The sequence below is a fragment of the Bombyx mandarina genome, chromosome 16 (assembly GCF_030267445.1).
Source record: "Bombyx mandarina strain Sakado chromosome 16, ASM3026744v2".
Lineage (NCBI taxonomy): Eukaryota > Metazoa > Arthropoda > Insecta > Lepidoptera > Bombycidae > Bombyx > Bombyx mandarina.
Genome location: NC_143222.1, coordinates 3,836,716 through 3,908,804, shown reverse-complemented (window position 1 = coordinate 3,908,804; position 72,089 = coordinate 3,836,716). Strand labels below are relative to the sequence as shown.

Sequence of the window (72,089 nt, the reverse complement as noted above, 5' to 3'; positions counted from 1 at the left end):
GTGAGGTCGTCCACCCAGTTGAATAATAATAATAAAAAAACGTAAAGTAAATTCAACAAAGACCCAAAAATGTAAATGTACCCAAGTATTTTTGAATGTCTGCCGCTCGAATTTCCCATGTCGAGGGGTGAAAAGCTAATTGATTTAAGTGACACTTGCAATTTTACATCAGAGCCATTTAAAAGTAAATCAATCAACACAAAAAACGTCTGTAGCTATTTGAATGGGTTAAACCTAATTGAAGTTCAATTAAATACATCGATATTTTTTTTATTGCTTAGATGAGTGGACGAGCTCACAGCCCACCTATTCGAATCTCAAGCGGGTACCAATTATGCTAATGAAATACGTACTTAGGAAATGTTTGCGATTGACTTCCACGGTCTTCACCGTTATCCTTCGAATAACATCGTGTAATAAAAATCAAACCCGCAAAATTATAATTTGCGTAATTACTGGTGATAGGACCTCTTGTGAGTCCGCACGGGTAGGTACCACCGCCCTGCCTATTTCTGCCGTGAAGCAGTGATGCCTTTCGGTTTGTAGGGCAGGGCAGCCGTTGTAACTACACTGAGACCTTAGAACTTATATCTCAATGGTGGGTGGCGCATTTACGTCATAGATGTCTCCAGTAACCACTCAACACCAGCTCGTCCACCTATCTAAGCAATAAAAAAAAAAAAAAACGATTAAATACATCGAATTGTTGATATTAGTATCAAATAAAAGGGACCTTATTTACAAAGATAAATGTTGCGTATTAAGTGAAATGCCGCTTAAATCAAATAGCCTTTGATATCGATATGAATATTTGGACCGCGGGTATGCAATGGAAATTTACATTTCTTTCATGACTCAAGGTAAAAACATTTTGTTTTCAACCTTTTATTTTCTGGAATATAAAGTAGCTTTCAAGCACACAGGCAAATGCTAATGTGCATTTAAATAATATTCTCTCGATTTAATCTAATAATAAATAAATAAACAGGAGACCGGCATGCACTACGTGTTAATGTAACTTTTTTTTTTTTATTGCTTAGATGCAAATGAACGCATACAATACAATAACGCATCTCAAGAGGTCGTTCTTGAAGCCTTGTACAATATTAAGGTTATGTTTATTTCTGTAATGAACTATCACTGTTTTAAATAGGTCACGTAATTTATTTATGAAATACGCGAATCGTAAGATTTTTTTTATTTTATTGCTTAGATAGTTGGACGAGCTCACAGCCCACCTGGTGTTAAGTGGTTACTGGAGCCCATAGACATCTACAACGTAAATGCGCCACCCACCTTGAGATATAAGTTCTAAGGTCTCAGTATAGTTACAACGGCTGCCCCACCCTTCAAACCGAAACGCATTACTGCTTCACGGTAGAAATAGGCAGATCCGCGTGGACTTACAAGAGGTCCTACCACCAGTAATTACGCAAATTATAATTTTGCGGGTTTGATTTCTATTACACGATGTTATTCCCTCATCGTGGAAGTCAATCGTGAACATTTGTTGAGTACGTATTTCATTAGAAAAATTGGTACCCGCCTGCGGAATTCGAACACCGGTACATCGCTCAACACGAATGCACCGGACGTCTTATCCTTTAGGCCACGACGACTTCAGAACTAACTACAGATCAAACTACAAAAATTAAATCAGCGTTCGACTGAATTATTTGTGCAATGGGCGGACAGCATGGACAGACTTGAGATTCCAACGCTTAAGCGAAATCCCGCCATCCGGGAGATAATGGATGTTAATTTTTATTGATTTTAATTTAGTGGATTATTATCGATATAAAATAAAAAAGATAATTGAGATCTTAGAAATAAGATTGTGTTTTTAGATGATTTTTACGAAATCACATCTGTGTTTATAGTAAACAAGCGGCCCGCTCCGGCTTCGTTCGGGTCTATAATAAAAATTTCAACGATATTTGACGTTGTTTTATTTTTTTAAATAAAAGAACATTGTGGCATAACTATAATGGTTAGACATATGCGGTCACGACATTTTTTGTAAATAATAATGTGTTCTACAAAATCGTAGTACATTATTTTATTCTATCATCAACAGCTTTCGCAAGGCACGCGATGTAAAGAATATTTTACGTAATATTTTTACACCTTGGGTTACACTATTGGAGTTTTAGTAAAGACCCCTAATTTTTTTTCAAAAAAGATTATAGGCTATGTCACTCGGGAATAGTGTAGCTTCCAAACAGTGAAAGAATTTTTGAAATCGGTTTAGTACTTTTGGAGCCTATTCAATACAAACAAACAAACAAATTTTTCCTCTTTATAATATTATATATTACTAGCGACCCGCCCTCTTTTCGCTTCGGAAACTGTAATTTATTATTGATTTCTCCACTATTTAATGTAAGTTATTATACATATAAACCTTCCTCTTCAATCACTCTATATATTAAAAAAAACCGCATCAAAATCCGTTGCGTAGTTTTAAAGATTTAAGCATACATAGGGACAGACAGATATAGGGACAGAGAAAGCGACTTTGTTTTATACTATGTAGTGAAGTATAGAAGTATAGATATAGATTAAATTTTTTTTTAAGTTCATACCAGCGCAGCGTAATTGCCTTAGTGGCAACGAACGATTAAAAATACTAATATTAAGGCAGTAAGTTCTCGATTATACTGTCTATCTTTAGTTTATTAAATGGCGTTAAACAACAGACGCGTTTTCGGTCTCAGTTATTTTCCGCCTGAATATGCAACCAATAAATTTGCCCGGTGCGGCGTCTGCAGTGAGTGAGGCAAATTGGAAGTTTCCGCGCGATCGTAACTAATATTAGTATTGATCCGTTTCATAGGGAAGGTCTGCTCCGGTGACGTTCCAGAATGTGATCTAGTTCATATTTTTAGTTTAATTACTGGTGGTAGGACCTCTTGTGAGTCCGCGCGGATAGGTACCACCGCCCTGCTTATTTCTGCCGTGAAGCAGTAATGCGTTTCGGTTTGAAGGGTGGGGCAGCCGTTGTAACTATACTTGAGACCTTAGAACTTGTATCTCAAAGTGGGTGGCGCATTTACGTTGCTGATGTCTATGGGCTCTAGTAACCACTTAACACCAGGTTGGCTGTGAGCTCGTCCACCTATCTAAGCAATAAAAATAAAAACAATCAAACGTATTTAATAGTTTAAGTAGTATTGTTTTATGGCACTACTAGCTTTTGCCCGCGACTTCGTCCGCGTGGAATAGTTACTTTGGCATAACGCTAAATTTTACCCGCCTCTTCATTTACGTATAAAGTGAAAATATTTTTGAATAATAGAATGTTAAGGAGCTTATTAAGGTACCAAAATCACGCTTTTTAACTGACTTCAAAAGAGGAAGTTATAAATTCGACCACAATTTTTGTATCTATGTATGTTCACCGATTTCTCGAGAATGCTTGAACCGATTCTGGTAATTCTTTTATTTTGTTCGAAAATCTTCCTCAATCAAATCAAATCAAATCAAAAAAATTTTATTCAACATAAATGAAAGTACATACTTGTTGAACGTCAAAAGAACTACCGCCAATTCACAAGAACTAGCCTCCGTCCTGAGAAGAATTGGCAAGAAACTCAGCGGGCAGGTTTTTTTTTTTTTTTTATAATAAATTATTATTTATTAATTTTTTAATATTACATTTTTTTTTAAATATGAATTTTTTACAATGATTATTATAACGTTTGTTACTACAATATTGAAATGCCCGGAGCGAGCAACTCATTCCCACTTTGTGCAATCTTCTAGATAATCATTGACTTTATAGTAAGCTTTATTGCACAGATGTTCTTTAACAGTTTTCTTAAACCTATGTATATGTAGGTTCTGAACATCTTGTGGGATTTTGTTGTACAGGCGCACAGACAAACACCCGAATGAATTTCGTATCTTATGTAACCTACTCATCGGCACAACAAGCTTGTGTTTGTTCCTAGTATTTCTATTATGTATGTCCGACTTTTTAGGAAACTCCTCAATATGTTTACGAACATACATCAAATTTTCAAAAATGTACTGGGATGGCATAGTGAGAACTTTAATTTCTTTAAATTTCTCCCTCAGGGATTCCCTTGAGTGCATGTTATAAATAAATATACTCTATATAATACTCTATAGCCTTCCCGCCCCCCCTTCCCCTGGGCGTAGTCCCATGCGCTGGTCCGATCAGATTAAGACGACTTTGGAATCCAGCATCAATGTCGCTATTCACTGCGCGGAGGGCAGGAGTGAATGGAGGAACATAGTCCTAACAAAAGTGCTCCGTAAAGGTCACGACCCTCAGCACTGAGGAATACGACGCACGGAGGAGGAGCCTTCCTTAATAAATGAGCTATCTGACACTGAAATCATTTTTCAAATCGGTCCAGTAGTTCCTGAGATTAGCGCGTTCAAACAAACAAACAAACAAACTCTTCAGCTTTACAATATTAGTATAGATTAATAGCTACATCACACCGCATTGTGCCTCTATTTCGTTAGCAGTCCGCTTCAAAAGTGTTCGAAAGTGTCAAAAAGCTACCAGCTTTATCATACTTTTCATCATTTTTCACCTATTTTCTAGTATGTTTTCTCCCTAATAATCCAACAACACTTAACTTCTTCACAAGATGACTTATGACATGTGATGTTACCAAATACATGGATACGTTACCAAATATTTTATATTACGTACATACACGTATCTTAAACACTCAACACTCGTTTATACTTAGTATTGGCCATAGCTCATCGATATGCGACGACCGTGTCCGACCTAGTTTCTCCTGATGTTTCCGTCTACATGACCTACATCGGCTATTTGGGCATCTAATATAATTGTCTCAATCGATTTTGGTTCATTCGCAAGATAATTGAGTATTTACTGGGCTGTTTTTAGGGCGGACCGTTACATAACACAATTGGCGGTAGGGCATCTTGTGAGCCCGCACGGGTAGGTACCTTGCCTATTTATGCTGTAAAGCATTCCGGTTTGGAGGGTGGGTCAACCTTCTATAGAACTCTAGACTAGGTTAAAGACTCAAGACTTTTATAGAACTTAGAAGCCATGTCTCAAGGTGGGTGATGGTATTTACGCTATTGATTTCTCAAGGCTACGTTAGGCACTTAACATCAAATGAGGCGTGTGCTTGTTCAATCGTCTAACCAATTAAAAAAAGCAATTGAAAAATCGATCCTATATCTCAGTGTGTGGTGGCATTCACAATTGTCAACGCGATGAGTTTCTCATCGGATTTTTCAGTGGGTCGTGATTCTGATTCTGTACCAGATTCTACGAAGCGCTGCTCTTCCTAGGGCTAGTGTTAGCAAATTCTCTCAAGTTGAGCCTGTGAGCTCATGTAACTGTCCGAGCATAGTTGGAATAGTCTCTTAGGCTACCAACGAATAAGTATGTAAAAAAAACAATTGTCATATCTATAGGCTCCGGTGGCCACTAATCAGGTAGGTCATGAGTTTCGTTAGCGTATTTAGTTACAATAATAAAAGTTATTTATATGAGTACAATAATTTATGATTTAATTTATTAGATTATTTAATAAAGTGTGTTAGTGATTCATAGGATAAACGCTCTGTATGACGGGAATCAACAACCACTACCTACGTCGCGTATTTCTCAAAAAGTCGGACTCCTGTATCGCAATAGAACTCGGCAAGGGCAGGGCTCCCTTGAGCGTAGGGTAGGCAGCGGCTTGGCTCTGCCCCTGGCATTGCTGAAGTCCATGGGCGACGGTAACCACTTACAATCAGATGGTCCGTATGCTCGTCTGCCTACAAGGGCAATAAAAAAAAGTTCTTATGTATTATGCTCTGCTATAGAGGTCATTACAACCGTAGGTTCCCTCATGTTCAATAGCATGTAATGTCCCCTAAGCTACCCTTAAATGTACGAAGCATTTCTTAGCACGTCGTGTACCTACCCATTTTTTATGTCTTACATTCACAACGCCTCTTCGTTATAATTTAATTTTAATTGATACGACGATCTATCAAGACAAACTTCAACTGAATTAAAAAAAAAAAACTTTTTAATTTGATAATGCATTTTCTCTTCACTCTTTGTGAAGAATCAAGGATGCCAAACATTAGTACAAGAATATACAAGAAAATACCTTCAATTATTTTATAAAAGTTACATACCTATATGAGCACAATTTAACAAATTTAACATAAATTTGTATAGTTTCGTATGATTAAGTGTTTCTATTCTATTTCAGAAATACTTTCATATAGGCAGTCTTACCTAAGTTACAAGTTTCAATCAAAATCGTAAAAGAAAATTGATGTAAACGAAGTTTTTGAGCATTCTTAACGCACAGTAAATAGCTAAAATAAACAAAAATAGATTTTTTTATTAATTCCTTCTTAAATTTTGACGCACAACTCCAATCAGCAAAAAAATAATGTACTAGATTAACAGTACGAGTGACAGCCCTGTAACTCTCAGAACATAATTTATCACAGACGATTTCGCCGGTATTAAGGGCCTTCGCTAGTCTTAGGTTAAGGGCCAATGCACGCTCGATATATGTACATACACACACATGTACACGCACGGTGCATAGTAGTATCAAGCTTCGACACATCACTGAATTTCACGGTCATAGAATAAAATTTTAGACTAAAAAATACAGATGAGTGATAATTTAATTTTTTATTTTTTCCTACCATTCCTTGAGAGGCTATTTCAGCTTCTTCTTGACGTGTAGGTGAGCTCACGGGACTCTAGCCGAGAGCGTTGCTAACACTGGCCCTAGCAAGAGCAGTGCTTCGCATAATTTACTACCGGATCGGAGACGCGACCCACTGAGAAGATCCGGCGAGAAACTCAGCGGGCTGTGTCTATGGGTTAATTTACTCGTCGAGCCCTTCGCCGCAAGCGATCGGTTCGGCGAGGACAGTGACCGGACTTTCTTGATGCAATGAAATGATTGCAAATTAATTGGACGAGGAGACCCGAAGACCAGGCTCGGAGGTGGAAATGGAGAGAGCTACACGACGGCTGTAGGCTGACAATGAGGACAAAGTAAAGGTGAATTGAATATTTAAAATTACTACAAAAAAGCGGCATAACTTTTATTTATCTGTGAGTTTTGCGTCAAGAGGCTTAGGTGATGCGACGGAAAGCTATTAAAAACCTGCTAACCCTTATTTTCACATATTTTGTTGCTAAATGATTCTTGAAAAAAAAGTACCTTATAAAAAACTTTAACTAAAAAATCATATATACAAAAATCAATGCTAAGATCACAGCAAAATAGTTTTTACTAGTTATTTATAAGCATTATTAACTTATTAAAAACGTTATACTTGCGCGCGCTTAGATATATCGGTACAGGTCGATAACTAATACCTATAATAAAACATCGCAAATAGTCGGTATTCCGATGCACCGCACTTTATACACGTTTATAGAGAATCGATTTATCGACGGTTCGTGTACAAAGGGTTAAGCGGATCTGATTTTGTCCAAAGTGAATACCAGGGTATCAGTTAAAAACGAATCTACTGTTTTAGCTATCTGAATATAAAATGGCAAAGACATTAAAATCGAAATAATATCTCATAAATGCATACCTTATATCGTAATGATTATTTTCTTTCATAGTATTTATGCTTTGCAATTCGAAAGACAGCGGTTATTTTAATTATGTTTCTGAATTCATGTCTGAAGATAAGCGATAGTGTATATATACATAGGTATGTAAGGGTTCCTTAATCACTCAGCACCAAGGTCTCCCAGACCCTCAATAAATACTGATTTTCAATAATTTAATTTACGACTACATCATTAACTCGTGGAAGTGAAGCGATTGCTCGCAGCTATTTCATTTTCATTCTATTTTTAACAGTAATTTTACTTTTGTGTTTTATTATTGTCATTTATAAGACAATAAATGATATAATTTTTTAATATAGTAATATAGTATATAGTATTTTTAATATAGTAGTTTTTTAATATAGTTTTTTATTAGAAGTCGTCGTGGCCTAAGCGATAAGACGTCCGGCGCATTCGTGTTGAGCGATGCACCGGTGTTCGAATCTCAGGCGGGTACGAATTTTTCTAATGAAATACGTCCTCAACAAATGTTCACGATTGGCTTCCACGGTGAAGGAATAACATCGTGTAATAAAAATTAATCCCGCAAAATTAAAATTTGCGTAATTACTGGTGGTAGGACCTCTTGTGAGTCCGCGCGGGTGGGAATGAGACCCTTAGAACTTATATCTCAAGATGGGTGGCGCATTTACGTTGTAGATGTCTATGGGCTCCAGTAACCACTTAACACCAGGTGGGCTGTGAGCTCGTCCACCCATTTAAGCAATAAAAAAAAAACTTCATTTATTTATTTATTACATACACTTCATGTAAAATCTATGTTAGCGGACTTAATGGCATTGCACCAGTCAACCAAAAGTAGTGCAGAGTAATTAGTGGTGGGTGCAATGAAATTTTAAGAAAGAAGAATTTAAAAAAAGTATTTGAAAAAAAAAATTAATAGTTTGTTTCGTCTAATGTTATTACGACCTTTGTTGTTTTTGGGAATAGGTGGTATTACTTTGTAGTGGTGTTGGTATTTTTTTTGGTTTTCGATAATTATGTTACCTACATGTCCAATTTGAAATTTTTTTAATTTTCCAATAAAATTTTTGCATATTCGATGCATCCAACACAACTTAATTTTTTTTTTTTATTGCTTAGATGTGTGGACGAGCTTACAGCCCACCTGGTGTTAAGTGGTTACTGGAGCCCATAGACATCTACAAAGTAAATGCGCCACCCACCTTGAGATATAAGTTCTAAAGTCTCAGTATAGTTACAACGGCTGCCCCACCCTTCAAACCGAAACGCATTACTGCTTCACGGCAGAAATAGGCAGGGCGGTGGTACCTACCCGCGTGGACTCACAAGAGGTCCTACCACCAGTAATTACGCAAATTATAATTTTGCGGGTTTCACTTTTATTACACGATGTTATTCCTTCACCGTGGAAGTCAATCGTGAACATTTGTTGAGTACGTATTTCATTAGAAAAATTGGTACCCGCCCGCGGGATTCGAACACCGGTGCATCGCTTCAACACGAATGCACTGGACGTCTTATCGTTTAAGCAACGACGACTTCAATGTGCCCTAATTCCAATTCCATTCTAACTATTTCCAAACTCCAAACGAGACATGTTCAGCGAATGGAAGAAAATATCACTGATTCAAATATTCACAGCGAACGCAATGGAAAAATTATATTTATATCTCCACATGCGAGTATTTATAATAGTAAATTTAAACACTCACGTGAATTATGAGCCAATAAATTAAATCAAAGAACTGTTTATTATATTGCTGAAATGTGTAATAAATCATGAGTATTTATTTTTTCTCTTGAAATAATTATAAATAAAACCAATTACCTTGTTACGAATCAAGGTAGTCCTTTTTTTTCTTGAAACCTTAATGTTTTGTTTAAAAGACATTTGGTGATATTCAAAGAGTCTTCAAAGACTCTTGGGCTTTCGTTACGAAATGTTATATTTTATTCAATTGTTTTTTTTTATGTTTGAGAGATTACTGGTGGCCCGGAGGCCTTTCCAGTTTTACCAGGGCAGGTGGGCGAGCAAGGGCTTAGCCAGGAGGAGTGAGGTTTGCTAACAGCTACCCGAGCGCCTCCAAAGGAGACCTAACAACTCAAGAGCAGCTGCTTCGCGAATTAATCTACTACCGGATCGGAATCGCGATCCGCTGAGAAGAACCGGCGAGAAACTCAACGGGCTGATGTTTAGGATAGGTTGCACGTCGATCTCTTTGCCGAGTTCGACGAGTACGGTTACCGGGGTCCCTACTCCTAGTGTTAGAGCTAAAGATTTCTATCTAATGCATGGGTTATTGAATGTGATGGATCCGTAAGGTCGTGTCTAGGGCTGTTCTTTTTCTGATATGATAAAAAAAAAGTTCTGTGTATAAAAAAAAGTCTGTGTATAAAAAAAAAGTTTCAATTACAGTTGTGTTCCTCATTGTTGAAGTTCGCGTCTACTGAATGAACGTAAACGCGTGAACATCGCGTCTACTGTTACTCGCGATACGGGCTGATCTCCCTATCTAAGTCAGTGCCTACATCCAAAATATTTAGTGTAATCTTGGGCGTTGTACGTATGGATTTTCAACGTGCACAATACAAAAGAACAAACATATTTTTATTGCCATAGGATTAAAGCTTTTATTAACTTTAAACTTCAAAGATTTCATCGCGTGATCAATTTAATATATCTTCAGTCTTGACACGGTCAATAAAACTGTGCATTTTTCGAAACGCGATAAGCAAATAGAGTTTAATGAACATTTTAGGAAGGGATGAGTTCTCGTGTTTATCGATGGAGCTTGCTGATAGAAATCGTGACCGAACTTAAGACATGCGGTAAGTATCTGAATTGCATTAGAATATTTGAATGCCTTAAATAAAATGAATCGGTAATTTGGGCAGGATCTAAGGAACTATCTCATTTCACGATCTAAAAGTTGTACCTGCATAATGGTGTGGGTTATAAGGACGTAGGGAAGATCTTCCACCGAGCAAGTGCAATTGCTTGGTAGACCGACGTTCCGAGTGTTGTTGTCACAGAACACTATTACTTCTAGCGAAGTTGTTGTTCAGAACTTGTATATTTGCAAGGTTACCTTCAAAATGTTGTAAGCTAGATTCAGGCATCTGTCAAACATCTTTTTTTTAAGGGATTTTATGACCTGGTAACTAAGACCTTTAAGTCATGTCTTATCTTAATTTATATTCATATTTATATGAAAAATGATATTATGGAGTGAAATGAAATGAAATGAAGATGATTAATTTGAGACATTAATCAACTAGGATGAAATTAAATGAAATGAGATGAGATGATATGAGATGAAATATAAACTCAGTAAAATGGTGGTCATTTACTGAGATTTTTTCAGTGGACTATTTGGAGGATCCCGAGAAGTTATGTCCAGCAGTTTTGTTTCAGTTTTCCGCATTTGTGCACTTTCACAGATCTTAAACAGTTAATAAACCACCATTATTACACATTTAAGCCTGAAAAAAACACTAAATAGACAAAATAAAACAAATCACACAACTTCACTGTTCGCGTTCCCGCCAAAAAGTCCGTCAAATATCTTGTGTTCTTTTGTGATGGCTACCCGCCACAAGCAAGTAAGTTTGACAAACGCTGCATTCCGCGTTCCCAAACTAAATCCCGCAGGCGAGTTTTTTTTTCCATCAACACTTTGAAAACATTTATGCAAACCGAAGCTCGAATTATTAACTAACCAACGCTCATCTTGATGTATGCGTAGTCCGATTTTGGAATTTCATAGCTACCACATCAAAAGATATGACCATCTGAAACGACCGGTCCACATGGTCATATAATACGCCCCGCCATTGTATTGTCGGAACATGTTTCCTCTGCCCACGTATGCAATAAAAAAAACTAACCATAATAAATTTTCTTCTGAGAATATGAACTAAAATAGGCATCTAAGTAGAACATGTCACCTGTCTTTTAGTTAATGAAAACGTTTCGGACAAGATACCACGCCCGTTGACTCACTGAGATCAATGACCCGCGTTTTCTCAATGGACGTTCGAGAATTTTCCAAACTGCAAATTTTAATTGAAGTAGTATTATTATTATTACCGATCAATTTTACGTCACTTCGAATTGTACAGCTATTGACAAGTTAATTTTTTATTTCGATTGCGAATCTGATTTTCTGGTTTTAAAATTTTTGTATATATACAGTCAAAATCTGTTATAACGACATCGAAGGGAGTGCTCATATTCAGTCGTAAAAACCGATAGTCGTAACAACCGGTGATGTTTAATGTGTATGGTGCAAGTACAAACAAATCGATAGGGAATTATTGGAAAAATATATTTACATAATACGCGATTTTTCTTCAATATTAATTTGTTTTCTATTTCTTTGCGACATTTTGAAAGTTTCACGAATAACTCCACAAAGTTTTGGTGCGTCTTGTGTATAGATAAGTAACAAACTAACTGAAGAGATATGAAGAAGCGGGCTTTTACTCTACCGCATGCATGTGTTTTGTTTCTAAGAAATAGAAAAGACCCTACACTAAACTAAATCGTATTGTTTTCTTTCCTGATTTTAATAACCATTGAAAACAAATGTGGATGCCTATTCAAATTGTTTACAATACAGCTTAGCCGGTCGTTCTAACAGATCTAATTCTCCGAAATATTAGTTAAATGTGGTCGTTTAATGAGGTATGTCGTTATTAGCAATGTCGTATAAAGCAATGTTTTTAATAAGGCGGTCATATAGCATTCAGCCGGGACCTTTGTTCTAGGTTATTATAACCGGCATGTTGTTCTAAACGATGTCGCAGTAAACGGTTTTGACTGTATATTTATTTTTAGTGAAAATTTGAAGAGAGGACACGTTAAATAACTTTTAATCACACAAATTTACAATTTTATGAAGTTTGTTTAACATAAACATTAACGCGCGAAAAAAAAATAACATTTTCAACACATTGCCTAATTATTAAATAAATAAATAAATAAATAAATATTTACTAACAATCAAGCCACGTTAACTGGTCCCGTGATAAGTTCGTAAAGAACTTGTGTTACAGGTACTAGATAACGGATATAAATGTAAGATTTTTATTATACACATACATATATTTAATAGACATCCATAACCCTGGAAAAGACATTTATATTTATCATACAAATATCTTCCCTTGGCGGGATTCGAACCCGCGACCCCCTTGTGTAGTGACCATGTCGCTTACCACTACACCAGACGGCCGTTAAATTATTACTTGTTGTTAGTATAGAAGTCGTCTTGGCTTATGGGATAAGACGCTCGCTGTGATTGTAATTGATTGTATTAAACGAAGTCACTATATCTGTATTCAAATACCGCATTCAGGTACAAATTCGCCTAAGGAAATACGTACTTAACGCGTCTCAACGAACGACTTCCACGTAAAAGGAATAATTTCCTTTAATAAAAATTAAACTAGCTCTTATGAGTTTGCGCAATTATTGACGGTAGGACGTGTTCTTAGTGCTTATGAGTAGGTACAAGCATCCTAGCTATTTCTACGACGAAGGGAAGGTATAATGCATTCCTTCTCATGTCTTAAAAATGGATGGTGGCGTGTGCGTTCTTATATCTATGGGCTATGGTCTGAAATCACTTAACACCGGTTTACACAAGACTTTTTTCTCTACCTGTTCTCTGGTAGCCCAGAAGGCTATTTCAGTAGGTGAGCTAACGGGCTCACCTTGAGAGGATTTGTTAACACCAACCCCAGCAAGAGCAGTGCTTTGCTGAACCTACTATAGAGTCAGAATCGCGACCCACTGAGAAGAGAACTGGTGTTAGGACCTATTGTGAGTCCGCGCGGGTGGGTACCACCACCCTGCCTATTTTTTTTTCACTTTAAAATGTGATTGATGTTAATAAGATTTTAGGGAACGTTTTGGGTACGTATTTTGTATTGTCTGTGAGAGAGGTGGTGTAATTTATTTAATTTTCGAAGTATGTGAGTCGTAGATATTGTAAATTTTGTTCAAACTTTTAAACTAATTCTACCCAATCCTGGCAGAGGCGTTTCCAAAACTGTTTTTATTGACAAAACTGGGTAAAAAGAATTCAAAATCCAGAAAAAAATTGTGAATCGTCCAGAGTAAAACGTTCTCAACCCTTTTAGTGCTGGGCTTATTTTTAAATAGGTATTTTGGAGAATTTGCTAAAGATTTAAAAAAAAAGTACCTTATATAAAACTTTAATTTAGAAAAAAAGTTCCTAGTCAGGTCATAAATTCTGTCACATGTTTAATGTAAAATAATTGAAAGAAGTTTATTCATTATGTAACCATTCATATACCAAAATGAACTTAACAAAACATAGATTCTTATGACACTAAAGTTTATTCAAAATGACCTCCGTGATTTTGAATACAGGCCTTCAATCTGCGCGGCCAGTCGTCTATCGCAGCACGAACGAGGTCCATGTCAATATCGGCGGCTGCCTTAATCAAGGATGTCTTGAGTGACTCCAAATTGGGATGAGGCTTTGAGCACGCCTTTTCCTCCAAGTGTTGCCATATCTTGTAATCTAACGGATTCAAATCTGGACTGGAGGAGGGCCAGTCTTCGTGCCGGATGAAGTCGATTTCACGCGCCGCCAGCCAGTTTTGTGTGCTCTTCGCTCTATGAGCTGGCGCCGAATCTTGTTGGAATACCCAGTGCCTGTTAATGAGCATGGTATGAGAAACAGGTTCCACAAGGTTCGTCAGGACTGTATTTTGATACACAACTGCATTCGTTTTTACACCTTTCTCACAAAAATGTACCTCTGTTAAGCCCCAATAAGAAACTCCCAACCATACCATGAGCGAGGATGGAAAATGACCTCGTTGGACACGCGGAATATGGTTGCTCGCTTCTTCACTACTGTGTGCGTGCACCTTATCATTTTGTTTGTTGTAGCTCTCTTCTATGGTAAAAAATTTTTCATCCGAAAAAAGAATTTTCCGATATTTTTTTCCCGCGTACCGCTTCAACAAAGCGCGGCATCTCTTCAGTCTCAGGTCTATTAGACGAGCATTCAAACGATGTCCTGTTTTTTTTTCGATATGCCCGAAGCCCTAAGTCTTCATTTAACACCCTTTTCACCGTGGTTCTGCTTAACCCCATCTGAAGGGCCAACAGTTTCTGCTTACGTTTGGGATTTCTTTGAATTCGCGCCTTCACAGCTTTTATCACTGCTGGAGTCCTAACAGACCGAGGGCGACCACTTCTTGACCTGTCATCTACACTAGAGTCTTCATTGTATCGTTTGATGGTACGATAAACGAATCTTTTGGTTATATTCAAATTTTTCAGTATGTTAATAATTTGAATTGGCGCGTAACCGCAACGATGCAACGCAATAACTGCAACACGGTCTTCTTTAAGCGTCCACTCCATATTTAAAAATGAGTAAAATTCTAAAAGTATACATTTTTATTTTCATGAACAATTCGAAATTCGAATTCAATAAACTTTTTTGTGGCCAGCATTCTAAAAGAAAAGTTTTTACTGTGTGAAAAATACTTATAACCTGACTAGGTACAAAAATCAAAGTTATATTCAGAGCAAAATAATTGTAAATGTTACTAACTTACTAAAAACGTTATACTTGAGCGCGCTTAGACATATCGGTACAGGTCAACAATACCTAACACCTATAACACGGGTCAACACCCAATTTGATTTTTATTGAAAAGCATAAAATTTCGATATTTTAGATCGTAATTAGATGACAAAAAAATACATGGCATGAAACAGTTTGCTTTTGAACTTTAATAAATTGACCACATATGAAACAAAATGCATCAGCATCGTATTTACACTTTCGTGACATTTTAAGCTTTTCTGGGCCTGTACAAAACACCTGACCGTTGTTTATGACTCGAGTGCCATCTAGTGGCACTGTGTAAACGTAAACACCCCACTCTCATAGCGCGGTTTGTTTGAAAGTATTAAAATGAATTAAAATTTATAAAAAAATGATTTTTTTTTTATTGCTTAGATGGGTGGACGAGCTGGTGTTAAGTGGTTACTGGAGCCCATAGACATCCACAACGTAAATGCGCCACCCACCTTGAGATATAAGTTCTAAGATATCAAGTAAGTTACAACGGCTGCCCCACCCTTCAAACCGAAACGCATTACTGCTGCACGGCAGAAATAGGCAGGGTGGTGATACCCACCCGCGCGGACTCACAAGAGGTCCTACCCCCAGTAATTACGCAAATTATAATTTTGCGGGTTTGATTTTTATTACACGATGTTATTCCTTCACCGTGGAAGTCAATCGTGAACATTTGTTGAGTACGTATTTCATTAGAAAAATTGGTACCCGCCTGAGATTCGAACACCCGGTGCATCGCTCAACACGAATGCACCAGACGTCTTATCCGTTAGGCCACGACGACTTTTAAAATGAGTATTATTATTATAAAAAAATTAGTATTATTACTATAACTATCACAAAAGCAAACTTTATACCAAAAAAAGGTATTTTACTTTCGTTTTTGTGAATAATTAACCGGAAAAACCTAGTATAAACGTTAGGACAAAGAACGAACATTTTCTTGTAGAGCTGTGATCAAACAGCCCAAATAGTCGGTATCCCGACGCACCGCACTTTATACGCATCGATAGAGTCGATCTTTCGACGGTGTATAAGCGAAAACGAGTTTTGATATGCTAGTCTTACTCTTTGAATTTAAGCAGAGAAGAAAAATTTGATCTAAGCGTTAGTAAAATTTTAGTTCGGTAAATGGAAATCAACTCTTCATTAGCCGCCCGGCAACAAGCTCTGAAATAATAGTCTGTCTCTCAATGAAATTAAAACAAGAGCAAGAGTTTATCGGTGTAATCTTCAGACGTCCCGAGGTGATGGCGCAGCTACCTTGAACTCTGCAAACAATTATGAGTGCATATCATTTCGAACGCAACCTCGTGGCCTCGATGTTGGTACGTGCAGTGTAATAATAGCTTTACAATATACAAGTACCGAGACTTACAGACGGACAGACCAAAACATTAAAATTTCAATTATTTATTTATTTCTATTCTTTACTGGTGGTAGGACCTCTTGTGAGTCCACACGGGTAGGTACCACCGCCCGGCCTATTTCTGCCGTGAAGCAGTAATGCGTTTCGGTTTGAAGGGTGGGGTAGCCGTTGTAACTATACTGAGACCTTAGAAGTCATCTCTCAAGGTGGGTGGCGGAATTTACGTTGTAGATGTCTATGGGCCGTAACCGCTTAATCAGATGGGCTGTGAGCTAATCCGCCCATATATGTAAATAAAAAAAAAATAAAAAAAATTTGTAGTATTTTTTATTCTTTATTCTTTATTGTACACGCAGTTAGTACAATAATTGCGAAAAGTTATAAAAAGGCGAGCTTGACTCAACAATTCAGTTATCTACCAGCTAGCCGTTCTTAAAGAGGGAGAGCTTTACGTAAGCGGGTAGAAGAGTACAATCTAATCAATTTACTTATTGATACAATACACAATAACAATAATAATAATAAATTAAAAACACTAATACATAATATTATTTATTATTATCGTGCAAACACAAACATTTTATTAACATTTATCTGTCGCTCGAATATTTTTACAATATTTAATAAGTGAATGTAATTTAAAAATAACAAAAGACTATAAAAATATAGCAGAACTAAGCGCTTTCGGTACGGAGTTCCTTATCGCACGTTTTGTTTGCGGACTAAAGGCTTAGATCGAAAAAGAGAGGGACCTCCCGATCATCTAGAATACTTAAACTTTTCTCTATCGATTCAATTCGCCTTCGAATTTGCGTATAATAATAAAATAGTGATGTATCTCTTAGATTAATATTCCAGATTTCTTAAAAAAAATTATTGACCTTGTAGACAGACTAGCGTACGGCCCTGATGGTCAGTGGTTAAGGAAGGACAAGCGCACAGCCCATCTGATGTTAAGTGGTTACTGGAGTCCATGAAAATCTACAACGTAAATGCGCCACCCACCTTGAGATATAAATTCTAAGGTCTCAGTATAGTTACAATTACAGTTCGTTTTATGATTCGTTTAATTATTCAATACTGACTATAAAAACAGTCAGTATTAAATAACCAAAAGTCAGTATTAAATAAACAAAAGTTCAACCCATACTTTAAAAAAAAAATACAGCAAAGGGAACCCCGTCCCAACTGGGTGACTATAAGTGTCCTCTGTTTTTTTTTATCCTGGTGACAAAGTCTTTTGGCGAAATTATTAAAAACTATTGTATTATCATCGGCCCTTGATGATATGTGTTTTTCAGATTAATTGGCAGTCTTGATGTTGGTCGAAATTACATTGAAAGATTCCAAAGATAGTGGAAAGTCAGGTTCATAAAAAGCGCGCTAAAATGCTTAAAATTATGCGGTTGTTTATGTTTAAAACGTGCTAAAATTATACGTTAAATTATGCTTTATGTTTTTGGTATTTGTTTATGTGTTTTGGTTTTGTATTATTATGTATTATTAGTAACCATTTGAAATAGTTACAAGTCAATCAGTACATAGAATCATTATGTAACAGTAGTTTTGGTAAATGCGTGTTACACCGAATCAAGAAGTTTTAATTAGTATTTGAAAGCAATAAAAGCACTGCTATTAACAATTAATTTTTATTTATTAAAGTCATTTCTTTTTAATCTTTTTTTTCGTTATTGCGTTTTTATACTATTATATTATGTTTGTATTAAAGTTAATTTCTTATACTGTGTACTACCGTGGTTTAATAAGGATCATTAAGACCGTTAATAGGAAACCGTTAAATTTAAATTTTAAACAAACTGAGTTTAAATGGAAGGGAAATGGAATTTTCTTATTGTCTTCGACGGCAACCAAGCATACAGACCATTTGGTAGGTAGTCACCATCGGTTGTCATATTATCTGGAACCGCTGCGTTGATCGACAGTGCGTTTCCAGAGATCCTTTTTGCCACGTACCATCCGGCTATGGAATGAGCTCCGCTCCACGGTGTTTCCCGAGCGCTATTACATGTCTTTCTTTAAAAGAGGCTTGTGGAGAGTATTAAGCGGTAGACAGCGGTTAGGCTCTGCCCCTGGCATTGCTGAAGTCCGTGGGGGACGGTAACCACTCACCATCAGGTGGGCCGTATGCTTCGTCTACCTACAAGGGTAATAAAAAAAAATCTCATCATCAACTTTCAGACATCCCCACTGGGGTTCGTCATAATGAATGGGAGGACCATACCCACATTCAACACTTTCCCATAGCTTGTTGCAACATCGGTAATACGGTAAGCAAAGCCGTAGCCACCACTGAGGGTTCTCGACACCACATATAGCACATGCGGTGCTATAAAGTCACCTATGCAATTGTTTTAACACTGAACTGAGTATGAGAAAATACATTTTTTAATAGTTATTAGTGAGATGAGAGAGATGTTTACTTTTAGTGGTGAAGTTTAAAGTTGTAGTTTCAATATTATCATTTTATTTCTATAGCAGAACTATATAAGAATTAAATCTTTCTCCTGAAAAATTACATAATTTGCATAGGTGACGTGATTTGTGATTTTCATGTCCGAAAACCATTGCCTTCGATTAAACTCACCAATACAATCTTCTTATATCAGCGCACAGACGTCCACTGCTGGACATAAGCCCCCCCCCCCCCCCCAACCAATATAATCATCAATACTTATAACAACAGCTATAAAAATAGAAAACTTTATAAGAACGCAATAAATAAACATCACTTTCACTAAAACTATTAATAGTAAAACATTCTCATATTATTACACTTTTATATCCATGCACGATAAAATATTGAGAGTGAAAACGATCTTTTAATTGTATTAAATAATGACGAATAGAAATGGTGTGGTGTTTTTTAATTTATTTTCAGATAAATGATTAAAAACTGGACAGCAAATGTATTAATAAAGAAAACAATAATTTTCGTGGCGAAAAGGTCAGTGACTCCACGAAACCCAAGTAAATTAATATCGACGACGGACTGTATTTGTCAGGTAGAATTAGTTAGAATGGGTCTTCGAAAAAGATATCACAATACATTCTTTATTGGTATTTTGCCCGATTGGAATCACTTCGTTCATTAAAATGAACTTATAAAAGTAAGTAGTAAGAGTAAAAATAGTTGTTGAATTCAAATACTGGTGACTGATAGATACCAAATACATATTGGAGCAAATTAGATGTAATATAATTTTATTAGGTTGTCTTAAATATTTGTTACAGTACAACAGTTCATAGTGAAAATGCTTGTAGTTTTTACGGAATAAGCAATCGCATCTAATTCGCTTCTGCATTACAAGCATCTCTTTAGTTTGCAGTTTTGAGTGGCTAGCCTATTTTTGTTGTGAAACAAAACTATTAGTAGAGTAATTTTATTTTCTGTTACTCCAAACTAATTCAGACTTTAGCCTCATGTCTCAAGGTGCACACTAGCATTCCTTTCGAGGTGGTTTTCGGTTACGAATACTAGTACTTAGAGGTCTACTTAAGATACGCAAAAATAAAAAGTACCAGGCTGCCATAAGCGATAGGAGCTAACTGGAGAATTTAAACTAAATAAATATTTACATTTAATTATTATATTAATTAAATTTTCATTTTTCAATGCTAAAATGGGTGGAACAACACATGATCTACCTGGTGTTAAGTTGTCAACGGAGTCTATAGATATCAACCGTATCAATGCCACCGTCCATCTTGAGGCATGAGTTTGTAGACGGGCTCTTTTAGGTCACAATAACTTTAAAAACGTTTTTCGGTATCTATAAATTTCGGTATGCGCCTACCAACAGATGGTTTTTGGGCTAAATAGGAGATTAGTATGTCATCCAAATACTACTGGGGACACCTGCAACTGTGTGGAATATTTAAAGATGTTTTTTAGTTTCGTTTCTTATAGCATAGATGTTGAATGCTACCTTAACTGCGGGATTGGAAATCTGGCACAGTCGCATCCCTTGATATGAGTATAGTCTAAGAGTCCGTGGGCGGCTACCTGTATGTATCTGACCAGATCTGATTTTTTGTACATTGAGACCTACCATGCATGAGGTGGGAACTCACTAAGCTCAAAGTGGTGGACGCGCCGAGCACTCACGTAAGACAGGTATCGATTTTTGTCGAATTTTAAATCCGTTTGACCACGTTTCCCGTTTTGAAATTTAAAAATATATGATTATCGGAAAATAAGAATGACCGACCATTATCGCGCGTTTTACTTTGTGGCAGACAATTTTGAAAATGCTAAAAAAAATTTCGAAAGTAATTGACCAGATTTGCCATTGATATTTTTTGTTCATTATAGTCTTAAAAACTTACATTGATCACGGCAGACGTCAACATTACGTACACACATCAACATATAATAAAATCTTAGCTTGCCTCGATGATTATAGGTTAGAACTTGCACCCTGTATAGCAGCTTGACTATTATCACGAATAAAATTCTTCACAATGCATAAATTAAATATTGGCAGGTACATGTAAATATTACATACCTCCTGACAGAGCCCGTGCGCACCTACGGACATGGTGAAAAAAAAAACCATTCCATTTTAGAAAAAAAAAACCTGACGTTTACTACATACGATGAAATCTCAGAAACACAATTCACGTCACACAGCCATACAGAAGCGAAAATACATATTTAATCTATGGTAAATCAGTTAACGTCATTTAAATTTAGCTACATTTACATAAATAAATTATTACAGTGAGAGTTTTACTATTGATTTTGTAGAACAATCTATTTATGGTCTTGTTTATCACGTTTTTAATATCTTTGATTGGCTTTAATTTTGATTAATCAAATACAAAAAAAGAAACGTGATAAACAAATTTATAAATAGATTGTTCTACAAAATCAATATTACTTACTGTGCGTAATGAAATTTAGACGAGAAAGTTATTTAGGAATTTGTTTATGTATTAAAGTCGTAATACATTTTCACGTAAAACGCTGCAATCTCTTGTTTAAATAACCATTAATTGTTAATTTTAAATGTAAAATAATTTCTTCGGATAGTTCTTTTAGAATAATCCTGTTTGAAAATAAAATATTTAGGAAGATAGGTAGTTTTTATTTTTCATCGGCATTATTTGACCAAACTATTAAGAAAATGCTTAGAATGAATAAGTATGTTCTTCGTGAAATTTTGGCTTTTCGTAGGGTTAAAATGAAAAGTCATACTAAGACTATTTAATACTAGTACTGATTAAAGATGGAACAACCTGTATACTTGCAAGGATACTAACTTTTTTGCTCAGTTGATGGACGATCTCACGGCCCCCCTGGTGTTAGGTACTTACTGGAGCCCAGCTTCCCCACTCTTCAAACCGAAACGCATTACTACTTCACTGCAGAAATAGGCGGGGTGGTGGTACCTACCCGTGCGGACTCACAAGAGGTCCTAACACTAGTAAAGGGGGACTTGTAAGGGGGAACCCCGAATGATTTTTAACTTACCTAAGTTTTCTTTGATGCCCCATGAAGTGCACTATAATACCATTATTTTAGATTAATCAATCATGTCAGGAAACATCTGTACTAAGCAATTTAAAGAACTTGACTTAAAAATGTAATGATTTTTATTATTTTTTAATACTACCAAAATATTACTTGTTTTTTGTCAGAACGAAATTTCTCCAATCGCTCCCAACAAAATATTATATCAATATGAATCAAAATGTTTATTTAAACAAAACCGTTAATTATTTACTCGGTTAACACACACGTATTTGTCGTTCTCGTTATCAATGCTACAATATTTACTGTAGTAGTTATCAGTCTGAATGAATGACGCGCCCACCGCTTACATTATCTCCATTGGACGATCCGTAACATTTACGTGTTATACGCAGTATTATCACTGCTATTGCTATCGGCTTGAACTCGTCAAGGGCAATCCAAAGTGCGGGATACGAATAATTCCAAGTGACGTCTTATTATCGATTCAAAATCAAGGTTAAGGTCACGGACGTCGAAAACCGGGACAACGGAGAGCATCTTCAATTAAATGCTTCAGAGGATTTGCTTAACGAAGCATGAGTCTTCCGTGTTTGCTTCAACGTGCCCGATTATGAGCTATCTAAAAGAGAAAGAGAAAGATCGTTATCTGAAAATTATAGGGCAAATATCTGAAAATTATAGAGGAAGAAATCCAATGTCCTGTTCAGACTAGATCTGCGCTTACCTCAATATCAAAGCTGCTGAAGCGATAGTCGCTGAGAGTCGGAACTGATGGAATATCATACTCCAAATTTATTTATTATAAAAAAAAAGAACACAATATTCCTATCCTAAAAGTACATATTACTATCCGCAACATGCTTCGTCAAAAAGTACAATACTTACTTTCAGTTGCAAGCGTCGTCATAAGTAAGATAAATAGGTCCACGCTAACAGCAATGCGCGCATAGGCATTGGCTAGTCAAACAAGCCACTCTGGATCGCACCCGGCCCGAAAGTACCCATTACGCTAGCAGCATTGCCACGCTGTATGGCAATGGATAATCTCTGAACCAGGTACGACCCGGACCGAGGATCGTGGCCTTGCCCTCTGAGGCGGTGGCTAGTTGCGGCAATAAACTTTTTGGCCTCCGAACTCCACACACCCGTCGTTTCCACTGCCACTGGAACAAACAGGTATGTAGATTTCAGAGCATCGTACTTGGCATGCTTCGTTTTAGCCGACGCCTCAGCAGCAAAGCCCGCACATTGTCGGGTCCCAGATAAATGACACGCCGCGTACGTACAGCTACAGGTTACGTCCCATCACAAACAGCGTACCCCAAATTGACTGATCTGTTGGATTTCGACCGCCAGAATTGCAGATCTGACACAAAAAAAGGAGTAAGATATATAAATAGCAAGATAGATAAATATATAACTCTTATTCCTTTTTTTAGCGTACCCATTTATAGCGTCTGTGCGTTTTTGACTTCGAAGGGTATAGTAGCCGGTGTAATCGTTTAAAAAATTAGCCTCATTACACAAAGTAGGTAATGAAGTTCAAGCCGTGAGTTTTAATATATGTAGCGGTAGCTATGTTATGTAGGTATAATAGATTTGAAAACTGTGATCGCTCTAAAGACATTTAAGAGGTAAAACTGATTATTAAACAATTTCCTAACTGTTGTCATCCTTGAAATTAATATAACCTAGCGATTAAAATCTACGAAACGATGATCAAAAACAAACTCAAAATCCACTTTTGTGATATTTTTGGGAATAAAATACATTCGCGAATGAGTCATCGGACGTTAATAAGACCACGTGTCGTTGTGATCCACATGAGTCTATTGTTTATATTTCAAAGTATTAACTAATTTTGTCCAGATTCAACTTAGCAATCTTGGGCATTTATTTTTGACAACCTTTGGCCCGAACACGTGTTGTCGCTTAAGACAAAATAGAGAGGGATGTGCACAGGGTTTTCTTCGTTAGAATTCATGTAGCCTGGATCAGTTATCTCCAAGGCCACTCCAAGGCTTAAAAACACACTAGGATTCCTTTTTTTTTGACGTGACAACGTCTTATAATTCGATGGAACCGGCTACACGCACGAAAAAACATGACTCATGCGGCATTACCTCTCTCTGAGGCGTTCCATTTAAGGCTTGAAGTGCAAGCGAGAGCGCGCAATTAGCGGCAAAGAGGCATATTGTAAAAAAAAATGACATAATTGTATTTATGCGTATAAATAAATGTAACTTGATCAATTCAATAGTGATTTCCATTTACCTCCTTCTCTATATATCCATACAAAATATCTATCAAACAAATAAAATTAAAATTTTCTTTTGAAAAATGAAACCATTCCATCAGAATTTTCTTATGATGTTGTCACGTTCAACTATCGTCAGTAAACCGACTTTACAGACAATCGACTTTTTTCCATTAATTACGTTAATTATAATTTTGTGGATTTGATTTTTATTACACGATGTTATGCCTTCACTATGGTGATACGATCGAAGGCATACTAGTCAATCGTTAAAATTTTCGAGTACGTATTTCATTAGAAAAATTGGTACCCGCCTGCAGAATTCGAACATCGTTGCATCGCTCAACACGAATGCACCGGACGTCTTATCCTTTAGGCCACGACGACGTTTGGACTTTTATTACAATATTGACATGGTATGACATATTTCTGGTAAATACGCTCACCGGCCTGCAAATAACCGAAGCTGCAAAAACCGCCGAGTACAGAAAGATGTTTCAAGCTAGACACGATCAGCAATGAAGAGACCGACTTAGGAGATGACATATTACAATTAATGAAAGTATTAAAAATTCATGCCTCTGTTTACAGAATTTTGATGTGGAAACTCTTGAGAGCATTGACCAAGGAATGGTTATCAATTTCATAACCGTAATTCGCTTTTATTGTGAATCGTAAAAAATAATTTTCGCATTTACTTCTATTGAGATTTTATTATCTTGCGTTGGAATATCGCAAAAAGTTCATACGTAATCATTGACCGTGCCATTATGTATGTCAATGCATTCTTTATCAGAAGAGAATAACACGCTTTGACTCAATTTATCATTTCATATTGTTAAAGATGATGTAGGGATTTAATGGAGAATTTGACACTACTAATCGCGAATCGCCAGTTAATTTGAAGAGTGGAATAGCTACAAATAAATGTTCGCCCTCTGAAGGCCAGTGGCGAGAGATTTGAGATAGGGCCTCGTGACCAAATAAAGGAGGCCTTGATTTTGTGCAAAGAAAAAATCACAGTAAAAGCCTCCTTACACTATTTCACCATAAGTTTAACTTGACTTTGCTGTGACCTTACAGCCCATCAAAATTAAAAACAAATAAATACTCCAAAAAAAGGACTATTCTTAGTCCCTCCCATTTGTGTTGCAAAAGGCGACTAAGAGTTCTCTAAGCATTACTCACAAAGTACTGAGTTCGCGGAATAGATTTTAGTGGTGATACGACATATAGCAAGCCCGCAACATTCATGTCTTCCAGTTTTAAGAGCGGAGCGACCGTTATGCAATACAGTTGAGAATTCAAATCCACGTCTTAAGGTGCGTGGTAGTTGTGACGTCTCCATCGATTCCCATAAACGCCGCATGCTCCGAAATCATTCAATACCAATTGCCAGTGAGTAGGCGTTCACGCGTCTATGCCATAAAACTATTGTTAAAAGAATTTTAAATGTCGTTTTTCCATCTGACTGTGTTGGTTTTTTTTTATTGCTTAGACGAGTGGACGAGCTCACAGCCCATCTGGTGTTCAGTGGTTATTGGAGCCCATAGACATCTACAACGTAAATGCGCCACCCACCTTGAGATATAAGTTCTAAGGTCTCAATATAGTTACAACAGCTGCCCCACCCTTCAAACCGAAACGCATTAGTGCTTCACGACAGAAATAGGCAGGGCTCGGACTCACAAAAGGTCCTGCTACCAGTAATTACGCAAATAAAGGTGCAGCCTATGTCCAGCTCTGTACTGGACAATATGGTATTCCTATGTTTTTTATTGATTCAAAACAGCAACAGTATGTATGCATTCCGCGTCCTCTCTCACAGTCATTGGTTATATTCATTTCGTTATCACTACTGAGAATTAGACAATGGACAATGGCTCCTCGATCGTTTACATAACACCAGGAAGAAGTTCGTAGACTTAATAAGCTTGCGGTTTCGGTTGTATTTTATCCTAATTTGAACGCAAAGTGCATTGATTTTGGGTTTAATTTTGATTGTCAATATCTTAAATCTCCTATATGCATAGACTAAACTTTTAGTGTAGATATTTGCACATTCTAAATCCCTTCTATTGTAGAACGTGTGTAATTGTCGCTGCAATTGTCTTTCTGTTATACAATTTGCTACAGACGTGGCTAAATAAATATTATTGTGACTTTTTATAATGTGTAGTGATGTTTAAATGGTTGATCATCTATATTCTCAAATATATTAAGTGTATAATCTATGATCTATATATTAATACGTGAAGCAAAAAGTTTGTATACCTTTTTACGAAAATTGCGCGGACGGAGGAGTATGAAATTTTCCACACTTATATATAGCGGGATCGATGGAGACAGTTGGTTGACGAAATCGGACGGAGTCACGATCCTCAGCAGTGAGGAAGCGATCGAAGACAGAGAGAGATAGAGAGTATAGAGAAGAAGTGCACAATGCCAATATTTTTTTTAAATAATGCATGAAAGATACATTAAATCAATAAAGAAAACATTACACACACTACATACCATGTATTTGACGCACACACGCATGCATACTATTTATTGTCAAACTTTTGTTCTTGACGTCTCTTGTCAAATTGAGAATAGATTAAATATGGTTTGTCTTTGTTAATATTTTTTATAGTGTAGTCTTGGCTAAATTTGTGATTATAGAAGTATAAAATACAATCATAATAGTGTACAAACTTACAATTCCAATTAATTATAGTCGAATTTCGACTACTGCGGGACCTCTAGTTTGAATAAATTCTCTAGTCTCACAATGTTTTCTTAAGTGACTTTTTCTTTTTTTTTGTATTCTTCGTCCGTATTGTATTAAAACTGTAGATATAGAGTGACCACACCCTATATGCTATACTAGCGACCCGCCCTCGCTTCGCTTCGGAAACATTAAATTTTATTATTGATAGCTGAGTCCCGCGATGCTATGTCCCGTCGTACGGCGGGTGACGCCGCGGGGCGAAGCTAGTCTAAAAAAAGTAAAGCCTAAGTTACTCCTTATATCATCAGCTACCTATCAGTGAAATTCCCATAAAAATCTGTCCAGCCGTTCCAGAGATTAGCCGGAACAAACAAAAAGACAGACAAGCAGACAGACAAAAATTGTAAAAAATGTTATTTTGGTGTATGTACCGTATATATATTCATATGCATGTAGTAAAAAGCGGCTATTTCAATATTACAAACAGACACTCAATTTTTATTTATATGTATGTATGTATAGATTTTGTGATGTTCAATAAAAACGTTTTCTATTATGCTCTACGTCTGTGGTTCAATTTGCATTGCATCATTCTCACGCTGGATCCAGATGTTAACATAATTCCATAATTATATATTTAGCCATTATTCGTTTTGAATGAAAACGTATTAATCTGAGCGTGTATTTTTTGTTGAATGTTTTGCCCATTTATTGAGTTACTTATCATCAAGTTTGCTTTCATTTGCTATCATTTTGGAGCATGAAGACGAAGCCTCAATTATATTCTACTAGAGGTCCCGCAGTAGTCGAAATTCGACTATAAATAACTGGAATTGTAAGTTTGTACACTATTATGATTGTATTTTATACTTCTATAATCACAAATTTCGCCAAGATTACACTATAAAAAATAATAACAAAGACAAACAATATTTAATCTATTCTCAATTTGACAACAGACGTCAAGAACAAAAGTTTGACAATAAATAGTATGCATGCGTGTGTGCGTCAAATACATGGTATGTAGTGTGTGTAATGTTTTCTTTATTGATTTAATGTATCTTTTATGCTTTATTTAAAAAAAAATTAGCATTGTGCACTTCTTCTCTATATTCTTCTTCGAAATCCTAGTGTAAAGCTTTGGTGTGTACTTTAACTATCACTACCATAATTTACTTTCATTTATAAATCTGTCCAACATTAAAGTGATATTTATGTCTGAATTGTTTATTCTTTTTTTTATAAAGTACATAATTTTTTTCTTTCTTTTATTGCTTAAATCGGTGGAGGAACTCACAGCTCACCTGGTGGTAAGTGGTTACTGGAGCCCATAGACATCTACAACGTAAATACGCCACCCACCTTGAGATATAAGTTCTAAGATCTCAGTACAGTTACAACGGCTGCCCTACCCTTCAGACCGAAACGCATTACTGCTTCACGGCAGAAATAGGCAGGGCGGTGGTACCTACACGCGCGGACTTACAAGAGGTCCTACCACCAGAAAATATTATCAATGTATTGAATAGTGTTATGATCATTTGCGTTATACAGGAGGGTTGCTGTGGCATTAAAACAGTGGCATTATAACTTCGATACGAATTTATTTTCATTTACATATTATTCTTTTTTTTACTATTCATTCAGGTAAGTTTCTAAACATTAATCCGCTTAGCGGTAAGGTACGTACGGACACAATAAATTAACTTAATAACTAAATCAGTCTGACGGTCGCGCCGAGCGCGGTGCTGCTTATCCTAGTATCACAGATGAGTAGAGCGGTGGGTCGCGGGGCGAAGCGCACCCGCGGGCGGGGCGGCGGTCACTCGTCCGAAGCTGACGAGAGCTGCGTGCTGCCCCCAGAGCTAAACGAGCCGCGGCAAGGTCCCGACTCCGCCGAGCTGTCCGGGGCCGGCTCTCCGCTGCTCGGCGACAATGTCCGCAGCAACTCCAAAGCGGCCTTAGCGCGTTGCCCGTCCGCCGCCGCAGACGACGCGGACGCCGATGCTCTCTCCCAAGCGCTCTTCTCAGGCACGAACAGACGCCGAGCCTCACGCTGCACCCGGCGCGAACGTAGTGCAAACAGGAACGGTGAAGCCGCAGAGGCAAGCAGGAGTAACGCGAGCGATGCGGTGCGCGCACAATCAGCCAGCCCGGGGACAGCGGCGGAGGCCACGGCGGCTGCGGCATGCGGGACGTGCAGCATGGCCAACGCCCCCGTCAGCAAACCGACGCGAGCCGCACGAGATTCTTCTCTATAACGGAACAGGGAGGCGTTTGAAATGCGGCATCGTATCGATGTTATTCTCGATCCATTGTGTGAGGTCTGAGGGGTCCGTTGCTGCACCGCCAAGAGAGGGGCAGCGAGTGATGGTGCCGAACTAACAGACGGTAATCCCTTCCTCAGATCTTCGTTCGACTTTCCATCTTTAGTGCGGGAATTCCGTAGACTGGCAACAGATGGGCAACGGACTGGCCTCTCTGACGGTGGTAACAGAAACGGTCCAAATTTGTTGCGATCGTGCTCTCCGGACGCTACGTCTTCTGATCCGTCTATTCTAAGTGTGAGTCCCTCTCCTTCCCCCTCTTCGATGAGGTTCGGAAGGGGGGGCGGGGGCTCATGTAACTGCAGAGCACTGGCACCGTTCGCACGAGCTCGTAATCCAGACGAGCGCGCCGCACGGTAGATTCTCGCGTACATGACGCAAACTATAGTTATCGGTGCGATCACTCCCAATATCAAGTACACGACGTAGTAGGCGAGCTGGATACCTTGCAGCGCTGATTCGGTCGGATAGTAGTAGTGGAACACGGCGATGGTAGCTCGAATTGCGGCTGCGGATGCCGCGGCGACCCAGGTGGCGGCGCAGAGCGAGCTTGGACGACGCTGTAAGAGACGGGTGTGGCAGCGAAGAGGATCCGTGACGGCGTGGTGCTGGTCGAGTGAAATCAGCATTACGGACAACAGGGCTGACAGGCTGCAGGCTGAGGCCGCCGAGTCGCCTGCCTCCACCCACAGACTGGCGTTTTTCTTCGTCGTATGCTCGCCGAAGAGCGCGGGCGCCAAGAGTGAGGTAGTCAATAGATTCGTCGCTAGAAGATTGATGACGAACCTGTAACAATAGATAAATCTAGTTGAGTACGTGACTCGTGTTTGTTGGGGCCGGCTCATGTTTACTCGGCCGAGTCGAGTTGGGCGTGTGCCGTCAAATACAGGGCTATTTCGTGAGGTTATTCATAATGTTGACACTACTGTATGAAACCTTGCCACAATCGAATATGAAGGCTTCAATTAAACGTAAGACATATCGTTTTTTTTTTTAATTATTAAAGTGTATTATAATTATGTGGTGTACAGCCGCCACACTATTCTTAGTTAATGTATTTTCCGTAATTTTATATTTAAGTACAAAAAAAAAACAAAAAAAACAATGAAATTAGTTAAGTTATTTTCCCGCTACATTTCTAATTTTAAAACGATTAGTAACAGTTCTCGGTATTATCTATAATACTATCTACCGCCAACGAAGCCGTGACCTTACGGTTTGCATTGTGCCAGTAATATAATTTCACAAGGCGATGTGCTCACAGATTATGCGCAAGAGTTACTTTCGTAAGACGCTCGGTCTCTCCTCATTAATGTAATCTGTACTAGTGTGCTTTAGGATATTAGGATTACCCGTTTACTAGGACAAGACCTACTTTGCTTAGAGTATGTGAGAGATACTCGGAACTGCATAAAAAATACAAACAAAGCATAACGGGAAACTGTAAGAATAGTTGATTTACAAAATTATTTGAAACTAGCTGACCCGGCAGACTTCGTAGTGCCTCAATCGATAAATAAAATACCTAAGCTTTTGTATAAAATAAACTTAAAACAAACAAAAGGAATCCGCCCGACGGAGGTCACATCAAAGGAAAAACAAAAATGTTATTTTTATTTAATTCCGAACATTTTCATTCATTTATCTACCTTTTAAACCTTCTCTGGACTTCCACAAATAAATCAAGACCAAAATTAGCCAAATCGGTCCGTTCCCGACTTTTAGCGAGACTAACGAACAGCAATTCATTTTTATTTATTTGAAATGACGTCCGGATATTGCTCACTATATTATATTCATTAATACATATATGACCAAGAAAAATTATATACCATCACAATATATAAACGGATTGTATTGTAAATAAACATTAACTATTTCTTACAAAATCCTCGACACGATATTAAAACCGGGCTGCCGCAGCTTACAAAACCAAACATAACAAACAGTAAACTTGAATTACTTAATGTAATGCTTGAATAATTCTATTAATTTGGTACATGCAATGCTATACGTGTTTTGGCTATTTGGAAATCCGACGTATTTACTCAAGTATACTAAGTGTTTGTTTTGTATTGATGTGACATGTTAACTATCAATCTAGTCGTGTCCACCGGACCTCATTGAGACATGAGGTCGATAACTCAATGTTATTGCGTAACTTTACCGCCCTTCAAAGAGGAATATGTGATAGTTTTCGAAGTCGAAATATTTCTGCTGCAAAATTTGGTGGTATCATCCGGAAAGAATACGTTCTACCATCAGCAAAAAGATAATGAACCAAAAATGTGTCAAACAAAACAAGACGTTGTTTTTAAAGATTTAAGGTTAATAATAAATTAATATTTACTACCTGTTTTCAGTATTTCCTGTTGTATTCACATCAACAACAGTCATTTCATGTATTATTTACATACGTATGAGATTCATTTTTCATTAACAAGATTATATTTATGAAAATTCGTTGTTTGATCGGTTTTTTTTGCGCAAATCGATAAGATAGCTTGTAGCAGATCGCCTATTCCTCCCATCCGGCGCCATTAGTTAAATGTCAAATAAACTTATACATTATCATTGACTTTAGTTTACAGTTTGTAATTTTGAGCATGTTACCGTTAAGATCACTTTATGTGAAACAATTTTTAAAACAATTAACCTAGCAATGTAATTACCATAAAATTAGTGGGTCGAGCCACTGTTAAGTGCTGCTTATAGTTTTGAATTGTTCGAGTAATTTCTATTTTAGTATAAATTTGAATTTTTCGATATTTTTCCTTTGTGTTTTTTTATTTTTTTATTGCAATGATTGGTGGACGAACTCACAGCCCATCTGGTATTAAGTGGTTACTGGAGCCCATAGACATCTACAACGTAAATGCGCCACCCACCTTGAGATTTGAGATCTAAGTTCTCAGGTATAGTTACAACGGCTGCCCCACCCTTCAAACCGAAATGCATTACTGCTTCACGGCAGAAAAAGGCAGGGTGGTGGTACCTACCCGCGCGGATTCACAAGAGGTCCTACCACCAGTAAGTGGTTAATTTTGAAGAACACGTGCGGGGGGAGTCTTTTGAACACGGATATCGTTATTTCCATTAATTAAAATAGTTCCGCTTATTATTATATTAGATAAATTGTATTGTACGGTATCGATTTGTTATATTTAGGAAACAAATTTTACGTATCCGCAAATCACGAATTAGTGAGGTCAATAACTTAGTAGTCATGTTTTTTGTTTTTTTTTTTATTGCCTAGATGTGTAGACGAGCTCACAGCCCACCTGGTGTTAAGTGATTACTGGAACCCATAGACATCTACAACGTAAACGCGCCACCCACCTTGAGATATAAGTTCTAAGGTCTCAGTATAGTTACAACGGCTGCCCCGCCCTTCAAACCGAAACGCATTACTGTTTCCGTAAAGTGTACGAATTGTTTGATAAAAACGAAATAAAACTAATTAATATTACAATCGTAAAACGCAAACCAAGAATTTTGTTTGAACATTCCAACGCTTCAGCCTCAATCAGAACATATCAATTTAAATCAACACACATAATATTTTCAGAGCCATTCAATTATATTTATTTCACAATAATTTTATCGTATTCAAGGCAAGGACGTAGACTTTACCTCCACACCGAAGATAGATAAAGGCGCAGTAGACAAAACGGAATTAAAAAAAAAAACACACAACTATTGTTTTGTATTATGAATTTTCTCATTTCGTCTGTGTTTCCAGATTTTTTTTTTATGATTGTAGGATCACTGTTGGCCCGGAGGCCTTTCCAGTTTCACCAGGACAGGTGGGCGAGGTTTCCAGATCTGGATGATAGCTCATTACGGCCTTTCGCCGCATCACAAGTCCAGATTGTTCCTGCATTATCATAGCGGCCTTGTATTGACATTGGAAGATCGACCTTCGTCAATTGACTATTAAATCATTTGAAAAACTAATGAGTTATTTGTATGTATGTATGCATCCGGTGCAAGATTTTTCATTATTAAACTAACAAGAGGAATTCTTGGGGCGTTTGTGAATAGAAAGTAAAATAAGTTCATCTGCGAAATAATTAGTGTGGCGATTCTCATTGATGTGGTGAATTTTAAATAGATTTTTTTGTTATTGTCTAGATGAGTGAACGAAATCACAGTCCACCTGGTTGTTAAGTGGTTACCGGAGCCCATAGACATCTACAACGTAAATGCGTCACCCACCTTGAGATATAAGTTCTAAGGTCTCAGTATAGTTACAACGGCTGCCACGCCCTTCAAACCGAAACGCATTACTGCTTCACGGTAGAAATAAGCAAGGTAGTGGTACCTACCCGTGCGGACTCACAAGACGTCCTAGCACCAGTAAAAAGAATCATAAAAGAAAAATAGATAAATGGTTGGGAATAAATTATGCATGCTAATCCGGCCCCCAAAAGAGAACGACGTTTAAACATATAGATAATAAACATCCAGACAAAAAGCAAAAAAAAAAGTTGATCACACGAATGTTTGCCCGATGTAGGACTCGAACCCGCGACCCTAATATTTCCCTTAGCTCGATTATCCTAATCGACCCTAAGATGTCTGACGACGGTGCTAATCATTGTGGCTTCTCCGACATACATATATGCTTCGTTGAGTTTCTTACGCCCATATTTCTAAGTTGAAAACAGTTTTAAGATTTAAAATAATTGATCGTTAAACATGTAAACAGTTTCACGAAAGGTTGTGCAAAATAAACGATTTGAACTTGGTATAAAAGAAAACTGGCTGCGTCGAGTTTTGCTTCTTGCCTCCTTTTAACTAATCCGTTCTGTGCTTAAATAAATAATTAAACGCATCGTGATTAATATATTATTTATATTCCACGATCACGCGAATACGGAGAGGTCGTTTGTGATTTTTTTTTCTTTCTTTCATACGAGACCGAAATTATGCTAGTTTTAATTCGGAAGCCATCATCGCTCAAAACGCTAATGAAAATAAACATTTCAACGAGAAAATATTACACTTTCGTTTTATTTTAATAACGTTAGAGCGTTTGTTTGGATTTATGTATTTCTGGGGGCTCCGATGAAAATTTAAATGAACGCCATTTTTGAAGTTTCGCGTGTCGCTCCTCAACAATGTTCTCGAAACATCCAAAGAATTTGTTGCGTCATTAATTTAAAAAAAAAAAAAGACTTTCCAATCTAAATTTTCTTTTTGTTTAGTCTTTAAAGATTATCTTAAGAATCCATAGCTTCTTCTATTCTACTTAATAACAATAGTATAGCATGCTCTGAGCCACAATTTGCCTCATTGTGGCGCCCTCACTTCTCAAGAGAAGCCGCATTCATGTTAAGACATTTATAGGGCTTGATAGCCGTTTATTAGTAGATCGGTTAAGCCCATCTACGAACAATTATATAAACAACGTCATTATACTGTCAACACCGAAGCACTAATGAACATCGTGCAAAAAGCACAGTTTCAGGAATATTTTACATCTGTGCCAATTTCGCAACGCTATACCGTATTTATTAAAAGAACTCATCCGGAAAACTCCAAAAGAACTGTGTCAAGACTTTTAAAACGTTATAACTCAAATAAATATTGCTCCTTAGTTTTTATTTTAATTTTATTAGCAGTAAAAATCTATGTATCAAAATAGCGGTGACAGACTCGCGTCTTCTGCGAATCGGTTTTAAGAATAGGAAACGGGTCCTGTTATATTTCATTTGAATGTTTTTTTGGAGGGAAAACATCTGTAGCGTTGTCGTATTTTGACATTCGATGAAAAGTGACACTTAAAAGAGATAAACATTATTATACATTTGTTCGATTGACCTGAGTATGAGATGGAATACTCCAGAAGGTTTCATTTATATGTGAGCTATGCATGCTTTTTTTTAAACAAAATTTGATTGGGATATATAGAGACGGAATTGATTATACAATAAATATAATTATTTTCGTTTCATTCTTGTGTACAAATCATAATATGGATAAAAAAACTTCTGTGGTATTTTAATCTGGTTTTTGCTATGCTTCTTTTGTGGTGCGATGCTGTTTATTAATGAATGGGATAACTTTGTTATAAATATCGTATTTTTAGAACTGAATAGATAGATAAGTGCTTGGTCATTATTATTAAGTGTGAAAACGAAAAAATACATTTTGAGCAATGGCTTGGGTTTTCCCTTTATACACCGGACGCCATCTTTATAATCGTCTTAAAAAAAATTTATAAAACAAAGTTAATTAAGTGCTTTAAAATCATTTTAATGTTTATGAGAACAAAAATACTAAAATTCGGAGAACATGTCAAATAAACAATACCTATTTATATAAATAGGCTGTTTTTTTTTTTCATTTACTTCAGATTTTGCATCTATATTACATTCATTAACATTTCATATTGTATACTAAAATCATGCATACTTTATTCAAAGCATAATTTATTTATGTTATATTAAACATTTATAAGTATAAATATACATAAAAAAATGTTTGGATTCCTCAGCGGTATAGCAATTTTGTTGAAAATTAAAATGCCAAACGTAAATCTCATACATAATTAATTTGAGTACATAAATCTCTAGTTTACATACGAAATTAACTCATCGTAAAAGTAATTAATGTGATACTTGTAATTGTACGCCTTGTTTTAGCGAACGATCGACACCGTAAATTTAATTACTGTGATTGATTTATTGGTTTACGGGTGAATAAGATTATTTTTTATTGCTTAGACAGGTGGACGAGCTCACAGCCCACCTGGTGTTAAGTGGTTACTGGAGCCCATAGACATTTACAAAGTAAATGCGCCGCCCACCTTGAGATGTAAGTTCTACGGTCTCACGGCTACCCCACCCTTCAAGCTTCACGGCAGAAATAGGCAGATTTAGGAACAATGCATATTTTGGAAGAGACATTCGGTGTGTGCAACCAGTTTGGTAGCGAGTGATAGTTTAGATTGCATTAGTTTAATGTATTCCGAATAAGGGAAGAGTTATGTCCAATACTTGTAAAAAAACTGTGAAGAGAGATTTTAATTTTTTCAACCTGTAGTTTAATAAAGACTAGACGGTTTTCTGTCTCTCTCTCTCTGTCTTTCTCTCTCTCTCGGCTACACCAAGCTAATTGGCAATTTTTCGACGTAAACTTTTTTATACACACTGTGCTCCTTTGCTCCACACTCCATAACAGTAAATCACCTTGTCTATGTTAACCTATCACTTGTCGCTGGTTATATTGACAGCAGTGACCTGTACGTTCGAAGTCAGAGTACACTGACACAGTACTAAGCTAGTCGAGCGCTTAGCCAACAGTTGCCGTGCGAGCAGAGATTAAATAAATTGAATACGGAAGCTGGCGAATTGAGCCGAGTGCAAGGGAGCATGATATCCTGTGATGTCATGTCACTTTGCATTGTTTTTTGTTTTTCATTGCTAAGTGAACGATATTACCTGGTGTAAAGTGGTTGCCGGAGTCCATAGACATCTACAAAGTAAATGCCACCACCCAAATCGAGACACAAGTTCAAAATCTCAGTTATGACTGTCACAACGTATCTACAGTTACTTAAACGTATTGCGTACTATTTGTAGTATACTGGTTAGATTTTTACCAATTGATGGTATTTAAATGAAGTGGTATCTGTGGAATTGAGTAGAATACGAATTTAATATTGTCCTAAAAAAAAATAACATACATAATAAATACTCCTTTGATTTTTTGTGTTTTGTCCTGAATGATCAAGAAACCCTTTGCCTTTTCAAAATTAATTTAAAATCACTATCGTAAAATCCACACTATCCAACTTCAAAACGTAGTAAATAGCACAATGTCTTGTGCTAATAGTTGCTAGTTAATTAATTAGAACTAACCGTGTTAAAAGCACGTATCGAGTGGAATTTGCCGGTCACTTAACTTTATTACCTGTCAGTCGTGGAACAGGCGAAACTTGCCCAATGTCAACACTGGCTTGACCTATTTATGAACCAATGGGCTTTGCGATACCGAATCTGGAAAAATGGAGAAAAAGAATTTCGATCCCAAAGATTAACATTTCCATTATAAAATCAATTTGTAATAATAACTAAACGATTTTTTAAATGTCATTTAATATTATTTTACTGGTAGAAAATTATAAAAGATTAAAATATAATGTTAAATGCATATTCATAATAGTATGTATAATGCTAAGGTCGACTCGGGAACTAGGAAGCAATTAAATTTATCAAGTCGCCACCCATTATAATTGATTAAAAACAGAAACAATAGGGTATACAATGGATATCAAGTCAATAATTATTGTAACGCTAAATCCATTGGCTTTTTTATTTGGAATTAAAAGACAAAACTGTCGCTTTAAAAAAAAAAGTTGAGTTGATTGTCGCAACCCTTTGCCTCGGAGAGAACAAAAATAAAGCATCTTCGCGCTTAGAACCAAAGCCTTGAAGAGTGTGATATAATAAAAAGATTATGTAGATTTCATTATCAATAAATACATTTATGTTATAAACACACAATTATTAAGTAGCTAGGTACTGACTTTTACCGGTTTTCAACATCCGTTTTGTAATGATATGCGTGCACCGTTTGTTCATTGTAATTGTTATTATTAGAGACATTATTTTAATGGAAAAACATACGGTCTTAGTCGGATTTTCTTTGTCATAGTGATCGTGGTTGCTTTGACAGTGTACACGCATTCGTTAGGTCGCCTGAGGGTTCCTTTCCCGGCGATGCGCTTCTTTTTTTTTCCCTACCTATATTGATAGCCTTGAGAGGCTATTTCAGATTCGCCTTGACGTGTAGGTGAGCTCACGGGGCTCAAACCGGGGCTGTTGCTAGCACTGGCCCTAGCAAGAGCAGTGGTTCGCAGAATCTACCACCGGATCGGAAACGCGACCCACTGAGAAGATCCGGCGAGAAACTCAGTGGGCAACGATGCCCTTCCAGAACTGGTGGTTAAAAGCCATTCGAGTACATTTGACCATGGTGGAGGGTAGTCAGCACAATATTCAAACGAATAATTACTTTAGTAGTAACGTAATCTCGAAATGTACGAAACAATAACATAACGATAACACACGCGAAAATAAACCAGAACAGCAGTTTTAATTAGATAAGTTATTCTATATCTGTTAATTTCATTAAGGAACGAGTTAATCGCAGAATGAAGATAATGAAATACTAACCGACTTCAAAATAGGAGGAGGCATGCGTTTCTTACGTGTGCACTAATATCTGAACTTTTTTGTAGGTGAATCGATTCTGACTGAAATTCCCTAATTCATTTCAAATCACAATTGAAATGGAAAATGTCAATCCTCTTTCAGATTTCTTGTCTCAGAATCCATAGGGCATAAGGGAGCTTCTACTATGGACAAAAGATAGGAGGCAGCAGGAAAATAGCCATATTTAAAAAAAATGAAACATAGGAAAAAGTGGTTCATAATATTTAGAGCGTTGACAACGATGTTAACATTCCAAACAGACATAAAAGCACCGTACTTTTTAGTGGCCAATAAAAAAATCAAAAATGTTAATGTGACAATAAAATGTCGCATTCGCGGTTCCATTGGTTCTGTAACACAATAGACGTTTACACGACCAATATGGCGCCGACCGGCTTGTTGCTATTTAATGAGCCATTACACCGTAATTAACTGATTTAAAAGTAATGGCGGCCGCAATGGAACACGTGCTGGTATAATGTTACGTGTTTTCATGAAAATCATCTTGCATTTACGAAACATTTATCTTAATTAGATATTCTTAGAATTGAATGATCTTCGAAAATTGGACCGGTTCAATTGATTCTGTTACGAACTCGTTCTGAAATATTTTAATAATAAACACACTTAATCATTAGGAGACTTTTTGTCGTACCCATTAATTTAAATTTAGAAAGCAAGATTTTTTATTTCGAACCTCATTATTGTTGGATCTAAGAATAAAATATATTTTTTTTATTATTCCCACCCTCAAGACTGTATGAGCTAACTTGTTTACGATATTTTTATTAAAAAAAGGGTACGTGTACTCATGTACGTGCGTAAGAAGTTATACTTTATTTTTATTAAATTTATTTGTTTTTTTATTTATTTAAATTTTAATCAATTTGAAAAAAAAACGATTAAACAACATCCTCAAACACGCATATTGGACATCCCTTTTCTTGACATCGTATAAATTCGGTAATTCTCGGTACGGTTCGGAAAGTTCACCTGCGGCTATATTCAGACTCGCCAAGTCACGTCGGTCGTATTGTAATGAGCGATTTAGTGGGCAACTTCATTCTGTTAATTTTGTGTCACGGTGCGCGCGCATCGTAATATTTCACTCTCATAAATTTTTCATAACGCGCCTAAAGAAGTATAACTTCAAAAATACTCTTTAAACACGATCACAATTTGAAAATATTATCAAGAAACATAACAGAAAATAATTAAATTTCTAATAACCTTCATATGAACACGCGTGATTGTTAGAAAGTACGTGACACAAGTTTATTTTAACGGAACTTGCTCAATCGCAATAAAAATACTCTTTAGAATGTGATTTCAAAGAGTGTTTCATCATTTTTATAATCAACTCAACGTTTTACTATAGTTTGCTTCTGTTTGGTAATATAAAACAATTCCGTTTGCGAATCTATCTATAGTAGAGGTCCCGCAGTAGTCGAAATTCAACTATAATTAATTGGAATTGTAAGTTTGTACATTATTATGATTGTAATTTATACTTCTATAATCACAAATTTCGCCAAGGTTACACTATAAAAAAATATTAATAAAGAAAAACAATATTTAATCTATTCTCAATTTGACAACATACGTCAAGAACAAAAGTTTGACAATAAATAGTATGCATGCGTGTGTGCGTCAAATACACGGTATGTAGTGTGTGTAATGTTTTCTTTATTGATGTAATGTATCTTTTATGCATTATTTAAAAAAATATTAGCATTGTGCACTTCTTCTCTATATTCTCTATAAGTGTGGAAAATTTCATACTCCTCCGTCCGCGCAATTTTCGTAAAAAGGGATACAATGTTTTTGCTTCGCGCATTAATATATAGATAACCTTCGTAGTAAATGCACTATCGTAATTAGGATACGTTGCACGAGTTTTATAACAATAAAAAAAAAAGAAATAGTACGTTCAGAAACCGCATTGAAAAAACTCTGGCACCAGTTTCCTTTCACAATTCCAAATGCGCATGTCTTTACGTTTACTAGTCGTTACAATTAATTATACCTTTGTCAGAATGTTCGAGAGTAAAATTAAAAATATAGTTCCGCCATAGGTACATGTTTACACCACATTACGTTGAGGTTAACTTTCAAAATGCGTTTGTGAAATTCGTCCTTGCTTTTTTAGTGTTAGGTTATATTATGTTGATGAATTAATTGTTTATTATGCATTCAAATTAAGAATAAAGTTAAAGAACCTCTTTCAGGAGCTTTTTTTTTTCTTCTTTTTTTTTTTATTGCCCTTGTATGCAGACGAGCATACGGCCCACCTGATGGTGAGTGGTTACCGTCGCCCATGGACTTCAGCAATGCCAGGGGCAGAGCCAAGCCGCTGCCTACAAAATCTTCTGTAATCTCATAAATAAACTATTTAATTTAGTGAGCATTGTTCTGTTGTGAGCAGCCAGTGCTAGTTTCCTCAGTAATAAAAACGTGATAAAAACTGTCATTGACATAAATAAAATCGGTCGTAATTAGGTATAGTTCGTAATCTTGAATATTTATTATATCTTCTTACTGAACATAAAAATTGAATTAAAATTGCGTAATATTTGAATTCCTTGCGATGCCTTTTATCATTATGATCTTAAGTCGAAATTTTCTATAAATATACAAGGAAAACTTGTCCGACGAGAGGTTTTCCCAGACAAAGCTCCGCGGTGTGGAGATTAAATCTTATTCAGCTCCTGAATTATTGATGGAGCGATACAGATCGGTGACTGCGCTCCATTGGAAACTTGAATCATATTAGAGATTCTTTTTATTGTTATAAAGAGGTTTTATTCTCTTTTTTAGTTTTCAAATTCATATTATAATCTACGGCTCACGACCGACCTCAGAATTATTCGCTTAAAAAAATGAATTTTCTAATTCTTTCACAGAGTCTTTTAAAATCGATTGTCAAAATTTTAGTGTGGCATCGTCACACATAACCTTTTGTCGATAGAGGATTAAGTAATAAAAAAAAAACTGCATTATTCAATACAAAACACGCACGAAGGCCACGCTACAATTACTGGCTATGCATTCTGTATTTTACGTGGTCTTTAAATTTGTATTATAATCACATATCGACAAAGATGAACGTGATTATATTTTTTCATGTCATTTTAAAGAGCATTGTGTATACAGCTTCACGTATAGTTTTCATGAGAATTATTTTCTCGATAATTCATTTAAATATGCGCAAGTTTTGCTCTTTATTGTAAGGTCATTGGCATCGACGTTGGGTATTAGAATTTTTTTTTTTCGTATTATACCTAAGTAGATTTAGAACGTGTATAATTTGCTTCTAAAAAAATATGTTATTTCCTGCCAGTTACTGGAGTGAAACGAGTGGATTTAAAAAAATGTTACATTATATGCATGCTTTAGTGTATTTGGTTTGTAACAAAAAATATAATATTAACCAATGAAATGCGACCTCTTCTGTAAAAATAAACGATTTATTTTGTCAATTAATCGAAAATTGTGTAGAATAATAATAAATTAATAATACATATATTTTTTTGGTATTTATTTGTAAATTTCGACACTTGCTACCGGTTTATTGTAAAATTCGCCAAATCACAGACAAAGCTATCTTTTGTTTTAAATAATTTTATTCTATGCTTGTTACCAAGTATGATTCATTTCAAGTCTTTGTTATGTCATCGATTGTAAAACTTTAAAAGATATTGCAATGCGAACACTATGGTTGAATATTTAGGGGCTGCACACGTTTGTGTAGTCCGTCCGACCTTATTCAGAGGAATTTTCCGTTTTCGCCGTGATTCTGGCAGGACACGAAAAAAAACAAGATTTATTTGTTATCGTTATCACATAAGTGTTTCCCTTTGCCCGCACCTAGTACTTGAATATCAAATAAAAAAATAAAATTTTCTCTTCCAATGCCTCGAAGAGCTCGTGGCGTTTAAATAATTATTTGAAAAAAAAAAGCAATAATTTCCCATTCGCAAAGCACAATAGAATAGTAATTATAAGACGGAAATGACTCTCCATTGTTCGCGGGAAAGGCGTGTCGGACGTTTCAGGATACAAATCGTATTGGCAGAAGCCGTAAATGAGAATGTAGAGTAGCAGTAGATGGAAGAAATCGAATTTTAAATTTAGACGTATTATAAAATTTCCTTATCTGTTTTAAAGTCTAATATGAAATCGGATTTAATCTGACAAATTATGTCGGTCTGCCTTGTTTTTTTGTTTTTTTTTTATATTCTAGGCTTAGGTATTTATTTGTTATGTGTCAATCGTTTAAAAAGGATATTATGTTGAATGAATAACAATTATTATTTTAGATGTAGAAATTCTAACTTTTTTTTTTTTTAATTTTAAATATTTTATTATAAAATTTCACTACAAAAAGATTTATTCGAAGAAAGTTTTATTTAGAAATGAACAGTATAGTTTTCAACAGTATTGTTTTTTAATTGTTAACTTGATAAACATTTTGTTAAATTTAAATTTATTTTTTATTTAATTTTTTATTTAATTTTTAATAATTATTATTATATTATAATACTATGTATTAATTGTATGTATATTTACGGAGATATGTATGTGTACATAAATGTATATGTATTTCACTGGAATGGTACACCGCGCGTAGTTCGTTTCCAAATGATTCTTGTCCACCTGATTGTTGTCTGGAAGAGATCGCTTTTAGCGATAAGACCGCCAATTGTACTTTTTGTTTTTAATGTATCGCACTATTTATTTGTTTTTTGGTGTACAATAAAGAATACTCTCTCTCTCTCATTTTGTTGATATTTTTCGCGCATGCGTACATTGATCAAATGAAAAATTAACCTTCACTTATACTTTTACATATTTTTTTTATTGTTTAGATGGGTGGACGAGCTCACGGCCCACCTGGTGTTAAGTGGTTGCCGGAGCCCATATACATCTATAACGTCCCACCTTGAGATAAGAGTTCTAAGGCCACAGTATAGTTACAACGACTGCCCCACCCTTCACATCGAAACGCATTACTGCTTCGCGTCAGAAATAGGCAGAGTGGTGGTACCTACCCGTGCGAACTCACAAGAGGTCCTACCACCTGTAAAGCCCGGTATATACGAATATAAATAGCTGGAAAGGAATGCCACACAAATCCCATCCAAAGGATTTCCTGTGTTATGACAACGACCCTCGTCGTAACAGTCAAAGACACCACCGAGTCGGCATGATCATCATCATAGTCGGTTGCTCTTGGCAGAGCAGTTGTGGTCGTGTGGAATCCTTGCTTATTAAATCCCTGACAGATGTCCTCCATAATTCGCCAACTGAAGCTTGGCGGACACACTCGTTTAGTGGAGCTTTGGTAAGGTCTTTCACTCGATCAGTTCATCGCATGAGGTTTATAGTAACGAATCGGCATAGGATAAGCATTCTTGTGAGCAAAGTCAGATGATGAAACTCGTGAATCTTGACACGACAACATTGAAAGATAACTATCGAGAATTTATATTTTGCATCTCATACGATGCACACAATCTAGACATTTGAAAATAATGCCTCATTCATATTTATATATCAGTAGAATTAAAAATGAATTCAGGTTAGTGTTTAAAAAAAAAAACAATATAAAAACTTTCACATTTAGAACGATATATTTCGTATTTTTAATGCGATGACAATAATACAAAATGAATTGTTTGATTCCACAAAAGTTTTTATTTTATTTTATTTTTGAATTGGCAGCATTTTTTTTTTGCGTTGGCAAACCCAAAGAACTTTCTCTGTCGAAATGAATAGAGCGGTAAATGCAAAGGCTTTAAGGCTTTTCAACGCTTCACAGCCGCGAGAGTTTTGATGAGCGAATGCATCGACCTTCACCCAGTTAATGCTAACCCAGTTCTCGGGTCTTTGCTCAATGTACACAAAGCACGTGTAAACTAAGTTTTCTTTTTTAATCCATTAGCCAGGCATACGCTATAAGCATACTATTTGTAGGGCGATTTTATGAGATGAGTGTTTACGATGTATTACGATGTGTATTACGATGCAAATCCGTTCGTTTTTTTTAAAAATAAAACGATTAAAGAGCTCTCATTGCAGAACTAGTAGGTTCCGTAATCTAAGCAGAGAACATTCAAATCAAATCAAATCAAAAATTTTTTATTCAACGTAAATGAAAGTACATACTTGTTGAACGTCAAAAGAACTACCGCCAATTCACAAGAACTAGCCTCCGTCCTGAGAAGAATTGGCAAGAAACTCAGCGGGCATGACTTTTTTTTTTTTTAAATTTGAAATTATTATTTATTTATTTTTTAATATTAGATAAAAAAAATTAAATATGAATTTTTTACAATGAGTATTATAACGTAACAATTACTACAATATTGAAATGCCCGGAGCGAGCAACTCATTCCCACTTTCTAACTTACAGCACATTCTAACTTATAGTAGCTAATATACAGGATAGTATTAGCAGAGCACAAAAACCAAATTAGGCCTCTTTCATAGGAAGAATATTACTTAGAGTATTCCTTATTAGTTACCATAAAGTGTATTAGAATGTGCAGAGATACGTTAGAGTTTTATTAGCTACGTACGGTCAATAATATTATAGAGGTAAATTTATAACGGTATAGAATATTCCAGAAGTCCTCGACTTGCAACCCTAATAGTTCTACCTCGCCCTCTTATCGAAGTTTCATTACTTAAGAGACTATTTGTATACGACAGTTCAGTAGTTATTAGTTTACAGACACACCCCTATTCATGTGACATTGGTTTTCAATGTCAATATATACTCGTAGGTAATCGATTCTACACTTAAATCTTAACGCTGACAAGTAAGTACTAATATTTCTTAGACTTATTAATTAATAGCGATTTGTAAGTACCTACACGTATCATTAAGTACATAACGAATTTTAATACGTTTTCATTTAAGTAGGTAAAGTAATTAGTGTCATTAATAATCGCGATAATAAAAAAAGTCCCTTATTTGGTATGTACAAAAATAATGGGAAATTATTGAGGTTACAATCTATATAAAAAATAGGGGAACATTAAAGTTTATCGAGCTAATTTAAACAATACAGAATTATGATATATTCAATAAACAAATAATGTATAATATTTAATATAGTTTCGCAAATCCTCAAAAATTGGCACTTTTTGTTTTTTTCACATGTATTTCATTTACCGTTCTATTTAATACGCGCCTCAACTAGAACAGTGAACATTTTGAAATTTTGACGTAAGCTAATTCCCTTGAAAATTATTATTTGCAAGTTAGAAATGAGACCTAAAAGAATTGATATAGATTTGAAATTACAAATAAAACATTGAACAATCCTAGTCTTTTCTTATTTGATAAGCAATTTTCGTCGGATTCTTTGCACGTGTACGAACGTACTAGATTTCTTCGTGATTATAACTAAATAAATATTGATACAGCAATTCTGAATGGCGTGATAATGATAATGTAAGACGATTTCGCGTGGAATTCCATTTTTATTTGTTGATGCCAAAATAAATTGATTTTACGACGAAGAAAAGAAAAACAACAAACATAATTGAAAAAAAAATCAATTGGATTGTATCCCGAAATAATAATAATATTATGATGTAATAAAATAAAATAAAGTATCTCTTTATGAAGTACCGATACAAAGGAATGAATATTCGAGCCCTGAACAAGAAATAGTTCATTAATATTCGTTCTTAAGATTCTTTCGAGTTGCAACTTTAATATGTCTTTGTTTTCTTTATTTTATATTATGATAGTTTTATATGAATGCGATTGGAATACCTTTGTTTTATAGATTAAGAAATTTATATCACTTCCCATATGTAATCAAATAATAATGTAACGTTATTAATTCTTAATGCGGTTTTGAAGGAGATACAGTAGATAAGACAGCACAGGCGTTGCCGGGGAATTACCGCGGGTTCTCATTTGATATTCCATCGAGTTAGCACGCCTGGGCCACTGAGTTTCTCGCCGGATTTTCTCAGTGGGTCGCAATTCCGATCCGGTGGTAGATTCTGAGAAACACTGCCCTTGTTAGTGTTATCCAGTGTTATCAAATTTGCCAGGCTGAGCCCCATGAACTCACCTAATCCTTCGGTGAAGCTGGTATAGCTCCTCAAGGCTACCATCAAACCAGGCTACCAGGATACCTAAAAACAAGCCTACGTTCGGGAACCGTCATATATTACTATCCACATCTCTTCTGAGTTAAGTCTTATTATTAGCATTTTTGAAGCACATTTTTTAGACATTACACCGATAGATACACCTTCTAAATGCTCTATCTCAACAATGATAGTATGCATAGAAGTTCGACTATGACAGACATTAACGCTTCATCATGCTTCAAGAATCCGCCACGAAACGCGACTTTATCAAAGTAAGATAATAAGTTCGTGTCATCCTCGATTCCACTCCGTGACGCCTTCATTAGCCGTCCCGACAATTTTAGTGGAACTAAAATAAATGGATCGTCGACTATTTGTTTCTCGTTAACAATTATTGTGTTCTTTGACACGGCGCTGTGTTGTCATGATTCATTTTGTTCAGCGCGAACAGTTTTAAACATAATAAAGATTCCGTACTTTTTTATTTTGTCAAGCATTTCAAAGGGATCCTTAAATATATGTGTGGACGAGCTCACAGCCCACCTGGTGTTAAGTGGTTACTGGTGCCCATAGACATCTACGACGTAAACGCGCCACACACCTTGAGATATAAGTTCTAAGGTCTCAGTATAGTTACAACGGCTGCCCCACCCTTCAAACCGAAAAGCATTACTGCTTCACGGCAGAAATAGGCGGGGCGGTGGTACCTACTCGTGCGGACTCAAAAGAGGTCCTACCACCAGTAAATTTTGTGTAATAGTTTCTTTAATATGTAACGAGAGCTACTTTTACGGCTTAATAGTTTATTATTTTCATTATATTATTATATTTTTGAGATTTCGTATACTTCACAATTCTTGTGGTGTCTACGGCTGACTAAGATGTTCTTCGTCGAAATTTGAATATCGACGACTTATATACTATATGATTAAAAAAATCTATAATGTTAATAATCTAATTTTCTAAGATATTGCATTTTAAAAGTTTTAATTGTGTCTACAACACGCATACACCAAAGAAAATACTGTCATTAAATTCGTCTACATCATTCTCGAAAAATTAAGATGATTAATGATAATAAATCGTGGAAAGTTGAATATCGACGACTTATTTACTATATGATTAATAATTTTATAACGTTAATATTCTAATTTTCTAAGATATTGAGTTGTAAAAGTTTTAATTGTGTCTACAAGAAGCGTACACCAAAAATAATACTCTTTTTGAAATCGTCTACATCATTCTCGAAAAAATAAGATGATTAATGATAATAAATAAAATGTAAGTCTGTAAACACTAAAGCGGTCAAATGAATAGTCGGATTCAGTACATACAGAACAACTGTAATTTTCATATAATAATAATACTTTACAGGTATACAAAGTCATCAGAAGCATAACGCATCCATCTTGGTAATGTTACTAAAAGACTAAAGGACGACATATTTATAATAAAAATATGTAACAAAAAAACCGCTTTCACAATACACCAAGAGCTATATACATATGTGTACGTTCTCTTTAGAGATCGATTCATTAATATATCAAATTGTTGTCATGTTACTGACCTCACAAGAATAAGACGATTGAAGAAAAATATAATAAAAAAAACACCGCATGACAAATTTGTTTTTTTTTTGTTCTTTATAAATTTTGTTTTGCGTACATTTTTTTTGTTTTCTGGTTTCTTTTCTCGTCCAACTAATGAAGCATGGAGACAATTTTAAATATGTTTAGATTTATCAAGTTATGTTTCCGGATATCAGTGCAGCGAGTGTCTTATCCGTTATCGCGGTAAGGTAAGGAATATCGTCTTGTATAGGGGACACAGCGAAAAAAGTGTAATACATCTGTAATACAGCAAGATACTGTTGGAAGACTCACCGAAATAGCGCTAGTGTAGGAAGTGGAAATGAAATGAATATAGCAGTTTTTTTAATTGCTTAGGTTGGTTGACGAGCTCACAGCCCACCTGGTGTTAAGTGGTTACTGGAGCCCATAGAAATCTACAACGTAAATGCGCCACCCACCTTGAGATATAAGTTCTAAGGTCTCAGTTTTAACAGTACAACGGCTACCCTACACTTCATATTACTGCTCCACGATAGAAATAGACAGGGCGGTGGTACCTATCCGTGCGGACTCAAGACGTCCTACTACCAGTGATTCCGCAAATTATAATTTTGCTGGTTTGATTACACAATGCTACACAATGTTATTCCTACACCGTCGAGTCAATCGTGAACAATTGTTAAGTACGTATTTCATTAGAAAAACTGGTACCCGTCTGCGGGATTCGAACACCGTTCCATCGCTCAACACGAATGCACCGGACGTCTTATCCTTTAGGCCACGACGACTTGAAAGTGTCGAAGTTTTAGGCGCTATTTTTAAATCTTTCCACTTGCTACTGTGGTGCCACCTTAATTGGGTCCCTTTCAGCTAACACTTTTTATTAAGTTGGTGCTCCATAATTAAGACAGAAACAGATATGTGGGTAAACTTTAAGTCGAAGTTTTTGCAACGTAGGTTGTCGCTATGGCCCGATCGTACTGTTTATGGTCGAACAGGTATTCAACGACTCTGAGTCATTATACTAGATCGTGGCTTGATTTAATTGTGCTTCTAGAATTAAAGTCGTATTTAAATTTAAATGGAACTTTTAGCGGTCAGACCAATCCTGATACGTAATATTTATTAAGAAATTCTCGTTATGTTGTCCTTAAGTAAGAAATCTTTTTTTTTCGCGTTTTATTTTTAAACTTATGGACAAGCTCACGACCAGAATAGTGTCGTATCTTTTCCAGAGCGAGATATATATAGACATCACAGCACGAGGTTTGTATTTTGTAACGGGTGTCCCATTAAGCAAACACCACGACATCTTCACGCCAGAAATAGGTAAGGCACTAGAATAGCACCCGTGGATACTCACAATACGCTCGGAAGATTCGAATGTCATTAATTCTATTCACACTTACATCAAATATCATCTATTCTAAGACTACGTATCTTTAAATTTAGTGTATAACTGAATAGTTCGCGTTTACTGGTGGTGGGACCTCTTGTGAGTCCGCACGGGTAGATACCACTACGCCGCCTATTTCTGCCGTGAAGCAATAATGCGTTTCGGTTTGAAGGGCGGGGCAGCCGTTGTAACTATACTGAGACCTTACAACTTATATCTCAAGGTGGGTGGCGTATTTACGTTGTAGATGTCTATGGGCTCCAGTAACCACGTAACACCAGGTGGGCTGTGAGCTCGTTCACTCATATAAGCAATTAAAAAAAAAAAAAATCGTTTTCATGCTATCAATACAAAAGTTTGTTCTATTTTAATAAAATATGATAATAATATGCAAATATTATAATTTTAACACATCCGCGTTTTTGTTGAACCCAAAAGAACGATATCAAGGGCGCGCTTGTGTATTTAGTTACTTTCACAACGATACCCACTTAAATTATTTCAAGCTCAATGAATCTACGTATCGTTTTGTAACTTAAAGTCAGAGTACACAAAAACTATAATAGAAAGTATAACAGAATTATGAATTGTAACAACATACATACAGCTCAGAGCGCGATTTATATTCAGAACATCCGGTTCCGTAAATATTTCGATTCGGTGCCGCCATGTCTAACGGCTGTTTAACAAACCATTCATAACCGTTGCACGAGCATTCGAAATATGAATACGAAAATAGAATGTTGAATTGTTTTTCGTTTTTTTTTTGTTTTTTTTTTTTTTTATTTACCTTCACCGACGACATCTTAACCGCAACTGCCACAAATTATATTATATGTATTATCAATTTACAAGGCCAACATAATGCTTACCTAGCTCGGATAGTAATCGTGATATCTAAAAACGTCTTAATAATAATATTATGTATATTGCAGATATATGTAAATGATTTTAGTTTCACACCTGCGAATGTATATTGGACACTTCTTTTTGCTATCTTTCTTGTTACGTCATTTTGTTATACGTATATATATACTCGTATTAATAATAAAAATAAAAATAAACTTTTATTTCAAGACATCATATCTGATAGTGTGTTAGTATTACAAATAACTTAAGAACTATGTTAGTATTTAAATAAATCTATCAACTCCGTCCCTGGCTGTCTCATCAAGCAGCATATGTAGAGCATGCAACTTGATGAAACTACCCAGGGTCGGGCCATCCAGTCTTTCTGCCAATACCCTCAAGACGTTGTTGGTGCTTCCTCCTACTCTACGCATAATGGATGCCACCTTTTTGCGCATTATCGCGAAATAGTCATCAGTGTGTGCATCTACGAACATGCCTGATGCACTACAATAAGGTGGAAGTCTCAACAGCACCCTGAAGGTATTATCTATACTAATATTATAAAGAGGAAAGATTTGTTTGTTTGTTTGTTTCGAATAGGCTCCGAAACTACTGGACCGATTTGAAAAATTCTTTTTCCATTAGAAGCCGACATTGTCCCTGATGAACATAGGCTACTTTTTTAATTTTTTTTTAAATTTTTTTTTTTTTGGTTTCATGTGTTTTAATGTTTCCGAAGCGAAGCGAGGGCGGGTCGCTAGTTTTATTATAATGACGAATGTCAATCTTCATCTACGTTTGAGTCGCTTCGCAAATGACTGACATGTCAGCTGTCAGTCAGCTACCACGAAAATATACTTATCAAATTTTGTATAATCTACTGAAGATATCATCTATATATTAATACGTGAAGCGAAAACTTTGTATCCCTTTTTACGAAAATTGCGCGGACGGAGGAGTATGAAATTTCCCACACTTATACAGAATATAGAGAAGAAGTGCACAATGCTAATATTTTTTTAAAATAGTGCATAAAAGATACATTAAATCAATAAAGAAAACATTACACACACTACATATCATGTATTTGACGCACACACGCATGCATACTATTTATTGTCAAACTTTTGTTCTTGACGTCTGTTGTCAAATTGAGAATAGATTAAATATTGTTTGTTTTTGTTAATATTTTTTTATAGTGTAGTCTTGGCGAAATTTGTGATTATAGAAGTATAAAATACAATCATAATAGTGTACAAACTTAAAATTCCAATTAATTATAGTCGAATTTCGACTACTGCGGGACCCCTAGTTAAAATAAATACACATGGACACATTACGCAATAACATTTATGTGGAATTCGCGCGTTTTGTGCAAATAAAGTAAAAGCAACGAAACGTACTAAGAATGAATCATTATTTGTACGTACTCGTGCTAATCACGAGAACGTTTTAAATTAAGCTAAAATGATTTTTTTTTTTATTACTTAGATGGGTGGACGAGCTCACAGCACACCTGGTGTTAAGTGGTTACTGGAGCCCATAGACATCCACAACGTAAATGCGCCACTCACCTTGAGATATAAGTTCTAAGGTCTCAAGTATAGTTACAACGGCTGCCCCACCCTTCAAACCGAAACGCATTACTGTTTCACGGCAGAAATAGGCATGGTGATGGTACCCACCCGCGCGGACTCACAAGAGGTCCCACCACCAGTAATTACGCAAATTATAATTTTGCGGGTTAGATTTTTATTACACGATGCTATTCCTTCACCGTGGAAGTCAATCGTGAACATTTGTTGAGTACGTATTTCATTAGAAAAATTGGTACCCGCCTGAGATTCGAACACCGGTGCATCGCTCAACACGAATGCACCGGACGTCTTATCCGTTAGGCCACGACGACTTCAAATAATATATAAAAATCCTTTTTTTCTCCTCTAAAATATACGTTTGAAATAAGGTTATAATTTTAAGGTTGTATTTGTATTACGTTTTTTTTCCCCTCAATTTCGTAGTATTTTGGTGAATGATTTCTTTCGAAGCATAACCAAATATGTATTTTTGTACTTAGTATATTTTGTTAAAAGGAAGACGGTAAAAATATCACGACAATACAGTTTAGAATTAATCTATCTATCTATCTCTTAGGTTTATGGCGTTTCCTTTTAGATTTCGCCAATGTCAAGTGTATTTAATACTCTGCTTTCTATAGCGGGCTTCGTGAACGAGCAAGGTCACAGATATTCACTAAGAATTAAGTGAGTAGCTAAGAATGTTTGATGACAGGATCTCTGTTGATTTACCTAAAACAAATAAGACGCACACAATATATATACAGGGGTTAGTTCGATAAAAGACAGACAAACTATTCGTTTTGTACTTTATCACCATTTAATTAGTTACACACAATTATGTCAAATGTCATTCGGCTAACAAAGTTAGTTTAGCTACTAGACTCATGACCGAAATACAGATTATTACTCCTTTGTTTTCTTTTATTATACGTAATCACAATAAATTTAATTGCCGATAAATTTAATTACGTATTTTAAAAAATGTAGCATGTTTTAAGTTAATTAATAATTTTTGTGATTACCTATACAATTTCAGTCACCCAGAATACATCCTGAACTAATTTTGAATTCAGGTTAATATATTATGTTTTTCGCCGGGCTTATTAATTAGCATTGATTGAACTAACTAAAATAATATTATTTAACTAATATTTATTACTTCTTCATTAGAAAACAACGGAGTTGTAGCTCTCGTTAAAATATTTGTTTATAAATAAAACGTACAGAGTAACAAAGCAAACAACCGGTACATTTATTTAGTTCCACTATGCAGTTGTACACTAATGAGTTTGCATTACTGTTTAGTTTAGGGACAAAGTGAGTTTTTGGTATTCTTAAAAAAAAAATTAAAAACCCTTAAATTTTAGGCGGACCGTACACCATATTAGAATCCAAATGAATTTTTCTTTCGATTTTCGAATTATTGATTTTACACTAGCTGACCCGGCAGACTTCGTAGTGCCTCAATCGATAAATAGGTAAAAGGCCGACGGGGGACACATCGAAGGAAAAACAAAATTGTTATTTTTATTTAATTCAATTCCGTGCATTTTCATATTTATCTACCTTTTAAACCTTCTCTGGACTTCCACAAATAATTCAAGACCAAAATTAGCCAAATTGGTTCAGCCGTTCTCGAGTTTTAGCGAGACTAACGAACAGCAATTCATTTTTATATCTAGAGATTTTCATAACATTCATATTGGAATTAAATGATTCTTATTAGATTCGCTCATACAACATTTTCATTGGAAAATTATGATGAAATCACATTATTATTAAAAAATAAACAAAACAATGAAACTTATAATTGAATCATAATATGGAACTCGTAGGAATTGTTTACAAAATTTTCACGTCACAAATATTTCAAGTTCATTCGAATAATATTCGTTATTTAATTCAAACATGGAATGGAATGCGAGTGCGTTCGAAAGCCGATTGTTCTAGAAGAAAGTCATATACTAAATACATGCTACGTACATTCGTCGCGCTATTTGTCAAACTGTCTTCGACCGGATTCGACGTGACGTTTACAATAAAAATTCAAATTTCGCTAGTTCGAAAAACTGTCATGTCTTTTTTTTTTTTTTTTTTTCTTTTTTAGCTTGCACTGTTTGTGCATTTAGCCACATACAAGGGTAAAGGTAGGGAAACAGGAGAAAAAGGAAAAAACGGATAATTAAAAAGAATGGATCAGGTAGGTATTTATATACATAATTACAAAACTGTCATGTTAGTCCAGCAGGAATATGAATGACTTTTTTTTTTTTAATTAACTTTGGGCAGCTTGATCTTAACTCATACAGGATCGTTTCGATATTCAAAAATGTTTGTTTATTATTTATGTCATTTTGAATTGTTTAGTACGCAATTTATAGATTTCCGAGCGACTCGTGTAAATTAATGGAATTAAAAAAACACACGCACAGTCTACGTGTACTCGTAATCTAGTTTCACTTTCGTTCTCATGAAGAAAAACGAAAAAAAAAAGTTACTATTCTATTTTTAAACATTCGAACGTTCTTTTGTTTTGAACTGTTTTGTACGTTCCAGATTTGAAAATGTAAGCGTTCGTTTACACATCGCTTCCAGGCAGTATATCACGGAATGCGTAGTTCCAAACTCATTTAGATATAAGTTGTAATGTTCTTAGGAGACCACTTTAGATAATCCTAGCTGTGAAACCAGTAAATGACACCCACGAAATTCGTCTCGCTCGTGTGCGTATCAAAAACACAAAAGAGCGAGCGAGATGGGCAATTAAGTTTGTTTAAAAACTAGCGTCAATAACTCTCAGTGTTACCCAATATAGGGTAGGGATGTTTACGAGTTTTTAACGATTTATTTTGCATTTTTAATGTATGTGACATCGGTGAAAATAAACAAACGCTAATTATAATTTAATTTCAAGTTTTATCTAATAAGCGTTATACACTTAGTCTAATTTTATGTAGGAGTTTTATCTAATTCGTCCCAATTTCTTGAATATTATTAAATTAGAGGGCTATGTTCGAACTAAATTATTTACGTCACAGGGAAATAAACTTCTAGCGTGCGTCACTAGTGAATTTTTATTTTTAATAGTCAATACGTCATCTCGTAGAAGAAATAAACTGTCATAATTATCTTTAAACGTCATAATAACTTTCAGCCAGTTACATATTATATACTGGTAGTACGTTTATTATTAATAGTAGATTTAATTGAAATAACCTTGATAATGTTGCATACGATGTGTCGTCGTGTATGATAAATAGAATAATAAAAAATAATAGCGTATCTTTTACGTCACTGGGTTTTGTATTTTTATCCTATGTCGCTTAAAGTACTTTAGAATATTATCAACAACCAAACTATGGAGGTTTTAAACAAAGAAAAAAAGTTTTTGGAATTATTACTAGCAATTTTAAATTTAGTAAATACAGCTGTGATTAAATTGACTATATTGAAGACTATTTAATTTTAAGGCGACATTTCGCTCACTACGCGAAATTTATCTTTGTAATTATTAAAGGTCCTTTTTATTTGGCATTAGCCTCAACAGTTCGATGTTCTTAATTTAACTTCAATTAAGTTTACTCCATTCGAATAGCCGAAGGAGTTTTTTTTATTTTTTATTGCTTAGATTGTTGGACGAGCTCACAGCCCACCTAGTGTTAAGTGGTTACTGGAGCCCATAGACACCTACAACGTAATTGCGCTACCCACCTTGAGATATAAGTTCGAAGGCCTTAGTATAGTTACAACGGCTGCCCCACCCTCCAAGCCGAAACGCATTATTGCTTCACGGCAGAAATAGGCGGGGTGGTGGTACCTACCCGTGCGGACTCATAAGAGGTCCTACCACCAGTTAAATTGTTATGATATTTTTTCCAATTTTTATACTTCATATAGCTTCAGCTGTAAATTTGCCAAAAAAGTCGCTTAAGCCAAACTTAAGCCCCTTCGATATACTTATTACACATATAATAAAATGTCAGTTAAAAAATTATAATTTAATAGCTTCGTCGGAGATTCTATAGTTTTTTTTATTTTTTTATTTAGCGTATTTAATAGCATTGTCATCGTACGCCCTAATTACGTGTTCGATGCAACATGTCATGTGAAGTTTGTCTTTGATAACAGTAATATTGATACTCTATTTAAGTTCGTTAGTACATTTGGCTTCTAATTAGATTTGAATTGTAATTGGGTTGTTATTTTTTTGTATGGCAGCGCTCATAACTCCGGTCGCACTGTTTCTACGCTATCGTGCGGCATCGATGGCCTAATTGGTAATACGAGCTGTATCGGATTCCCGGAGACTGCAACCAAACCTTCCAGTTCGTCACCCATCAATTATACAAATGAGTTCAACAATTGAGAACCAGCGTTGTGTTGTAGAAAAAACAGTTATTTTTTGGTAATTAATGATGTTGGGTATTTTGTGTTTATTTAAGTACCACAATAAGTCTGAAAGTGGCACTTGTGACAGAGAAGTTGAGAAGTGCCCGTTTGGGACGGTATGGACATGTGCTGAGACAAAATGAAAATGAGGTTGTTAAGACAGTTTTAACTATGAATGTGGAAGGCTTTAGAGGAAGAGGTAGACCTCAGAAGAAATGGATGGATTGCGTGAAAGACGATATAAGTAAGAGGGGAGTGAGCGAAGAAATAGTATATGATAGAGGAGTATGGAAGGAGAAAACATGTTGCGCCGACCCCAGGTGACAAGGGCAGGAGAACGATAATGATGATATGTACCACAATACTTCGCTCTGGTGCATTGATTTAATGATACGATTGTGAGTATAGGTAGACCGTAATTCCAATAATTTCTAATCAAATCTGTACTTACTGTCGAAGGGTAAAAAAAGGGTGGAATTCTCGCTGTCAATCAATCCAACGAAAGTCATTTTTCTTTTTTACCGCAAAAGAGAATAGTAATAGTAACATTTCAAGGATAAAATTTTCGGATCACTGAAGAATGGTAACCTGAAAAACTTCGATATAAGAAGAGAGTTACTATTTTCGAATTATCGTTAAAAATAAAAACGATTGATGGAATGTTTTAGATCAATTTGACGTCTTAAAACGAATGTGTTGGTGTAAAGCGTGAGTCAGTACTTCAGAGAGAAGTTACCGTTTCGGAATCAAATCGCTTTAACGATACAAGCTTCAGTTAATGATTAGTTTACGTCGAATATAAAAGAAACGAATGGGTTTTTTTTTTAGTTTGGCAATTATCTACTGTCAGATACAAAAGAGTTTGTTACACTATCGAGTACTGGCAACGGAAGATACTTATTTTTTTTTTTCAGGTTTTCATCTATAACTTTTATTGACATTATAATATTATTATGTGAGTCTCGTATTTTATCAACGGATGAAAGGCTACCTAACTTAAGCGACATTTTTGTAACTATACAGAAAAGCCATTTAAAGTTTAAAATTTGGAAGATATATCATAACAAAAAAACTTCATCAGCTATTTGAAGGAATCAAACTAATTAAAGTTCTATTAAAAGAAACGAGCTTTTGATGCTGATGCCAAATAAAACGCAACTTTAGTTACAAAAATAAATGTTGCATACTAAGCGAGATCTCGCTTAAACAAAATATCAAAATATATTTGCGGTAGGCAGCGGCTTGGCTCTGCCTCTGGCATTGCTGAAGTCCATGGTCGACGGTAACCACTCACCATCAGGTGGGCCGTATGCACGTCTGCCTACAAGGGCATTAAAAAAAAAATCACCCTCGATATAATGATTTAGTGTACATCAAAATGTTTTCTTTTATTACGAAATTAAATAAATACTCAATCTTTCACGGGTGTCAATTTTCAGGTCAACAACATTCCGAAGTTAAAATTTAAGATGGCCGACTCTTAAAAATTCCATGTAGTTTCGTAAGAGGACTCACACTAGGTATCATTACAAACTAAAAGATTGCTATTGATCAGATAACTGTTGTATTGACGTCAGTATTTTTTATTATTAACCTATGTTAACGTCAAAGATAAAAATATAGAATTGATTTAACAAAAAATATTTATTGATCGGACCAAATTAGATATTGACCGAAATGTTATCTTAGTCCATATTTGTTTTTCGTTTTTTCTTTTGTGTCACCAAATAAAACAAAAGCCAGTTTTAAAGAACTATTCAAAGCGAATTCAAAAAGAATTGTGTAATTTTATTAATGAACATTTATCTTGACATAATATGACAGTTATAATAATAAATTCCTCAGATAAATAAATCGAGATAGTGACGAATTTACCGGCTTATCGCGCAGGATAAGAGACTCTGTGTTAAATACATTTGATGTCTTTAAACCTTCTTGTGATAATGTAGAAGCAATATTTTATTAAATGTCTGTTGCCCTGTTATTGACAATATATATTTTTATAGAAATAAATAGAGATAAATTATAGCTTAATTGAGAACTTAATTAGAATTTAACATGAAATAAAGAAACATAATTTAATTGTTAATTAATTTTGTATGGAATAAAGAAAGCTTTATTATTGTTATATTGACAAGGAGTGTCTTTGCGGCGTGTAATGATATAACCGTTAGTTTTGATATCTATATATTAATACGTGAAGCAAAAACTTTGTATCCCTTTTTACGAAAATTGCGCGGACGGAGGAGTATGAAATTTTCCACACTTATAGAGAATATGGAGAAGAAGTGCACAATGCTAATATTTTTTTAAAATAATGCATAAAATATACATTAAATCAATAAAGAAAACATTACACACACTACATACCAGGTATTTGACGCACACACGCATACATACTATTTATTGTCAAACTTTTGTTCTTGACGTCTGTGGTCAAATTGAGAATAGATTAAATATTGTTTGTCTTTATTAATATTTTTTTATAGTGCAGCCTTGGCGAAATTTGTGATTATAGAAGTATAAAATACAATCATAATAGTGTACAGACTTACAATTCCAATTAATTATAGTCGAATTTCGACTACTGCGGGACCTCTAGTTATTTTAAACGTTTGCGATAAAATATGTAATTGGCAATCGACTTGTATGTTATTTAAGTTGAGCGTACAATGACTTGCAGTGTGCATTCGTGCATGTGTGTGCCTTGGTTACACAGACCATCAGTGTTATTGATCCCGGCGCATATTGGTTTCTTCCATTCGATAAGGCAGGTTATCCAGCGATCTTATTTGTGTTACGTATTGTATATAAGCAATGGAACGTCGTGTTACATGCCAGTGAGTGATTTAATTAAAATTGTAATTTTGTTTTAGTTCTTAGCACGCGTATTTAGAGTAGGTATGTATGCAACGAAATCTTTGAACGTTGTTTTCATCGACTTCTATATGTAAGGTTAGCTCGAAAATTTGCGCACGCATCAAGGACCGATGACAAAACAATATAAAATTTTTTTTCATAACTCTTATACCAAGATACGGTTTCGACAAGATAAAAAAAAGATGAAATTAATTGTTAATTCGTTTTCCTGTTTAAGCTTGTGTTTAGATTAATTTATTTAATATTGTGTATTAAATATTTAGTTGGTATTACGGTTATATCGATGGGAGAAAAGCTATTCGGCTTAAGCGAGATTTATCTTTGTAATTAAAGGTGCTTTTCTATTCGATATTAGTATCAAACAATTTGATGTTTTTAATTAAACTTCAATTAAATTAACTCTGCAATATAGCACTGTGAAATATAGTATATAATAGCCGAAGAAGTTTTTTTTAATGATATTTTTAAACAAATTTTAAACTGCAACTTTTTGCAACTTTACCGGAGAGCCATTTACTCTCCGGTAAAGTTGCAAAAATGTCGCTTGAACCAAATATTATTTCATCGCTCGATGTGATATTTACAAACATTGAATGAGTTATAATTCGGAAGTCTGAAAGTGGCACCTATGACAGAGAAGTTGAGAAGTGCGCGTTTGAAATGATATGGACATTTGATGAGACGAAATGACAGTGAGGATGGAATGTGGAAGGCTTAAGAGGAAGAGGTAGACCTAAGGAAAAATTGATGGATTGCGTGAAAGACGATATGTGTAAGAGGGGAGTGAGCGAAGAAATGGTATATGATAGAGGAGTATGGTAGGAGAAAACATGTTGCGCCGACCCCAGGTGACTGGGAGAAGGGCAGGAGAATTATGACTGAATGAGCTATAAATGCGTTTCTTAACTTATTTTACCTTTATACACAAATAAGATTCTCAGAAAGGGTAGATGAAATACGTCAGTAGGCTTTTGTTTTTCATTAAAATGCCCACAAAAGCTTCGGTTCATTTGGTGGTAGGCTATTTTAGCCTATAGAAAACACAGTTCGAATGACGTCATCGACCTGGTGACTTGCATAACCTCTAGGATGAATCTTGCTTGATATAAATAAATATGCAAGACAAATGAGTAATACCTACCCGGGCATATCGGTAATGACATTTATAATATTTACGCTAATTGATTTATGTACTTTTTTTTTTAAATAGAATAATAATTCGTCCATTTGTGACCACGTGCTCTCTCACAAGACACGTTTGAGATAATATTAAATTATTCGTAAATTGTAAACGCAGTGTGGAGGTCGCATAGCCACTCTTTAATTCATCGAACATAAAAAAATTATCAAATGTATTTATTTATCACACTTCATGTGATTATAAGTATTGGCGAACTTAATGCCCGCAGGATTCATTACCAGTTAACCAAACGTAACGCGGATAATGTTATGATAGGTTTTTTTTATTGCCCTAAACACCAGTAAGCAGCAATGCATAGCATCATTCAAAATGAATGTCGCACACAAAGAAAACATACTCATACACAAAAAGAAAAAAGATCTAAATATATTTATATATTTTTTTGTAATATGAATATACTGACATCAACTTAATAAGAACGCATCAATTCAAAATGATTATTCAAAGTGTGGTAAGTATTATTCAGCGTATTTTTACTATCAACAATGTTCTAGTATACATAATATAACAGTTTCGTAATTCTAAATCGAACAATGGGGCGATCCGAAAACCTTTAACATTGAAGTTTGAACAATTATTCTTCAATGAACATTAGTGATTAGATTAAAAAACAGTTTTTGTATAATCTATGAATGTCATTACGTGTTAACCAACCTCAATTGCTCAAACTAGTTAATTCAGTAGACAAATTATTAGAGATTACGAGTTTAAAAGGACGCGTGGTTTTTTTTTTTCAATTGCGCCGTTTCTTGTTACAAAAAGGTAAATGAAACGATTATTATCGGCCAAAATCTTATTCGTTTAAGGAAAATAAAAATTGAACAAACAACACTAAATCAACATCGCGAATAACACGAATTTTTAGTGGCAGATTTTTTTTCTTCTTTCCATAACAAAATTTTGTTTTTCTTTTTGCGTGTCGTGCCCTTTCAATTAACATGTTACGGAATTCGCGAGTCTTGTGACAGTTCGAAAATAAATCGCAAAAGTGCGGATGTGTGCGTGTACAAACTGAGAAATGATCTAGAAACGGAGCGCTAAAAGTCTTAACGATTGATCAAAAACTCTATAATGTAGAGATAAACTCTACTGTGTACTTTACAATATAGAGTCAATGATCACATAACCCTTGCTCTCTTTAAAACTACATATTATATTCAAATTATTTTGTTTGTAATTATTGTTTGACATTCAAATGACGTACAATGCAAATCTAGATTATTGAGGTTGGAAGCTTTTAGTATCAAAAACAGGCACCACTAGATATGCCTAATGCTGAGATTTACGTATTAAAACGAATGTGTTGTATTTTTGGGTTATCGGTAGTAAATTAAAAGAGATAAAGTCCGCACGGGTAGGTACCACCACCCTGCCTATTTCTGCCGTGAAGCAGTAATGCGTTTCGGTTTGAAGGACGGGGCAGCCGTTGTAACTATACTGAAATCTTAGAACTTATATCTCAAGGTGGGTGGCGCATTTACGTTGTAGAATTCTATGGGCTCCAGTAACCACTTAACATCAGGTAGGCTGTGAGCTCGTCCACCCATCTAAACAATAAAAAAAACACTTTTACAATTTAATCTCTCGGATTTATGGTAATCTCTCTCTCTCGATCTTCATGGTCACGGACGACTCACATGCTTAGAGTATACATAGCTTGCTTATGTATACTCTAAGCTCACATGCATTTAACAACTGCTATGTTGAAATCATGACAAAAAACTTCTTCAACTATATGAATGGAGTAAAATTAATAGTTATATAATAGTAAAATAATTAATAGAGTAATAAATCGCGTCATAAGCTCAAGCATATTATTATTTTCGCTGTTACTTAAAAAAAAACGTACCTGCGAAGTTTCTATTTTTAAATTTCACTATTCTACACAATTATTTTCTTATCTGATTGGCTAATGGACAAGTGACAATGACGGGTTTCCGTTTGACAGCAAATAAAAAAAAAAAAAACGTTTTTTTGGCAAACTATAAAACTTAGCCAAAAATAAATCTCCAGTCTTTGCGAAGGGGACACCGTGAACTGCCAACGAGGTTTGCTATCCAACACGTCATGATACTCGCCGCTGATTGGCCAAGCACTCACAACGGTATTCCATTTCTACAAAGCTACATTATTGAAAGCTTATTTGTAAGTGCTTTATCATATTATTTGTTCATGATGACTACAGTTATTTAAGACTAACAAAAGTGTGCCTGTTAACTGAAAAAGAAGACATGAAGATATTTTATAGAAGACTAGCGACCCGCCCTCGCTTCGCTTCGGAAACATTAAAACACACATGAAACCAAAAAAATAAAATAAAATAAAATGAAAAAAAAGTAGCCTATGTTCATCAGGGACAATGTCGGCTTCTAATGGAAAAATAATTTTTCAAATCGGTCCAGTAGTTTCGGAGCCTATTCGAAACAAACAAACAAACAAATCTTTCCTCTTTATAATATTAGTATAGACGAAGAAGATCTATTTTTATAGAAGAAGTTTTATAGAAGACATGAGATGATATTATTTGTCGGTCTGCTTAATTTTATAGGCTGACTGATTGTATTTATTTTAAAGGTTAGGTTTATTTTAATGCATTGTGACAAGTGATTTACAGGATCAGCTGGTACTTATGATGCGGCTATTCGTTGAAAGATATGAAGATGGGACCGGGACGCTAACTGCGGACCTATCAACCTTAAGTAGCGATATGTGGTCTTATATCCCTATCTAGCTCAAACAAATATTCGCCTTGTGTACCGGTGATAAGGCACGTTATAGTTTGTCTACCACTCTTAATCTAATAGACACCTCGAATCTTTGTCAAACTTTTTTTATTATTGTTGAGATGGGTGGACGAGCTCACAGCCCACCTGGCGTTAAGTGGTTACTGGAGCCCATAGATATCTACAACGTAAATGTGCCACCCACCTTGAGATATAAGTTCTAAGTTCTCAAGTATAGTTACAATGGCTTCCCCACTCTTCAAACCGAAACGCATTACTGCTTCACGGCCGAAATAGGCAGGGTGGTGGTACCTACCCACACGGACTCACAAGAGGTCGTACCACCAGTAAAAACTACATTGACGGTTAAAATATATTTTGAAACAAATACACGAAACTTTACTTCTACAATGCTAAAGTGTCATGGTGAGTTGATTAAAATCAATTGTTTCATGATCCTAATAATAATTAGATACGTCATTTATACAATTGCTCTTTTACGACGAGCCGCTAATTATTTCTGAAGAAACGCCTTTTAATTCCTTCGCTTAATTGGTTCTATTCGATGTCCATTGCGGCCCCACACTCGTTAGTCTTTGATCTACTGAATTGTGTACGTTAATTCGCCAAGATCCATTATTTATTGTTTGTGCGGATTCTAATGGCAATCCGAAGCTACCGCATTGCATCATCTACGCATCTTAATGAATTTTAACTACACTAAGTTAAATTTGATTCCTTGAGCTTAAAAGATAGAGATAAAAAAATTGTTTCGGTTTTTTGTTTGTTTTTTTTTAGTCGTGATTTTGTGTTTTTCAACCTAAGATTGCTTCCAAGAAATAGTAGATATGCGAGAAAATTTTAATAATAAATAATTGATCTTTAGGTCGCGACACCCAGAATAAAGATAAATTAATCACGCAACATAACAATTAGCGCGGAAGCGTTTTTAACAACAATTATCCTCTTCGCTTTTGGGATTTGAATAAAAATCCCAAAAGGCGATCACGTTCCAGATTCGTGTTTTTTTTTTTTTTTAACGACCGAATAAACAAAGTCGTTTCCTTGTTACTTTCACGGAGAATAAACAACGTGTTTATAGACTAACGTGCCGATTTTAATCCGCAACTAAACGGAATACAAGCAAACAAAGTCTTTTAGTACATTCACGGAGTCGATTGATCGATTTATGTTCGTTATCTTGTTACAAACGTACGCTTAGTGGAAAAATAAATTAACCTGGTTTAAAAACTGAAATAAAAAAAAACAGTTTTAAACAGAAAACTGAAATTTTTGTTTTATTAATTTCACTTTTTTTTATCTTGTTGATACTGGTCAGGATATTTGAAGAGTAAGTAAGACATATCGAATTGACCTCCGATAAAAGGACAGAGAGGGAAAAAGCTGTGTTAAGATCCAAGTTTTTGCTGGAACTTTTGCTAGTCGGTTTTGATGTAGAATTTCTAAACCGGATGTAAACATTAATGTAATTTTTCGAAGTCTCCTTTGTTTTTTGTTATTATTTTGTTTGTGTCAATTGTGTGTGTGTGCTTACCATTTTTTGAGATGCTATTTTAGGCGACACAATAAAATTTTTGCAATGTGTTTTTAAAAAGACCGTTTATTATTGTTCATAGGCCACTAAATATCTTAAAATCCTAAGTTCAAGCTCATTTTGTATTTCCAGCTCTTCAAGACCGCTCGTAAAAGGAAAATTGGTATTGACAACATCAGGGATCAATTCCAAATTATCAACGTTTAATATTTTGTTAATAATAACAACGTTAAATACTTCACACTTGAAGAACCTCAAATATCTCATTACATATAGAGAAGAGGGCTGGACCTTTATGCTGTAAAACTGACCAGCTCTGAAGCCGACAGGTTCTGAAGTTGAGACCGTGCATCAGTAAAATATTATGTGGTGCGCTCTTACACAGATGGAGCGTAGATTTGTCAAGAGTGGGTGGCAAGAAACGGATGAGGAGAGGTCAAGATCGGGATGAGTCACGTAAATTAGGAGAGGCCTGTGTCCGTTAGTGGGCTGATGATGATGATAATGAAATGAGTAAAGGATCAACAGCTGCTAATGGTGCCTATAAAGACCACAATACCCGTATCTTGTACGTGATATCAAGTACATTCATCCACTTCTATAATGCTAGGTGCTTTTAGGTACCACAAGCACCGGTCACCGTCCTCGTCAAACCCGTCGCTTGCGACGAAGGGCTCGACGAGCGAATTAACCCATAGACACAGTCCACTGGGTATCTCGCCGGATCTTCACAGTGGGTCGCGTTTCCGATCTGGTGGTAGATTCTCTTGCTAGGGCCAGTGTAAGCAACACTTCGGTTTGAGCCCCGTGAGCTCACCTACGTGTTAGGGCGAAGCTGAAATAGCCTTTCAAGGCTATCAGCCAAGGTAGGAAATTTATTTGTTAGATAACTGATTATTGATAATTTTCTACATCCAAAATAAAGTTAATTAAATCACATTGAATGAACGAAGATCGTTTATGGCCTTAACCGGAACTTGAAAGGCCAAAGACAAATTGGCTAAGAATTAATTTGGGTTTTTTTTTAAATAACGAATCACTTCATTGGCATTCGCCGTCTAATGGACTTCCAATCTTAAACATTTATGGAAATAAATTTACAACAAACTGTTTTTAATGAAAATAAATAAATAAAAACAGTATCTTATTAAGATTAAATTCGTTTATTTATTGTATAATCAGAGATATCAGTTTTTAGATTGTTTTCAAGATAAAATTGTAATGCAGTTCTTTTTTTTCTAAGATATTTTTTAATCCATAATAAGCAACAATTACAATTCAAAAAATCAATGCATCCGTGGTTTGCGTTCGAGTCAAAGAAAATTTAACAACGAATATGGATAAGACAATTAAAATGACTTATCTTTACTTGATTATAATTAATATACGTGAAATAATGAATGCTCAGTACAAAAATCTCTTGGAGAAAACAAATAATATAACCCGATACGGTAGTTACAGTGGACGACTGTAACAGAACGGTTTTGTTTTTGTCTGAATGTCAATCGTTCAAAGCATGACCTTATTGACTGATGAAATCATTCAAGAGGAAATAGAAACACAATATCCAAAGCAAGCAATCGTAAGCTGTTACTTAATTTAAACAAAAAAAATATTTTTCTTGGTACTATCTCTACTAGTCTGAAGCTCGCAAGTCTTAAGGTATGGGAACGCAGAGAGCACAGGTAGACCGAGTCAACGATACTAATCGTCTAATAATACCAGGAGTCTTGGCTTCAGCCCAACTTAGGGATGCTGAACGCCAAAAATCAAAAATAAAAAGTTAAACCGCTTGTTTGATGTCTGCCTTTGTGTGTGTTTTTACGCGATGATTCCTTTATTCGATTCACTTGTTGATCGGTGTTCTATTGTTTGTCGTTACTAAGTAAACAGTTCGTTAGCAACAGAGCTGCGTTGTCTTTCTACATTCGAGTCGTGTCGAAAGTCGATTATCACTTTCGCTAATCCTTAGTACTTAGTTCATATGTTTGATGTGTTACGTTCGAAACTCGATGTCTCGGATCTGACAGTTTGATTGCTATCCCCCGAATTACGATCGACGACATATTTTTTTTTTTTGCATTAATTCCAGGTCATAACAACCTTGGTGCTATTCGTGTTTTACAACGTCCTGTATTAAATTATATTTTAATGTTCGATAACTTACCGATTCGATATAGTTCTGAGGCCGGGTCGCCTGCAGAAGACGAGTAGGGCGAGCGAGTTTGCCGCCGTCGACACAAGGAACAGCGCTAGGAGTAATATCTCCTCCACGAGTCGATCCTTCGCGTCCATCCCCATCAGAGCTTGTCCCGGAGACATGAGCGTCGACTGTTCCATATATATATCATCACTAACACAAAACACTTGCAACTCAACACTTGGTTCGATTGTTTCGATTTGCACTGTTTGTCGTGTGAAGTGAACGAGAACACGCAGGACTGAGCGACCGCGTCTTTCTCGTCGCGTTGTCTGATGACAACTGAGCGGTTTTGAAACGGAATGGTTGCGAGTCGCGAGTAACCGGAGTAGCGTGGTTGCCCCCTCCACTCGACCGGTACTTGACGGTGTTGTCGAGAAAATCCGCGATTATATCGGTCAACACACCGCAGGCTCTACCGCGAGACACCGCGACTGTGATGCGGCAGAGCCTAATTCTGACCTCCTCAACTTTGACCGGCAACCAAAATAATTAAAAAAAAACTTGGCATATTCGTTACTCTTCAATCTTATACGTGTTTTTAATTCCAATAAATCTAGTTCATTAATGAATTGGAATTATACAAAAACAGTAGAGTCGCTTGTTAAATGGAGTAGTAAAGTGAAAAAATTGAGTTCGAAATTTAGAGATAGAGCTCTCATTGCACACACCCACAACAGCCTTTCGATTAGAGATGATGTTTCTGGCATGAACCATTTCAAAAGGTGTGGCCAAACCGACCTAGTTTAAATAAAGCTTCAAACTCAGAACCGTTTTATCAAAAAGACATGATAATATTTAGAATCTTAACAGTAATTGCGGAGACCTTTTTTGAATACCAAATCGCGGAAACTACCGTTTTTTATCGCTGACTCAAAAGACGAACGACGAAACTTCTTTGGACCTTATAATCAGGTGCTATAAAGTTAGTTTTTGTACGCGACAAACATGATTTGCCCGGATCTATTCGTTCAACAACTTAGTCCTTAACTCGGTGATCTTAAAATTGATTTTCGCTCGTTTATCTTAACTTATCACAAATTAAAATATTCGATGGTGTGTTCAGAGTTAATCCACGAAATTCCGAACCGGTTTTATGAAATCACCACATCGACGTCACATTGTAGACTATGCGTAAACAAACAAGCTTTTTAAATCCAAACATTAGAGATATACGATCGGATTTAGATGATTACAACTTTTAATAACGCATGCTTCTATTGTATTGTGGATATTTTAGGGACAATCATTACAATTTTATTTTCGTACAATAAATGAATAATCAATAATAAGGAGTCGTCGTGGCCTAAAGGATAAGACGTCCGGTGCATTCGTATTGAAGTGATGCACCGGTGTTCGAATCCCGCAGGCGGGTACCAATTTTTCTAATGAAATACGTACTCAACAAATGTTCACGATTGACTTCCACGGTGAAGGAATAACATCGTGTAATAAAAATCAAACTCGCAAAATTATAATTTGCGTAATTACTGGTGGTAGGACCTCATGTGAGTCCGCGCGCTATTTCTGCCGTTAAGCAGTAATACGTTTCGGTTTGAAGGGTGGGGCGGCCGTTGTAATTATACTGAGATCTTAGAACTTATATCTCAAGGTGGGTGGCGCATTTACGTTGTAGATGTCCATGGGCTCCAGTAACCACTTAACACCAAGTGGACTGTGAGTTCGTCGACCCATCTAAGCAATAAAAAAATCAAACTCAGACGATTATTAGGATTAGGATTTCGTAAACGAACATGTAACCCAGCTAGTTTGTTGTCCAGACTATTTCGACTTTAAACCGATCGCTACCAAACTTCACTTTTTTCCCATAGATAATATATAGTAATAATAGCTCGTCCTCACAGCACATCTGGTTTTAAGTGGTTATTGGAGCCCATAGACATCTATAACGTAAATGCGCCACCCACCTTTATAAGTTCTAAGGTCTCAAATATAGTTACAACGGCTGCCCCACCCTTCAAACCGAAACGCGTTACTGCTTCACAGCAGAAACAGGCGGGGTACCTAATCGTTGGTAGCCTAAGGGGCTATTCCAACTTCACGCGATCCGGTAGGTGAGCTCACGGGGTCAACCTGAAAGAACTAGCTCTAGCAGGAGCAGTGCTTTGCTGAATATAATACCGAATCGGAATCGCAATCCACTGAGAAGATCCGACGAGAAACTCAGTGGGTTGTGTCTGCGGGCAAACTCCGTAAAATTACCGACCCTCTAAATCAAATTGAAGATTCTCTGGAAGTATTATTGACACACAGCTGTTTTCTAGTTTACTAGGAGATTTTAAAATAAATACAAAAAACAGTTCATCCATTGACGATATTTTTGTTGTTTCTTTGATGTAATATGATGGAAAACCGCCTATAGGTGATGTCCAATGCGAATTTCTTTAACATTATAGAGCTTTTCTCAAATATATCGAATGTATGCTAAAAAAAATTATTGCCCTTGTAGGCAGACGAGCATACGGCCCACCTGATTGTGAGTGATTACCGTTGCCCATGAAGTTCAGCAATTCCAGGGACAGAGCCAAGCCGCTGCCTACCGTTATAAATTCGAGTTAATATACAAAAAAAATACGCTGAAGCTTTGAAAATGTTAGTTTTTTTAGCGATTTTATTATCTCAGATAAGAAGATTAACGCGCGCTGCACTCCGAGCCGCCAAATACGGCTTTTATGAATGTATACAATTATGAAAATGTATATCTGTGGTTTGAAACTTTATACAGATCTTTCATAAGTATTTTTTAAGGTCAACCTAGTGCTGAGTGGTTACCGAAAACCTGCCTATTTCTGCCGTGAAGCAGTAATGCGTTTCGGTTTGAAGGGTGGGGCAGCCGTTATAACTATACTTGAGACCTTAGAACTATAATATCTCAAGGTGGGTGGCGCATTTACGTTGTAGATGCTTATGGGCTCCAGTAACCACTTAACACCAGGTGGGCTGTGAGATCGTCCACCCATCTAAGAAATAAAAAATAAAAAAATTACAGTGTCAATCCCAGCCATCTCCCAGCGTGAGGTTGAAACTCCGTTCGTATTATCTAACGGTTCAACCGATGTTTTTTTTTTATTGCCCTTGTAGGCAGACGAGCATACGGCCCACCTGATGGTGAGTGGTTACCGTCGCCCATGGACTTCAGCAATGCCAGGGGCAGAGCCAAGCCGCTGCCTACCGCTTAATACTCTCCACAAGCCTCGTTTGAAGAAGGAAATGTCATAGCGCTCGGAAAACACCGTGGAGGGGAGCTCATTCTATAGCCGGAATGTTTCAATAGCCGATGTGTTTATGTTTAATAAAATTAAATATCTACACCACAATTCATGTTAAGTAAGTTGAAAACTTCTTCAGACTACCCACGGTTATACCGCTTGTGACAATGGCACTGCAAGATCGGCTGCGGTAGGCAGCGGCTTGGCTCTGCCCCTGACATAGCTAACGTCGATGAGCGACGGTAACCACTCACCATCAGGTAGCCCGTATCCTTGTCTGCCTACAAGAGAAATAAAAAAAAGAACCGAGAGTGGAAAATCTTGGTAAGCGTCTCGTCAAATCAATGTAATCGGTTACAATAATTTGCCCTTTGTGAAAAGTTTTTCTCATAGTACCATTAAAGTATGCGAAGCGGCAAATAATTTCAATCAATTGATGAAATTGATACATTCAGAATGTAGCAGCAACTAATAGAGTACACCTACCAAAATCAATATAGAGTTTTTGTGCAAAAATAATCTATATATATTAATACGTGAAGCAAAAACTTTGTACCCCTTTTTATGAAAATTGCGCGGACGGAGGAGTATGAAATTTCCCACACTTATAGAGAATATAGAGAAGGAGTGCAGAATGTTAATTTTTTTAAAATTATGCACGAGAAATACATTACGTCAATAAATAAAAACATTACACACACTATCACGTATTTGCACACACGCATACATACTATTTATTTACTGCCAAGATTTTGTTATTGCTTATAGTTTGTGGTCAAATTGAGAATAGATTTTAATTGTTTTTCTCGATTAATATTTGTCTAAATTGTAGACTTGGCGAAATTTGTGATTATAGAAGTATAACAGTCTTTGACAATAGAATCATAATAGTATACAAACATTTAATTTCAACTAGTTATAGTCGAATTTCGACTACTTCGGGACCACTAGTATTAATAAATTGGGAACAAATCACGCACGGTCATCCAGTCCCAAATTAGGATTCCCTGTGTCATGGAAACCAGAGACTGACATACATCCTTATATACGTTTAAATATATATTTATAGATTTAATTTAAATTTAATTTAAGATTTAGTTTAAACATATATTTTTACTGGTGGTAGGACCTCTTCTGAGTCCGCGCGGGTGGGTACCACCGCCCTGCCTATTTCTGCCGTGAAGCAGTAATGAGATTTTAGAACTTACATCTCAAGGTGGGTGGCGCATTTACGTTGTAGAGGTCTATGGGCTCCAGTAACCACTTAACACAAAGTGGGCTGTGAGCTTGTTCACCCACCTAAGCAAAAAAAACATTTTATCTCCATTTCATAAAATTTTCCTTTAACTATCCGCGTAGGTATTTGCATATTCCGTAATTTGCAGTGCAGTTTGGCCTAAGGGCAGAAGTTGCGTTACAAGTATATATGAATAATTAAAAACACGTTAATCACATCCGTATCGCATTTAATGTAGTTCCGCGAAGTGTTATTTTATTATAAACAAAAGGGTATTTTTAATATTTAATTTACCCTATTAACTGTTACTCTCTGGTTTTAGTATTTTAGTCGATTCGCAATTCGTAGGATAAAGATAACCTAGTTAAAGGATTCCGAAAATTGTTTATTATTCGAAATCTTAGAAACAACATAATGACAATAAAAAATGCGAGATTTTTTTATTTTATTTTTTTTATTGCGTAGATGTGTGGACGAGCTCACAGCCCACCTGGTGTTAAGTGGTTACTGGAGCCCATAGACATCTACAACGTAAATGC

The 72,089-nt window shown here is 35.8% G+C and overlaps 1 protein-coding gene across 1 annotated transcript; it reads right to left on the bottom strand.

The window, feature by feature from the left end:
• Window positions 1-28,651: 28,651 nt before the first annotated feature.
• On the bottom strand, window positions 28,652-67,390 carry LOC114252926 (uncharacterized). Its single transcript, XM_028187620.2, has 2 exons — window positions 67,051-67,390; window positions 28,652-30,180 (listed from the first exon to the last, which is right to left on the bottom strand). The coding sequence occupies exons 1-2, from the start codon at window positions 67,221-67,223 to the stop codon at window positions 28,890-28,892; spliced, it is 1,464 nt and encodes a 487-aa protein (XP_028043421.1). The 5' UTR covers window positions 67,224-67,390; the 3' UTR covers window positions 28,652-28,889.
• Window positions 67,391-72,089: the final 4,699 nt, after the last annotated feature.

What these genes read in the sequence shown, in the direction of transcription:
- LOC114252926 (XM_028187620.2), bottom strand. Translation starts at nt 67,223, where the DNA reads ATGGAACAGTCGACGCTCATGTCTCCGGGACAAGCTCTGATGGGGATG. An exon ending in CTCAGAACTATATCGAATCG is followed by an intron (nt 30,181 to 67,050) that starts GTAAGTTATCGA and finishes CTATTGTTACAG; the next exon opens with GTTCGTCATCAATCTTCTAG.